This window comes from Schistocerca nitens, chromosome 7, assembly GCF_023898315.1.
Source record: "Schistocerca nitens isolate TAMUIC-IGC-003100 chromosome 7, iqSchNite1.1, whole genome shotgun sequence".
NCBI lineage: Eukaryota > Metazoa > Arthropoda > Insecta > Orthoptera > Acrididae > Schistocerca > Schistocerca nitens.
The window spans coordinates 489,512,931-489,585,019 of NC_064620.1; positions in this window are offsets into that span (position 1 = coordinate 489,512,931).

Sequence of the window (72,089 nt, forward strand, 5' to 3'; positions counted from 1 at the left end):
CTGAGACTGGTTTGATGCAGCTCTCCATGCTACTCTATCCTGTGCAAGCTTCATCATCTCCCAGTACCTACTGCAACCTACATCCTTTTGAATCTGCTTAGTGTATTGATCTCTTGGTCTCCCTCTACGATTTTTACCCTCCACGCTGCCCTCCAATGCTAAATTTGTGATCCCTTGATGCCTCAAAACATGTCCCACCAACCGATCCCTTCTTCTAGCCAAGTTGTGCCACAAACTTCTCTTCTCCCCAATCCTATTCAATACCTCCTCATCACTTTTGTAGGGATTTTTGAAAGTCAGATTGCGTTGCGCTAAAAATATTGGGTGTCAGTTTAGTGCTGATCAGAATAAGTAAAGAGAGTAATGTCTGAGAACGTTCAGTTTTGCTCAGCTGTTTGAAAAGCAAATAACGTAAGAGGTTTATCAGCACAGTAATTCATTAATTTTTCTAAGGGGACGTTTCAATTTTAACACTGCTCCGCCGCAATTTGTGCAACGACCCTGGTAGCAGTGGTCACGTGAACAGTCTCACACCACTAGACGAAGTTCTCGACGTCTATGAAGCACAAACGCCTGCCAGTATCGTCGTATTATAAGGGCAGCAATGCCAGATGGTACAGCTACCATAGCACAGATAAGGGGGCATCTGGGCTCAGACGTGTCAAACGAACCTGTTACGAAACGATTATTAGCTGTAGGGCTATGGGCACTGACACCTCTATCCCGTATTCCACTCAAATCACAAAATCGATGTGCACGGTTCGACTGGTGCCGTCAGAGGATCACTTGGAAGATGGAATGGCGTCGTCATCTCCAGCGATGGAAGCAGATTTCGCCTGCGCGCTAGTGATGGTCACTTGCAGTTACAACGGAGACCTGCTGAGTGCTGCCTAATAGAGTGGTTGTTTCTGAGACACATTGGCTCCACCCCACGCTTTATGGTCTGGAGTACGATAAGCAAAAGCTCTCGTTCATCTTTGGTGTTTGTGGAGGGGATGCTAACTAGCGTTCAGTACCTGCAGAAAGTAGTTTGGTCCATGCCTTTGCCTTTCGTATAATACGAAGTTTGTGTGTTGCTCCAACAGGATAATACTCGCCCACGCACTGCCCATGAAACTCAGCATGCTCTGCCAGACGTGCACCAACTTCCCTGGCCAACACGATCTCTGGGCTTGTCACCAATTGAATACGGACAGGGGGGTTATGATGAGATGAGTAGTAACTTGTGTTACTTGTCAACCAATAAGCCATGCAGAACTACGTGAAATGATCGAGCTGGCGTGGCACGACTTATCTGAGGACAGTATTCGCCATCCATACGATCGGCTGGACCCCAGAGTCAGTGCGAGGCTACGCCATGTACTGTTACGTGTTCAAAATGGTTCAAATGGCTCTGAGCACTATGGGACTTAACATCTAAGGTCATCAGTCCCCTAGAACTTAGAACTACTCAAACCTAACTAACCTAAGGACATCACACACATCCATGCCCAAGGCAGGATTCGAACCTGCGACCGCAGCAGTCGCGCGGTTCCAGACTGAAGCGCCTAGAACCGCATGGCCACCGCGGCCGGCTACTGTTGTGTGTTCTAGCATGAGGTGATACGTGGTACCTCTGAACTGCTTGTGCTATTGATCTGTAAATGTAATCATTTCATGTGCTGCATACGCTCTGTTGCAAAAATAAATCTTCAGTGAACTGGAAACGTCTAAAAATATGTACCAATTTTTTTCCAGCATTGTATTTTCCAGGCCACTTTTGTTTTCCCCGCCGTGTAGAATAAGGAATGAGCGGAAGAAATAAACGGGCTTAGAATTCGTCTGGGAATCTGAATGCCGTATTCAGTCGGTTGTCTGCATTGTAACTAAAGTGGAAAAAGTGCACTCAATGTTTTAAGACAGTGGTAATATACAGCACTCAGACATCACAATTAAGAAACTGATCAAAGCTTGTTAGGGATGACGTGTGAATAGGTAAAATGTGTGAGATAGAATCAGTGTAACTGAGGATATTGTAGCTACTTTAATGAAAGTGAAGTGGACCAACACAATAAATTTTGTTTGTGCTTACAGATTATGCGATGACCAAATAGAAGGTGAGTGGACGATAACTAAAAATGGGAAGGGGAATTTTGGATGTCCAGGGGCAGTTTGGAATGTGACTTCCGCTTTTATGTGGCATGGTAAGTAATGGGGGAAGAAAGTCGCTACACAAATTCGCACAAAATATGTCATTGTGTTTACAACTGCGATAATGAGATAAAACCAACGATTTTATTAATCACTATATCTTGTTTACTGTAATACATCTTTGTGGTGACTATAATATGGCTCTGAGCACTATGGGACTCAACTGCTGAGGTCATTAGTCCCCTAGAACTTAGAACTAGTTAAACCTAACTAACCTAAGGACATCACAAACATCCATGCCCGAGGCAGGATTCGAACCTGCGACCGTAGCGGCCTTGCGGTTCCAGACTGCAGCGCCTTTAACCGCACGGCCACTTCGGCCGGCGGTGACTATAATACAGGGAAATAAAAGACGAAAGGAGAAAATAAAATATTGGAGCAAGTGTAGGCAAAAAGAAGTAAAGGTATGTAAAAATAGAACAGAAACTGCAAAATAACGGTGCAGAGATGTCTTCAGGAGCAATGCAGGGCGGTAGGTGCATGCATGACCCATAAAAGTTGTACACCATTTTTTATATGAAAAATAATGAATCCTCTGGAGGCAATAGTAACAACTACGCTGTGTTAAGTAAGACCGTGATCGGCATTACACAGATGGTAAAAGTTGTCGCCTTAGTTCTTTCATAACCTAATAGAGGAAACCTTGGTCCTTCATGCAGTGTCCATAAAGCGCTAGCGTACTTTCAGTTCGTAACTGAGGTACATAAAAAGAGACATGAGCAGCTTATGGGACGCGAGGCTGTGTTTCTCTGTAACCACCACAAAGGTCCTAAAATGTGTCATGGTGCGGCGTCTAAATATATGGGAAAATCGAAGTCATTTGTACAAAAGTGGTTAATATGCTGCAAATTGCTTGAAACCAGGATGACTTTGAAGAACATGGCTCAGTCGGTAAAGCGACTCCAAAAGCGAAAAAATGATGATTACGGCTTTTTTCGGGAAACCCTTTCTTAACATTGCTTCAAGCGCAAGCAAAATTCATTTTTTAACATCTGTAAACGCAAATTCGATGCATTTGGGAAAACGTCTCAAGGATGCCAGCCATGCAATTATCGACGCTGCGAATGACTATACGTATTGCTAAATGTACTTGCATTTGTCTTACGTTCATATACGATGTATATACGTATTTCAGTTTGTCAGATACATTTTTCTATTGATTAACCCGATCACGATCTTATTAACAGACTGTATATGAGTATCAAGAGCTCAGATTGGAAGTTAGTTCTAAGCAAGTAAGCAATGACTGGAGGAAGGAATGCAGAGGTCTGTTGTATACAAGAAAGAAACCTTGAGGGCAATAGTTAAGACTGAAAGAGGAAGTAGATGCAGATGGCTGGTAGAAGTGGTATTGCAAAAGGATCTGAAAGAACGCTAAAAGACTTAAGTCAAAACAAGGCAGCTGGCATAAACCAAATTCGATCAGAATTATTAATATATTTGAGAGAACAGACCACATCTAAAATGTCCCACACAATATGGAAGATGTACGAGACCGAAAAATATGCAAATACTTTAAGAACATTGCAGTAATCTCAATCCGAAAAGTGTGTGGGGCTGAGAGTTCTGCATGATACCGAACAAGCAGCTTAATATGTCACGGTTACAAAACAGTAGCCGACCGAAGTGGCCGAGCGGTTCTAGGCGCTACAGACTGGAACCGCGCGACCGCGACGGTCGCAGGTTCGAATCCCGCCCCGGGCAAGGAAGTGTGTGATGTCCTTAGGTTAGTTAGGTTTAAGTAGTTCTAAGTTCTAGCGGACTGATGATCTCAGAAGTTAGGTCCCATAGTGCTCAGAGCCATTTGAACCATTTGAACAAAACAGTAATACGAATTATTTACAGAAGAATGGTAATGCTGGTAGAAACCGACTTCGTGAAAGGTCAATTTCAGTTCCATAGAAACATATGAAACGCGAGGCAATACTGAACCATTAACTAAAGATGGAAGATGGGTGGAGATAAGGCAAACCTACATTTAGATTATCTATATACTTTTTGACATAGTTACTGGGATATACTTTCGAAATTTAAAATACAGAAAGCGGAAGTTTACATGCAACTTATAGAGAAACAGTGGTTATTACAATGGGAGGACGCTAACGGGAGGAAGCAGCTGAGAAGGGAATGAGACTGGATTGTAACCATCCGCATGTTATTACATCAGCGCACCGGGAAGTCAGCAATTGAAACCAAGGACAAATATTGAAAGTGAATTAAAATTCCCTAAAAAAATAAAAAGCTCTTAAGGCTATCGAATGACATTATAATCCCATCAGAGAAAGCAATAGATTAATAGAAAGGACGTTATACGAATGTATGAGAATGTATAAATGTAAAACGTAAGCAGTTGTTAAAAATTGATTTCATATTTTTTTTTCTACAATAAAGTCTTCCTAAGCTAATTTTTTTTTCTAGAATGAAGTCTTTCTAAGCTAAACGTGGACAGTAAACAGATCGCACCAAAGGAGAACTGAAAGTCCGGATACGTTGTGCCAGAGGTGAAAGCTGACTACTAGATGCAGTGAGTAGATGCCAGTGAAGTTATACTAAACTGAATCGGAAAGAAAACTATGGCACGGGAATCAGACGATGAAACTTTTCTTGAGGAATCAACGAATAACTATTTTGACACAGAGGATAAGTGTGTGAGGATAAAAAATGTGGAGGGCGATTAACGCTTGCGTGCATGCTTGCAATAAACTGATTCACATGTATAAGGATGAAGTAGTTATGCAAGTACAGATACGGAGGTATCCGGTTCTAATTTAAATTTTCTCCGCCAGTATTTGGATGGCAACAGTAGGAGAGATGTCAGAAAATTGCACCACCCTCAAGGACAGTGTGATTTTATTGAGGTGGTGACATGAAGGTCATCGTTGTAGGAGTAGACCAAATGACACACACATATCACAATAAAGGGTGACCCAACAGTTGCATCACTGTTGCCTCTCTGGCGTCAACGTGGATGTGTATCCTCTCATGCAAATACCCATAGAAGTGCTATAATCAAAAGGAACTATATTGTTCCACAGACCTTTGCAAGAAGTAAGATGCTTGGGACAGTCTGTCAAAGGCCACCATTCGGCATTGTTATAAATAAATATGCAGACTGAAGCGACGAATGAAAATTTGTATCAAGGCTGGGATTCGAACCCTTGGTAGGAATTTACATTCGTCGCTTCAGTCCGCATATATATTTATAAAGCGCCGAATAGTGTCCTCCGATAGACTGTAAAAATGCCGAACGGTGCCCGGCGATAGGCCGTCCCAAGCATCGTGCATATTTCATTACTATTTAGCAATGATTCTTGCAGGCACAGAGTGGGTGGTAGTGGTGGGCAGGAAATCGCGTATCTGTTAGAAATCACAGTGACTGAGAAGTCACAGATATCACAGTAGCAACTTTACAGAATCTAACTGCGATTTCAGTCACAGTTAGCAGTCGCAAGTAGTATTTCACATTCAAAGACGTGAGCCATCTATTGGTCGAATTTAGCACTGCTTTCTGCGATTTCAGTGACAAGTCGCAACTAAGAGTCGCAAGTAGCATCTAAAAAGCGCGGTTAACAGTGGCATCTGTTGGCCAAAGTTCGTACTACGTCCATCTCTGCGGTACGCTATGGAGTCCAACTGCGATTTCCGTGACAAGTCGCAACTAAGAGTCGCAAGTAGCAACTAAAAAGCGCAGTTAGCACTTCCATCTGTTGAGCAAAGTTCATACTACGCTATTCGCTACCGAGTCAAACTGCGATTTCTGTGACAAATCGCAACTAAGAGTCGCAAGTAGCAACTAAAAAGCGCAGTTAACATACTTTTCCTAGTGCCATCTGTTGACCGACGAACGTACTTCGTAATGAGAGCCTTGTGCCTCACGAGATCGATGTGCTATGTGTGCATATGAAGGGCTTATTTCAATAGTGGTACAAGTCCATTTTTGTTCATTTTGAGATACAGAGTCCTAAAGTTAAATGAGCGCTGAAAAATCTGCAGTTGAGATACCAGAAATATTCAAGCATATGGCTTCTTGCTAGAGACGAACCTTTATTTATGTTTGCTTGGATCATTAATTTCAGAAGCATTATAGACAGAAAAGTGGAGGTAATGGACTTGTACCACTATTGAAATAAGCCATTCATATTATATGACGACATGCACATTCAGCATCAGTTATGGTTGGTCAAATACTGCTGTGACTCTGAATGTATTATATTAATAAGAAGCAACATTGCCTTTTTCTCCTGAAAATATCAAGTAACGTGACAAATGTGTTTGATTCTGCTTCCAATATGACAGTTTTGGTTAATACTCCACATGCCTACAGGACTTTGAAATGTTAACACAGCAGAACTCAGACATCTGTATAAGTGTAGTGAAATGAAAACAGTCATATGAATGCCTCACTTTTGTTCCGACACAGTTCAAGACTCGGGAGAAAAGTTTTACACCTGGTGTTCCACATGGCAATTTCACACACAAGAACTTTTTGCCGACACTACTACCACCTAGATAAGTAAGCTTTTCCTGTGTTACTTTCAAGTAATGCACTTAAGCTATTCCCGATTTAACTGGAAGATCTGTACTTCCCACTTTCACATCAAAAGCCTCAAAATGCATATTGTAGACTTTGGGATATGTTACAGGTCAGTGTCACACCAAGATTGTGGAGAAAGGGGGGGGGGGGCGGCATGTCACTCTCCAACAAGTGTTTACCAATAAGTAAGTGGCGGCAAATTACGGGTATTAGACGGCTTAACATGTGGAAAATGAGATTTTTATTATTCACTCGCTGTATTTAACATATATTATGCCTTTAAAATCGCACAACAACTTCAATAAAACACAGTTTAATCATTCACACACTTATTTCACAATTATTTCACTTTTAAACAGCAAATCCTCTAAGAGCTGTCTTGAATCTTCACGAATCTCTCTCAACAGCCTTGATGTGGATACATACGTACAGCAACCAGTAATCAGAGTCAGAACTGCGTCTGCAAAAACACAAGGATTATTAAACAATTTTTGCTGTCACTAATTACTAGCAATATAATTGACAGAGAAGATTGCTAATATTTGCTATAATGAATGTCACATTTTCAAGAACGATCTCACTGAAGTAATTAAGTCCATCGAAACGCTTAGAAACTAACCTCTCGTCTGACGAAAACGGTCTAAAGACGCAGTGGCAAATTTCTTCAGATCTGCTGAAATGATATTTTGCGTTATCACTTTACTGAGTGACTGAAATGTAGTTCAAGTGCCTGTGAACATTACAATATGTACTGTACGGCTACTTACATATTAATTACAATATTAATATTTTCACAGTTGTTTCTTTAATACAAAATTAAAGGCAACGGAAGAAAAAACGTAAAACATACTTGCCAATGACGGGTTTGTTGCGATGCAATTTTCGGTGTTGACAGATGTAACTTTTTCATATGGTGGTAAGTAGCAGAAATAGCAGAAGTAGCAGAAATCGCAGAAGTCACAGAAGTAGCAGAAGTCGCAGAAATCGCAGTGGCGGAGGGATACACGACCTATGTTCCTTAACTGCGACTCTTAACTGCGACAAATCGCAGTTAAGAATTACAGATACTGAAAAGTAGCATTCACTGAAATCACTGATATCGGAAAATCGCAGTTTAGCCCATCACTAGTGGGTGGGTTTCACGCAATTTTGCTTTGTGCGGTTTTGGTTGGTGGGCGATCCTGTCAGGGTTGTTAAAGGCCACGAGAAGCGCAATACGTCGCATGGTCTGTACGTAGACGTGTAATTTCATGTTTCAGAAAACCGTCAGACCCGTCGAATAACCGACATTAACACGGCTTTAACGGTTCGTGCCATTAGTAGCGGGTACATCTTATATTATCCAGCCTAAAAACTAGATGTGACTGCGAGTTCTAACTGTTGACCAGAGAAACAATGACGTTTGGGATAGGGCCTGTAAGTCGAAGGCGAATGCACTCAGTATTAGGCAGTCACCACGCCTACGCCATACACTCATACGTCCATCACATACAGACGGTAACTACTTTCATCACTGACGACAACAGAGCATCATTTCACTCTCCAGTCAGCACTTCCACGACACTGAGTAGCCACTCTTAGTGGTGTCGTGGTGTCAGTGATGTCATCCAATTTCTGCTGCATGCAGATGGTAGCCAGTAGTCACCGATGACACCGGCAGGTGCAAAATGGTCCAGATTTCGTCCCTGAATAAAAAGTTATATCAGCCACCACTGCTCCCACAATGCGTTGACGTACACAAGCTAGTTTACACTTATGGAAATGTTCCAGAGACCACTGTTGAAATCAACGACACGCCACCAATACATTGTGCCCACCATATGCAGCCGTTAGTCGATATATCCATACAGCTTCGCGCAGGCCACAATGCGCTTTGTAATTGTTGAAACTCTTTAGCACGAATAGGTACTCGACGATGGGGCATGGTCGTACCATAGAATGAATGTTTCAGACGCTGTTCACATCTACACTTAGCACAGTTAACGCCTACAGAGTCAGAAACACCGATCACCGTTACAACTGAATCGCTAACACTAAAACCCGTCAGTATGCACATAATATACTCCGGCACCAAGGAACGCAGCCCAAGGGTGTTACAGCTTTTGTTCTGCAGTGTGTATTAGAAACATTAGCCATTGCTTTCCCATTTTCGTTGAGAGGTGGTCTGCATCACTGGATACACGCAATCTTGACTTACGCTCATAAGGTGCCAGTTCACTACAGTATTGATAATAAAGATTTTGTACTGTAGGCACACCTTGCCTATTTTCTGCTACAGCGTATGAAACAGACGTTACGTGAAGTTCTATTAGTGAGTGATGCAGTTAGAAGAGCCATCATAAGTGCAGAGACGTTGGTACTTGGAAGTACTCCCACGAGGTATTCAGCACGGTTAGACGCATTAAAATTGCTTCAGGCTGTTCCAAATTCAGCACAGAGACGCTCCATTGCCGTTGGACGGTCGGCGAACGTAATACGTGTTACCTCGCTGTTTCCGGCGTCCAATTAAAAACGCGTTTCTGGACGGCCACAGGGCGATATCTATTCCGGCTGCGTCCACCCGCCGGCGCATCAAGGGGAAGAAGCCCGCATTACGAGGGACGTGGTCAGAAATCCTCAAGCGGGCCCTGTCTGCTGCGGCAGGGGTGGCGTGGGAGGTGGGTGGAAGTGGAGGCAAGAAGCAACTTTGGTGCTAACTTCCTGCCAGTTCCTTTGCGGACGTGCGACTTCTAACGGCCGAACCCGGCGATTATTATTCACTCTACATACGGGCCTCCGATTCCAACATTCCGAAATCATCGCCCTAAAATTTTGTGGCCTGAGTAAGCCTCGAAAGAATGAATGTTTCAAACGCTGTTCACCTCTAAACTCAGCAAAAACTTTACATATGAGCGCGAGGCAGAAGGGACAATGTACAGAAAACTGGACAAGTTTAGACAAAAATGTTTCGTTTTATTTTCAGGTACGATTCTGGTTGAATTCTAGAAGAAATAGATTGCAGATTCATGTCCCATCGTTATTTCGTAAGCTATACAGAGATTCAGAATGTCTTCACAGAATGCTTAGGGAGACAGGGAACGTTTTCGATGCAGACTAAACTTATCGACTGAATGAGCCAATAGAAAAGTTGGCCAACGGTCAAAGGTTAGCAGAGTTCCACCTAGGCTGATCGTCGATTAGACTAGTCTCTTAATTTGAGTACCATCTGTCTCAGCTTATGATACATATGTGCCAGGTAAGACTCCGAAACCGGCCGTTGTGGCCGAGTGGTTCTAGGCGCTTTAGTCTGGAACGGCGCGACCGCTACGGTCACAGGTTCGAATCCTGCCTCGGGCATGAATGTGTATGATGTCCTTAGGCTACTTAGTTTAAGTAGTTCTAAGTTCTAGGGGACTGATGACCTCTGATGTTAAGTCCCATAGTGCTCAGAGCCATTTGAACCGTGTTAAGACTCCGACTACCCTTCACAAAATACAATTGCTCCTACTGGAGTAATCTAAATCAAAATCCCAAAACACGAGTTATCAGGGGAATGTGCTCAATCAGTAGTAATCTGAAATAATATTGTCAGCAGTATTAAAATGCTTAACTCATTAACTGAAACAGTTGCTTTACTAAATAATAATTTTAAGACATTAGAGAAATTTCTTATTCATGAGGGTGAAAGAGAAAAGTGATTAATGAGGCACAAAAGTACTAATAAATATATTGCTTGCTAAATGAAATTTGTGACAAATCAGTATTAGCACGTGATTATGTACACATGCACTTAATCACACACAGAAATTAAATCTTAAATCCAGCCGCATAGACTTTTAGAGAATTCCTGTGGGAAAAACGTGAAATCAACAACTGACATCTTCTTTTTCGCTTTACATCTTAAGCAACCAATTTCACAAGATACACAAAGATATAAATACGCTAACTGAATGAACTTTGGATTAAGTCTCTATAGCACTATACAGCACTCACACTGTCTGTGGTGTCACCGCCAGACACCACACTTGCTATGTGGTAGCCTTTAAATCGGCAGCGGTCCGTTAGTATACGTCGGACCCGCGTGTCGCCACTGTCAGTGATTGCAGACCGAGCGCCACCATACGGCAGGTCTAGAGAGACTTACTAGCACTCGTCCCAGTTGTACAGCCGACTTAGCCAGAGATGGATCACTGACAAATACGCTCTCATTTGCCGAGACGATAGTTAGCATAGCCTTCAGCTACGTCATTTGCAAGGCGCCATAGCATTTGATAATTAATATTGTGAAGCATACCTCACGCCAGTCAGCGTGTAATTAAACGCGTGCATTTCGGCCTCCTCTAGCAACACAGTGTTGGCTCTTCTGTCAACACTTCACTGTCTACACTCCCATTGTTCGTTGGGTCAGCTTCTTCTGTTCTTCACACTTAACACTTTTTAAAATCTTGATGGAGGTGCAACACCTTTATTTTATGACTACGCAGATACGGTTAATATGTAGGCTCCAGGATGAGACAGTCTGACTACTTCAAATCGTTCCACAAATAAAAGTGGCCACTACTTGTTGTTCGTCTTTAATAGTGATGTATGGAGATGACTCCACAACAAAACATTCTCTCCAATTTGGTACTGTTGTGGTCGAATTAGCTTCTTGTCATAACTAGCCTTATTTCTTCTAGCTAAATCAGTCAGGTTGATTATGACTTGCTTATTTGTCTCTTCCCATTCTAATTTGCCATCTTGAATCTTTAGAAGCTTGTCCACCCGTTCATTTTTCTGCACTTCGTTGAACATTAGTTCAGATGGTATGAACTGGGTTGCTGTAATGAGGTAAATTTACAGTTTCCGCAAACTGTCGTAAATAATTGACCCACTGACTATTAGAATCCATACAGTCATTAGGCTGACATTTTGCCTATTCCTTTTCTTTGGACCCAGGCGTAAAAGCTATGGCAGTATGTTTGGTGGGAAATGAAATCTAAATGGCATGTGTAACCAATGGGTAATACTCGGCTACTCCTCAAACCCAATAGAAAATTACTGTAATATGTCCGATAACTGTTGTCTCTGCTCACTTGTAAAATATGGATAATACTCGGCTATTCCTCAGGCTCAGTGGAATATTACTTTAGTACGTCCTCTAACTGTTGTCTCCGCTCAATTGTAACATATGGATAATACTAGGCTATTCCTCAAATCCAATGGAATATTTCTGTAATATGTCCGCTAATGGATGTCTCTGCTTACTTGTAAAACATTCTTTTTTTAATTTTAAAAAACAACAGCCTCAGTTGCAAAGTTTACCTAGATTTACCTAGGTTTCAGTCGGGATAACCCAACCTTCTTCAGAATAAAAGTAACTACCGAATAGTACGTACCATAAACTGGCCCGGTGTCTACATTATAAAATCATAGTTAATTTCGTCTTCGAGAAAAATTGTTCGATCAAAAATTCCTCCGAATTGGTTAATAAATTAGTGTAATATGCCATGCCACATCAAAGCTGGCTTCCTTCGACATCACCAGCCTCTACACCAATATACCTGTAGATCAGTCCAAATATTTTACAGCGCAACTTACGTTTCATAAGAAGTTACCAGATGTTGAATTGACGATCTCATGAATCTCCTGCACATTGTTCTGAAATATAAATATTTTTCAAGATACATGGATGATGATATTCTCTTAATAAGTGACGGTTCCCAGGAAGACATAGGTCAGATAGTTTTAGCCTTTAACGATCTTCACGAGAAAATTAATTTTATTCTTGAGAAGGAGTCGCCCAGTAGGACACTGAACTACTTAGATCTGACGGTATCTATAGTAGATAATCACACAGAATATGACATCTTTAGGAAATGTACATTTTCGGATAATATTATACCTGCTCATTCGGCACACCTACTAGCGCATAAAAAGGCATTTTTTCATTCTAGTTTACAAAGAGCGACGTCGGTTCCTTCATCCGCGGAAGCCTTGGAACACGAACTGGTAACTCTTGAGACAATAGCCCGAATTAACGGATATGAGCCCGAAATTGTGAGGCGGCTCTATAACAAGAAAGTAAACAACAACAGAACGAAGACAGCTTCTACGTTACGTACCGTGCCAGATGTTACTCCGTCTGCCGTAGTACCTATTCCTTTTATAGGCAAAGTTTGGTATAAAATTGGGCGTCTTTTGAAAAATCGGGGATTTAAGACAGTTTCTTCCACTAATAATAGTCTTCAGAAGTTTAAAAAAGCCTAATAAATTTTCATTATCGGGAGTTTACAAGATCACATGTGGTGACTGTCCGAAATTTTATATTGGCCAAACAGGAAGAGCCTTATTAACAAGGTACAAGGAAATATTCCGACTAAAACTGGAGATTGCGCACGTGGTTCGACATTTGCCGAACATTTAGTGCAGTTGGCTCATGCACCCAACCCCCCCCCCCCCAAATACTCGGGTCTTGCATTGTGAAGTAAAAGGTACACGGTTAGACATTTTAGAGGAAATGCAAATTTTTAAACGTGTACTACATGGCAAAAACAACCTTCTTAACGACCAACTGCAGCTGCGAAATAGAAGCTTCTTTGAAGGTATACAACCATTATTTCATCCACCGTAATGTTAATGCTGGGTATGCTTTACCCTTGCCTACATATGTCTGTACTCCCGTAGGTTGAATAGCTAGGCATATTAGTTTGACACAGTAAAAAATTTTTGGACCCATCTATCAAGGTGTCTATTAGTTATAAAGGAATATTCAGTCACCGAATTAATATTTCATCATTATACAGGGTAGCAGAGTAAATGGTAAATCTTTGGCGTATTGTACACGTTGAACATGCACACAGATGGTCAACCGATATTCGGTATGAACGTTCTAGAGTTAAGAACGGTTTCAACACTTGATTTAATTAGTGGATAGTAACTTCGTCGGTCAATAGCATGTACGTGTAGTAACCGTAATGACGATCACCAAGTCACTACCCCATTATAGAATATAGGTGCTACCACATAATCCTTCAGTACGACCGATTGTGGTCAATATTATGTGTACATAATAGCAGTGATGCCACCACCTAGTCATACACAACTTTTTATTAACATAATTAAAGGCAGTCATATCCATATAAGTATCACGGGAGGGTAACGCCACCTTGCCACAATCTTCTGGATACGAAGTTTTGGTTCAGACTTAATGACGTTTAAAGATGTCCTTTGGAGCGTTGTTCGCCAAATCACATCATAATTTAACAATTTTCCCGTTATCCTCCCATAGTATAGACTAGTTCTTTAAGTACATATTGACCTTTGTAGGTCAATTATTTTAAGTGTGTTGACCGGAGCGATGTTCGCTAAGTCACACTTTAACTTTAAATTTAATTCCGCTGTCATTCTCTAAGTTCAATAGCAGTGGTCACCAGGCCCGAATTAAGATGGCAGTGTTCCACACACAGTTCTTACAGTATGCGTGTGGATCACCTCCATGGAGGCAAACTGAGTACCCCATTGCCGCCACATTATCCCCTACTTAAGTGTTTTCTGTAACTCATTATCATAAATTCGTCATGAAGCTCAATCAGGCACGTGCATTAATTTATTTTGACTTGATTCTTGGGCCGGCCGAAGTGGCCGTGCGGTTAAAGGCGCTGCAGTCTGGAACCGCAAGACCGCTACGGTCGCAGGTTCGAATCCTGCCTCGGGAATGGATGTTTGTGATGTCCTTAGGTTAGTTAGGTTTAACTAGTTCTAAGTTCTAGGGGACTAATAACCTCAGCAGTTGAGTCCCATAGTGCTCAGAGCCACTTGATTCTTGACCATTTCAGGTCAGATATACTAATCTTGAATAATGACCATCTATTTTATATGGCCCGTATTTCCGGATGTTACAGATTAGATGTAGACTTGTTCATAAGTTCATTCATGACCATTTGTGTGCTAAGTCAATGGGATGTTCATACGTTGTAACCATAGGTAAGCAAATGCTTAAGTTTTACGTCTCAAAAAAATTTTTTTACACCTAGTCATAGTAATGACGATATTGGCTTTATATTATCCTCCCCACTCCTAAGTACTTTTTAGATGATTAAACTTCGTGCTAATGCACAAAATTTTCCTAGAAAGGCCATACGTTGCAAGCACGTCATGTCTTCCTCATATCATGACCATTGAATACTTCATAAACGTTAAGACAGTCGATCTAAGTACGTTCTGCACATATACGCCCTTTTCCTCAGCTGTACCTTTCTTTTATTTCACTTTACTAGCAAATTCAAAGTCAGGAGTTAGGTTCCCGTCTTGTTCCAACAAGTACCCATCACACAGTTTATGCGCAGGAGCAAGGTATTGTATCCGCCTAGACGGGCCTCATGACGCTACGGTCAGTTCCAGTACGGCACTCGTGGCTGCCGCATTGCGGTCGCCAAGTGCGGCCGAGGCAGTTCCACAAGGAGACGGCACGACCTTGAGGTTGGGGATTTCTCCGAAATTTTGTGTGGTGAAAGAGGACTCCTAACACCTCACATGGTTAAAATATTAGGACGCACTACCAGGAAAATCCAGGGAAAAATTAATCCAAAGTTTCTTAGGTGCCGTATGAGTATATAATGTTAGTCTATTGCCGAGCAGCCGCCCGGAGTAAATGTTTGAGTCTGAGACTCTTACGCCAGAGGCCTCGGGTTCGATTCCTCCTCTGGCACTTTTTTTTTCTTCTGTTTCATTTTCTTTTGTTATTCCACCAATTGTTCAGAAAATTTCCCAAACCTACATATCTTTATCAAATTAGCTACTTTACTGAATAAAAATTATTTTCTTTTTGTCGAACAACACAATTCATGGCTGTGGGTTTTCCATTTTTCATTGTAAAGTGTATGAGGAGGAACATTGGGTTTTTAATCAGAATAACATAGTCTATTGGGAAAAATTCAATTTTTATACATATGATAATTATAAACGTGAGAGATTTCTCCCGAAGATGTCGATGCCATTAAATTATTTTCCATCAACAGATTTTCATAATACACCACTGCGTCCTTCAATCGTAATTTTGATAGATCTCTATGAATCGATTCTTCAGGAATTTCTTCTCCTATTCGAGACGAGCCAGCAACTTCTTCGGTCGTCATGTTTAACCTCGGATCGGAATAACACGTTGAAATTTGAAACAGGCACGTCTGTTCACGACGAAATCAAAAAACAAACTGCCATTTACTTCTCACGGCTCGCGCACAGTCCTATGCTCAGATGACCGTTATAATCCCAAGGGGACCCTTACAAATTCCCTTTAAACCTTGAAACCCCATAAAACCAAATAGAGCAACGAGCACGTATATTTTTCAGTGAATGAAAAACTTTACGTTCTTGAGCTAAAATAATGTTTTAAAAATAATGTAGGTTTGAGAAACTTTTTGAATAATTGGTGGAATAATAAAAGAAAATGAAACAGAAAAAAAGTGCCGGAAGAGGAATCGAAACCGAGACATCTGGCGTGAGAGTCCGAGCCCTAACCATCTACCCCGGACGGCGGCTCGGCAATGGACTAACACTGTATACTGATAAGGCACCTAAGAAACTTTGGATCGATTTTTCTCGGGATTTTCCGGGTAGTGCGTCCTAATACTTTAACCACGTGAGGTGTTAGGGGTCGTCTTTCACCACACAAAATTTCGGACAAATCCCCGACCCCACGGTCGTGCCGTCTCCTTGTCAGATAAGTTATTACAGTCTGACGATAATGTATGGTCCGCAGCTCGTGGTCGTGCGGTAGCGTTCTCGCTTCCCGCGCTCGGGTTCCCGGCGGGGTCAGGGATTTTCTCTGCCTCGCGATGACTGGGTGTTGTGTGCTGTCCTTAGGTTAGTTAGGTTTAAGTAGTTCTAAGTTCTAGGGGACTGATGACCATAGATGTTAAGTCCCATAGTGCTCAGAGCCATCGATAATGTATGGATTTGTTGTTTTAGCTTGACGATGTCCACTATGGACAAACGGTAGTTACTTTTATTCTGAAGAAGGTTGGGTTATCCCGACTGAAACCTAGGTAAATCTAGGTAAACTTTGTACCGAGGCAGTTGGTTTTTAAAATTAAAATTAATATTTATACAGTAGCTGACAGGGCCGCGAAATGTTGAAAATATTTAAGTAAAATATTGTGGTTCCTGTATCTTTTTATGCCCTCGTTCCTTCAGTTTTAGTAATTTAATCACATGGACAGGAAATTTGCTAGATCGACTTTGGTTTATAACAAGATAGATATGATGCCCTCAGCCGTACCTCCCCTTATCACCTTCCTTCTTAATCAGATCTCTTTTTAGTTCGGCTCTGTCGACTAAGAATCACTCTACCTATCGAAAGGTCTATTTTGGCGTGCTCCTCACAGAGGAAATCTGTACCAACGATACACCAAATCACCACACCTTCGACCGCCAGGCATGGGCCTAAGGTCGACCCATTTCCCAAGTCCACTAATATTTGAGTCTGTATCCGGACATTTCTTGATCTTGGCTGACTGCACTTACTATCTTGCAGTTATGTACAGCGAACACGGGAAGTTTCGATTGTTCAGGTATCTGTTCACACAAGCTAGCTGAGGTAACATTAACAGAAGCTCCTGAGTGTGTAAAAATGATTATGGGAAAACCTACCACCTGGGCCTTTATAGTAGCTTATGGCACCATTGGGTATTCCTTTTGATATTTGTTTATATCTTCACATACAACATCTTGGATGTCACTTCCACCGCTGTACTGGAACAATCCAACATTCTCTTCACTGCCCCCAACACTGTCCATGTAGCTCCTCTGGAACACGATGCTATCGGAATTAGTTTGACATATGGTGTTCGTTGACAACTTCTGTAATCACAGGCGTCTGCGAGCTCTAGTCTGTGTGATCGGCCAGCTGTGGCGGTGAATTAGGATCCTGATTCATGGTGGACAGTTTGCACTGGAATTGTAGCCAGGGTTAACGCTCCACTGGTTTCTGTTCTGTCGACTACGATTAGTCCTGTTGTTGTTTCCTTTTACAACCTGTTTTTGGCTACCGTTTTTGTCGGGATATGCACCCTTGCCGTTATTTTGTGGTGGGAAAGTTGCATTTCGTTGTAGCAGCTGTGGATTACGCACATGCGCAGTTACTCAGTTTACGTAGTTCGAACGAAAACTGTTCTGGATATGTCGGGCTCTCACATCTACTTCTCTCCTATCAATAGCTCTTAAAGATGTTCATTAGATACATGAGTAACTTTCTCTCGGTTATTGATCCGCAGTTTTACCTTCAAATTTCGAAGAAGGTCCAGTTGATGTATTGGATCATCTCAGTATTTAGCCTCAATAATGTGCTTTTCAAAACAGCGTCACAAACTACCGTTGCTGGCTTGTGGTTGAAAATCTTCTTTGGCAAACATTCTTGCACTATCCGCAACAAGTAATTTGTGATGTATGTTTTCATGTATCCTTGTCGTCGGTAGCCCACATCACTCCATCATCATGGGTGTATAGGGAAACATAGATCATTATCTGCTTGTCTGTCCACGCATGTGTCAGAATTACCTTGAAGCTTCATATGAAAACTACTGGATTAACTGTCCTTTTAGTTGTGGAGAATATTAGATATATCGCTGATTAAAAAAGTTTCTCTTCCAGAACCATAGTTTTGTGTAAGATTGTGGTTGGAAGCGAGTCATGTGCTGAATTACACACGCCAACAAAAAATTTAATTTTAAATACTTTATAGATTATTATGAGCTGATCCAAATCTAGTCTTAGTTCTCTTGTATCACCCATAGGTTTCGAGCAATATTGTATAAAATTCTATGCTATACGGTAAACGGGGAAATTAATGAAAAACTTTGTTATAACATAAGCATTGTTTATATTTACAGCAAGCTACTTAAAACAATGATGTATATTAATAGAGGTTTCACTTGTCAGCTGGAATTGGTTTGTATTTTCTGTCTCTGTTTTCATTGAATCTTCGTGTGTAGCTTTTCCTACGATGAGTCGCTTGCTGAACTTCTCGGTGATGTGACCAACCGTAGTCCCCCATTATGTTGGTGTTCCACCGGCCTTGATAGCGTTTTTGAACCACTTCAATGTCCTGGTGATAACGCTCTCCTTGCTCGTCACTAACATCATCCACTATTGTCCGGGAAGTATTCAAGGTGACTATTCAAAAAGTGAACTTACAGGCTCGTTAAACATCCTAAAGTTTTAAACTTCTTTAACATTGTAGCTATAATAGAAACAAATTCTTGGTCTTTTTTATGTCCTAAGATCTTCGTAACGACTTGCTTGAATGATACCCATGCTTCTTTCTCATTTAAGGTCATTGTGGATTCAAAGTTAACATCAAACATCAATTTATAATGTCAGGTCCGACAAAGACGCCTTCTTTTACTTTAGCTTCTGAAAGATGTGGAAACTTTTGGTTGAGATACTTAAAATGGCTCATGTTTTTTGGATCTACAAGTTTTTGTGTAGAATGTCCTTCTCACCAGATTTTAAAGACTCCCTCACAGGCCAGTTCTTTCTGAACCAGTGTTGATCCCTAGCCCTACTGTCCCATTCACATGGGAATTTGGTACAGCCACCTTTCTGACCAAGGAGCATGCATGTTACTTCTAGATCGCCACATATCATCCAACCATGAGCAGAAGAGCCTATATTATTTAGCACTATTTCTAGGTTTTCATGATTTTCTTTCATATGTACAGAATGTCCAACAGGTATAGATGCACACATGTTACCATTGTGTGATAAAACAGCCTTTAAAATAGCTTTGGATGAATCAATAAGCAGCCTCCGGTCTTTGTTTTTGTATTCGATACCAAACTCATTCATCAGACTGGGAATGTCTGAGCAGTACACTAAATCACCTTCTAGTTGAAAATACTTGGAAAATTGTTGCTCTCTCTTTCTATACATGTATATGCTAGTTACAACTGCCAATAAGTTCTTTTCTTTTAATCTAGAGCCAAGCAATTCAGCTTTTTCTTTGGTTAAGCCCAGATCCGTAACCAAATCGTTGAGCTCGGTCTAACAATTTGGGCTCTAGACATTCTGTATTACGTGGGAATTCATCATCGTCTGGTTCATCTAAATCAGACTGTAAATCAGAAAATACTACTGTTGGAATAGAATATAAATTATCTGGTGGTTCAAATCTACATCATGCCCTACTGGTCGGATGGCGGACAGAAGGTTAGGGAAGCTTATTATCTTCTTGTTTTTCGAATTATGACCAGTAATATCAACACTGCAAAAGTAGCAATCATCAAAATGATTTATTGGCTCCCTCCATATCCCAGGAACAGCAAATCGAAAACCGTTTTTCTCCTTTTTGGACCATTTACTCAGATCTTCAACACACACATAACATACCTTATGCGGCGCCCAAGATTTAAATTTATCACCAAGTTTCAAACCAAAGTATGATAGATACACCTTTTTCACAAAGTCTGTAAAGTTTCTTTGGTGATTTTTAATCACAAATTCACCACAAATATAACAAAAACTGTCAACACGGTTTTTACAACTTACAAACACAATTGGACATTGTATTGAGCACATGTAGAGGAAATGGAAAAGTGAGGTTAGGTTGACAGTAAACAAAACACCATCTCTTAACACAAAAATAGAGTTGACCTTTTTTGCCTGCAAAGGTTTTTCAGCAGTGCTACCAGCATTATCTACATTCATTACACCTCCTCTTTAAATTAATTTAGCTATATAAAAGCTGTTAAATTCTTTAAAAATCGCTTAATTTAATAAATTTAACAGTGAAATGTGAATAAATGGTAGATAATACAGTTTTTTAAGTATCATATTTGAATTTCCCACGCTAAAAGATATTAGAATAAGGTATTTTAAGCAAAAATGTTTTTCCATCGTTGGCCTGTGTTATTGTTAGCAGATGATTGACATACACTTCCTCTCTCAAAAGCCGGCCGCTGGTGGCCGAGCGGTTCTGGCGCTACAGTCTGGAACCGCGCGACCGCTACAGTCGCAGGTTCGAATCCTACCTCGGGCATGGATGTGTGTGTTGTCCTTAGGTTAGTTAGGTTTAAGTAGTTCTAAGTTCTAGGGGACTTATGACCTCAGCAGTTGAGTCCCGTAGTGCTCAGAGCCATTTGAACCATTTTGAACCTCTCTCAAAATATGTGTCGGAATCGATGACTGTTGTCCGTGGAGACCTCGTAATCCATTCATCACTCCAGATCTTTTCTAGACCTCAATAACAGATTCCACGATTCCCTTATGTCGTTATTTCATTTGACAAAGTCAGGTCCGACATTTTTCTTCATCTCATGGAGGTTTTGTTTTAACTGTGCATCTACAGAGAAACGAGCTGAAGACGAATATGCTATTGCCGCTTGAACACTTTCGTTTACGTTATGGTCAACATGCTGTTCCTTACAATAGTGCAGTGCCTGTGTTATTCTGGTTACGATGCAAAGTTTCTTTGGACTTGCAGGTACTGTGGCGACTGCGGCCCGGATCGAATCCACCCGGCGGATTAACGACGAGGGCCGATGTGCCGGCCAGCCTGGATGTGGTTTTAGGCGGTTTTCCACATCCCCCCAGGTGAATACAGGGCTGGTCCCCACGACCCGCCTCAGTTACACGACTCGCAGACATCTGAACCCTTTCGCACTATTCCATGGATTACACTAGACGCAGACAATTGGAGTACACTAATTCCGTCCCGGGGAGTGCGGGGTGGCGGCAGGAAGGGCATCCGGCCACCCCTTAAACTAACATTGCCACATCCGATTAACCATGCCGACCCTGCGTATCTGTGGGAAAAAAGGTACCAGCAAAAGTACTGTGGCGACTGCAGCCTTTATGAAATACGAGGGCAGTTCAATAAGTAATGCAACACATTTTTTTTCTGAAACAGGGGTTGTTTTATTCAGCATTGAAATACACCAGGTTATTCCCCAATCTTTTAGCTACAGAACACTATTTTTCAACGTAATCTCCATTCAATGCTACGGCCTTACGCCACCTTGAAATGAGGGCCTGTATGCCTGCACGGTACCATTCCACTGGTCGATGTCGGAGCCAACGTCGTACTGCATCAATAACTTCTTCATCATCCGCGTAGTGCGTCCCACTGATTGCGTCCTTCATTGGGCCAAACATATGGAAATCCGACGGTGCGAGATCGGGGCTGTAGGGTGCATGAGGAAGAACAGTCCACTGAAGTTTTGTGAGCTCCTCTTGGGTGCGAAGACTTGTGTGAGGTCTTGCGTTGTCATGAAGAAGGAGAAGTTCGTTCTGATTTTTGTGCCTACGAACACGCTGAAGTCGTTTCTTCAATTTCTGAAGAGTAGCACAATACACTTCAGAGTTGATCGTTTGACCATGGGGAAGGACATCGAACAGAATAACCCCTTCAGCGTCCCAGAAGACTGTAACCATGACTTTACCGGCTGAGGGTATGGCTTTAAACTTTTTCTTGGTAGGGGAGTGTGTGTGGCGCCACTCCATTGATTGCCATTTTGTTTCAGGTTCGAAGTGATGAACCCATGTTTCATCGCCTGTAACAATCTTTGACAAGAAATTGTCACCCTCAGCCACATGACGAGCAAGCAATTCTGCACAGATGGTTCTCCTTTGCTCTTTATGGTGTTCGGTTAGACAACGAGGGACCCAGCGGGAACAAACCTTTGAATATCCCAACTGGTGAACAATTGTGACAGCACTACCAACAGAGATGTCAAGTTGAGCTCTGAGTTGTTTGATGGTGATCCGTCGATCATCTCGAACGAGTGTGTTCGCACGCTCCGCCATTGCAGGAGTCACAGCTGTGCACGACCGGCCCGCACTCGGGAGATCAGACAGTCTTGCTTGACCTTGCGGCGATGATGACACACGCTTTGCCCAACGACTCACCGTGCTTTTGTCCACTGCCAGATCACCGTAGACATTCTGCAAGCGCCTATGAATATCTGAGATGCCCTGGTTTTCCGCCAAAAGAAACTCGATCACTGCCCATTGTTTGCAACGCACGTCCGTTACAGACGCCATTTTAACAGATCCGTACAGCGCTGCCACCTGTCGGAAGTCAATGAAACTATACGAGACGAAGCGGGAATGTTTGAAAATATTCCACAAGAAATTTCCGGTTTTTTCAACCAAAATTGGCCGAGAAAAAAAATGTGTTGCATTACTTATTGAACTGCCCTCGTATATTAAATGTATTCGCAATTGCAAATGACAACCATCAGCTGTAGAATGGAATGACGAAAATGAAAATTTGTGACTGACCGGGACCTGAACCCGGATTTCCCGCATGGATGACATGTGGAAGTTTGGGTGTGGCCGTACGTCGTGCACGGATAGCTGAATGGTAATGTACTGCTCGTGATAAGCGGAAAATGCGGATTCGATTCCCGGTGCGGCACAAATTTTCATTGTGGTTATTCCACTCTACAGCTGATAGTTGTCATTATTCGCAATTGCGAATACATTTAATGCTGTTTCTTAGATCTAAAACAACCATCCAAGTCTGCCTGACAGTGTGATGTTCAGCGCGCAAAACTTCAAAGAAACACTCTCCTTATCGGTACTAATATTACTGACTCTTTGCGAAAAATACTGTACTTTATCATCGGTTTGGTCCTGATTCTGTTTGAATTTCGCTAATTCAGTAGAAAGAATCTGTTTGTTTAGGGAAAACTGGTCTTAAGCTTTTCTCATCTCGAGAAACTCTTCAGTTATTCCGTTTACGCTTATTGTCATTGTATCTTGTTGGGTAGTTAAAGCTTCTACTTGACTAATAGCTTCTGTTAAGTCGTCTTTTTCTGGAAAAGCTTTAACTCTTTTCGATATTTCTGTTACATTAGTGACCATATCATTCTGCTTGGGAACTAAATTTGCCTTACTAGTGGCCATCTCATTCTTCTTAGGGTTCATTAGCCTTAAATGCTCTACAATTTCACTCAGTGGATCTAGCATTCCTCACAGAGGTACATAAGGCTGTCAGAAGGTGACGTATCTGGTGTTCAATCTCGTATTCATAACGCGTCCTGACGATAACCAGATAACTCAAGATTCAGAAAACTGTTCAGCCTTAACGCAGGTACACAGCTTATAAACTGCTACACAATTCATACGTATCAAAATATACAACTAATAAATGATTGTGAAAGTTCAGACCTTTACTTTCGCGGGCAGATGATCTACCGACCGAGGTATCCACGCACGCCTTACAATCGGTGCTCACAGTTTTACTTCCGCCAGTAGCTCCTCTCCTATCTCCCACATTTTAAAAATGTTCTCCTGCAGTAATTATGGAAGGATGGACATCGTGGAGCCATGGCCGGGGTGATGTTCGAGAGTGAAATTCTCACTTTGCAGTGGAGTGTGTGCTGATATTAAACTTCTTGGCACACTAAAACTGTGCGCCGAACCGAGTCACAAACTCGGAACCTTTTCTTCCGCGGGGAGGTGCTCTATCGTCCGAGCTACCGAAACACAGCTCACTGACCTCGAACCTTCAGAACCTCAAAGAAGTTCTCCTTCGAAACTTGCAAGACTGATCAGCCAAGAAATTTCATATGAGCACAAAATCCGTTGCAGAGCGAAAGTTTCATTCTGTAAATACTCTCGAGGCTGTGGCCACGCCATGTTACCCCAATATCCTATCTTTCGCAAGTGCTAGGAATGTGAGTTTCGCTGGAGAACTTCCGTGAAGTTTGGATTGTAGACGGCGAGGTACTGGTGGCGGAAGTAAAGTTGTAAGGAGGCGTCGTGATTCGTATATGGCTACTTGCTCCATCGGTAGAGCACTTGCTTACGAAAGGAAAGGTCTCGAGTTCGGGTCTCGGCCCGGCCCACAGTTCTAGTCTGCTAGGAAGTTTCAAATCAACGTGCGCAGCGCTGCAAAGTGAAAATCTCATTCCGGAAACGTATGGTTATCGTGAAACAAAGCACGTACATATAGAGAATATCTATGTAGTGTTTCTAACTGCTCAAAGAAATCATTAGAAACTAAATCTTTCTCTTTCATAGAACAAGATGGGATACTTCCACGTTATCAGTGGTAATAAGTGTAGTAACATGACTTCGGACACAAGCGGGACGATAGTTAAAAGTTATTGCGTGATACTGCCTTTATTCCACGTTAGGAATTTTGTATGGGGGGAAGCCACAGCTATCAGCTACTGAGCTCGGCTAACCTCAAATTCCAGATGAAACGAACATTTTCATTAATATTGTATAATAAAATTATAACACTATTAAAACACATTTGAATTACAACTAGGTCACTTATACTGTAACATTCTGTAGAATAAGTGAATTAAGTGTATTTTGACCTCTTATTCTGTACTAATTACGTATGAAGTTCAATTAGAATTAAAGTATATGTATTTCATTAAGAGTGCCTTGCATACTTCGCACATAATGTATTGCAGCAACCTAAGTAAGAACTATATATGAACTCGTAATACCTTAAAGCTACACTAAAGTGTGTTCAGTGATCAGTCATTATAGTACATTTAGTTCTTACTTGATTCTTCGCTTCCGTCTTCTCCTTCTTGACTGCAGTGACATGTTATTTCCTTGAATTAATGTTATATGAAAGTGGAGTAAGGGAAAGCATTTTTATTACTTTTAAGGCGGCAATGAAGATGTAAACTACGTGTAGAATATTCATCGGAAGTTGGACGATACCTGTCGATTTCAGCTTACTGTAGTAAAAAGAATAATCCTGATGAAAGAGTTGTACTCCCAAACGGAATTAAGAAAGGCTTGCAGCATGTGTCCTTGCCATTTTGACGTAAACCGAGTTGAAATGTTCAGGAACGCAAACTGTTATTAATTACGAGGGACGCATACCTTTCATAAATAGCGATGTATTCTGCAATAATCAGAGCTCAGAGCCTTGTCTTTTCTTTCACAAAATTCTCATTTTTCTGTCCACAGATGCAGCTCTACATACAGTGTAATTCGCATTTGTAGTATGTCGATTACACAACAATTAGTTTTCATACTACAGTCATATAGACATAAGTCACCGAGAACTAGTTACGAAGTCAATGCTTTCCCCACGTACACACTTTCTAGAAATAACTGTAGTGTTATTTCAAGGAGCACCTACGGCCGCAGGCACTTTTCTGTACTGCACCGTTAAACTGAGGAGTAGCGCTTACCGGAGTTTTTTGATTTCGTTTATGTAGCACACGGAACAGTCCAATATGGGGCTCTCTGTCGGCCCGGGAAGCGTGCACAGATGGTTAAGTGATTCAGGTGACCGCTTGCGGTAAGTGGAAAATCTGTGTTTGAGGCCCGGTCCGTCACACTCGAATAATACATCGAGACCCACTGCGGCTGACGTCAAGAATTTCGGCTCAGAAAATAATTTGGAATAATGTGTCATATAGCTGCTGACAGTCAAATCATATTTAAGTTTCATAAGCCAACGGGGCAAATAGTCTAGATTCCTTATGGTGGTGTCATAAGTAGAGATCAAGTAATCTTGCAAGCTCACAAGAAGATAAGACAACGAAGTAAGGAGAGGGAGAATGACATAGGGTGGTTGGTTTGGGCTGGGAAGCGGGCATGGATAACCGAAGTGGTAAAGACAACTACTCGCTATAAGCTGGGAAACTGGGTTCGAGTCCCGGTGTGGCACAGAATTTCATTTGTCGCAACTTGGTATAGATCTAGTAATATATTGCAACCGACATTTGCGTTTGGAATAATTAATCTATAATGTCTTAACTTAATGACCATTCATCCTATTTCTTACACTTTTATTCCATTTGTCCCTGGTTTTGTGGGAATCGTCATTTCTTACATTACCATTCCATTTCATTTTCAACCTCTTTCTGTAATTCAAGATCTTAAACTCTTCACTTCTTTCCTTTTAAGGTTTTCCCACAGTTCATAATTCACTCCCGTGGATTGCTGTTTCCAAATCATACGATCTGCAACTTTCTTAACTTGAGACCCACACTTGCTAGCACTTCACTTCCTCTGTTTACCTCTATTAGCCTGTCTTCTTGAACAAATATTCCTTATTCGCACATTATATTGCTACAGAGAGGGGAGAATTTAACTACTTTGTCCACAGTTTGGAAGTTATGATTTATGCTGATCTCATTTCTGCTGCTCCTTGTTAGTGTCATTTCTCCTTCCATCTTCTTTGCTCATTAGACTGTTTATTTGTCAACAAACCTTGTAATACTTGTTCACTGATATCCTTTTACCTCAATTTTTAACTCACCTTCAGATCTTTCTTTTATTTCCTTCATTGCTTCTTCGATTTACAATTTGAACACAAGGAAGTCTGCATCCCTGCATTACCCACTTTTTAAACCCATTATTTATCTTTGGGTTTCCATATTTATTGTTTCTGCATGGTTTTTATACAAACAGTTAATTACCTGTCTTTCGTTACGATGTAATCTTATCGTCCTGATGATTTTATGTACACACTACGCGTACCGTGCACGTGTGTACTTGTTACCTGTCCTTTTAATGATTCTCTATATCCCATTACAACATCACAACAGCGGTAGATATAAGCTAGTGCTAGGATATTGCTTAGACACAAATCTAGTTATATCGCGGGTCCCAGCACGTACAGAAAGATCGAACATAGTATTTCACACGATTTTACAGTAGTGTATAATTCGTATATCATCTTTTCCCAACATGGGTTCCTGTTCACTAGATTATCAACGCAGTGACCTACGCAAGTGAAAGGCATTTGTAAGAATAATTTAGAAACTGCCTCAATAACACGAGTGGCTGATAGATTCTGTTTGAAGGAAAAGGAAAGGTCTGCAGATTTACCAGACTTTCTCATTTGGTGAACGTTGAGAACAGCGAAAGCGACAGTGTGTCGGGTGTTCGCTTGTCGTTGTATCAGTCGAATATTGGCGAATGGTGATTTATTGGATTTAAAATGGTAAAGCATCTTGTAAGATCAGTTAGTTTGAGGCCCACAGGTAGGTAGGAACAGTTCTACAAAGTACTTAAATGAATCTGAGCCAGTGGAGAGGACGATTCATACGTATGTGCTTGTTGGCATAAGAGCATTGAGGGTATCCTGACTAGTTAATAGATCCAAGCCTTGAAGTGACCCACAAATGTATTTCGTGAAGCCACATCTGGGAGATAGGCCAAGAAACGCCATTTCTGAGCAGAACTATAGCTCGGCGGTAATCTGGTCTAGAGAGGCACTACTGCGAATTACTTACGTGACCTTACTCATTGCTTGAAGGACGTAAAAGGAAATGATTGTCTCTTGAGGACTTACGAGTGGATGAATATTACCACTGATTTCCTTGGTAATTTCTAATTTTTTCTTCAGTGAGCCAAAATCAGATTTCAGTGTTCCGATGTGCACAAAGTTAAATAAAAGGTAAAATGATTCCGAAAATCTTCGAGTAATAATTCAGTCCATCAACTAGGCGTAATATAGGTACAATAAATGTTAGTCCATTTGGTGCTCTACTAGTCAAATATAACTCACGCAAATTATCAAGGTTGTTTTTAATCCATGCGACATTATTTGCTGACCAAAGGAAAACAAATGAAGTTTTAGGCAGATACTCTAGGTTTTGTTATCGTTGATATATGTATTTATGTCTATTGCATTCAATATGTAATGTTTTTTTCAAGATCATGATTCATTTTAACACTTAACATGCAATAATTAACCAAGATTTATGGACACCTCCACTCATTCTAAGAGCATTCGTTAATTAGGAACTGGTGAGTTTCGGCACTCGTGACAAGCCTTGACCGTCCCGTATCTCGTTGCAGACGGCTCTGCTAGAGTAACGTCAGCTGTGGCATGTAAATATAATATTATTCCCCGAGCGCCCTAAGTTCTTAAAATAGAAAATAAGCCCGCTTACACCACCAGGAGAGGTCCGGTTCCAACTTGAAAGGTTTGTTTTCGTAGTAATGTACAACCTCTGCAGTTGTGGAGTGTAAATGTAAATGCAAAAGTAATTTAGGAAAAGCTGCTTAATATGAGCTAAGATTCTTCGTCTTTGGGCAGATACACTTCGGCATACATCTGTTTAAAACAGTTAATTTTATCTACGAAAATAAAGCAATTTACGTAATTGTGCGAGATGCATATGACATGGAAAAAAGTTGTTGCTGTGTACTGTGAATTCCTCCGTTTATGTTACGTCACCTATTGTTGCTACTGTTTATCAGCCGCACCGGTTGCGTCATATAGACTTCGGGGTTAACCTTTTGGATATTAAATTCGTTTACGACGAAACTAAATTATTTTCAAAAGATCATTACTATTATCACAATTTTGTAAGGGTCTAATAGTATTCAAATAAGTTATCAATAATTGCTGTTTCTCAATTAGTAGCATTAATCTCTTGGTGGTTACAGGTTCCTCACGTAGTCCACCCAATACACACATATGTTGTGCATTGTTGTATATATTGCTGATGATAAAAGTGGGAAATGTACGTAAGAAAAGCTAAATATCTGAAAACTCCATGTTGTAGATAGTACCTTCAGTCGTCCAGAAGCTGCTTCATTACTCGCTTCGAATCGAATAAGTAAATTAATTGACAGAACGACACAGCAGTAACTACATAAGTTTGTAAGCATTATTATTATTATTATTATTATTATTATTATTATACAGGTTACAGACGTAGTATTAACAGCCAGAAGTCGTCCAGTTCGTACCAGATCAGAAGTTAGGGATCCAGCAATCATATGATTCAGAAACAGTAAGCATAGTGCAAACATCTGAACTTGTGCGATTCTAAATGGGGTTGCAGTATGCAGGTCAGGCAAGTGCCGAGACAGAGAGGGGTACTTCAGGGGAAGTATGTTTTGTAGCAGGTGTGTATCCTCACTGTGGATAATTAGTTCTCTTGTTGTGAGAAGGTGTTGTAGGTAGCATTAGCGACATTTTCCAAGAAAAGTCTTTCATTCTACAGTTTAGTTATGTGCTAAAGTCGGTCATAATGTAGGGAAACGGGTGAGTAACAGATGGCTGGCGGATGGGGTGAAGTGTGTTGGTGCTTCTAGCTAATGCCTGATTGCACTCATGAGTTGGGAACCATTGGTCCTCCTCTTACCCCTACACGCGCAATTTCTGTACTACCTTCATCAAATGTTTGTAAAAAATTTTCTTCCTCCCACCCTCTCTCTCTCTCTCTCTCACACACACACACACAAACACAAACACACAATCGAGTGCACATGCACACAGAACGAGTTAACCAATGCGATACTATGTTAAATTAGGCTAGATGAACGCAGACCTCTCTAGAAATCAAACCAAACATCGCTTTCATGTACTAAAGTTTCACTTCTATTGATAGTGGACAGACGTGTTCACAGGAAATACACCATCAGGAAATATTATTACATTTCTCTAGCGTTTGTGAGACTGCAAATAAAGTCAATATCTAGTGACCATTGTAATACTTCGTCTACAGGTAATACAAGAACACACTTCACCAGTGTGAACTGGTTTTTATCACTTATTCAAGAGTAACGTAAACTGTATTTTGAATCATCGATTGTCTCTTTAGAGCGAATCTCCGTAGCGTTTTATATAATATCGTATTGCCCTATTGGGTTCTGTTGTTTATTTGGTGAAGGAAGCTATACGGTAGGTAGAACGAGAAATAGTGAGTGCTTGCACGTAACTTTCTGACTGCTGTACCTTACTGTATCTTTGTTGATACCATCTTGTTTAACTTCAGGTGGGAATTCGATACAGTGTCGTTCAAAGAACAAAATACAATATTATCGAGTATCGGATCAGTTTTGTGACTTAATTCAGCTGTTCCGGACGTGCGTAAAATTAATTTTGAGAGTATTCTAAAGGAGTGTTAAAAAACCGTACCAAACTGTAGAAAGAGCTGAATAAGACTGACTATTGGTGAAGGAACTGACAATTGAACCTTACCTACATACTAAAAATGTACCTGAAAACCTCTCTTATCTCTTTATTTATTTGAACACGCTTCTCCAGAACCACTAGACGAAATTCCATGTGCTTTCTGCAAGTAACTTGAGAATAGGTTGGAGCACCACATAGGCTTTATTTTATCAAAATCGGGTAACGGAAAAAAAGATATCGTAGTGGAAAGTGTTACCCATACTAATAATACAAATGCGAAAGCAACTCTTTCAGTTACGTTCTCACGACCAACGGGCGGAAGCGATTCCGATGAAAATTGTTATAAAGATAGCTTGAACTCAGAGGAAGACTACTCTAGAAAGTGTATAGTACAAAATACTTACAGATTTGTAGAATATTAAGCAATTGAAGGAAAAATATTTACGCTTTGGAAAACCTATTTACTCTTTCACTTTTGATCTTCATCATATTTGTAAAAATGCTTTTAATAGTTGATACCGAGCGAGGTGGCGCAGTGGTTAGCACACTGGACTCGCATTCGGGAGGACGACGGTTCAGTCCCGCGACCGGCCACCCTGATTTAGGTTTACCGTGATTTCCCTAAATCGCTCTAGGCAAATGCCGAGATGGTTCCTTAGAAAGGGCACGGCCGACTTCCTTCCCTAATCCGATGAGACCGATGACGTCGCCGTTTGGCCTCCTCCCCCAAACAACCCAACCTAATATTATATAAGTGCTACGTGATACGATTCAAAGTAATGGCCACAATGCTTATACAATCTGCCGCTTGTTTAAGCCATACTTTCACACTATTTGTTGCATTATGTTCACATTGAATAATGCATAGCTACTTCAGTAGCATTATGCATAGATGGGCATTCCTGCCCAAGCGACTCTGAACGCACTGCTCGGCTGTGGTGCCGCGAATGATAACACCTCATGCGTTTGGACAGCTTGGAAGGGGTAAAAGGGGAGTAGCGACGTGCACATCACGAGCTATGCTTACCCGAACAGGCAGACGCGTGAGGGCAGCCGAAATTATTGCATGTACAGTAGCTTACTCACCACCAGTCGTCATAACAAAACTACTGGTAAGTCAGGCCAGCTGCATGTAACGGGTAGTTGTAAATAAGTGTAAATTACAAGGAAAATCTGTTAGTGTTCAATTGCGCTACTGAAGTTAAATCACCCAAAAAGGTAAGGAACTTCAATGTGTGAAGTAACTCTCCGGAAAAATCCGAAGTGGAATGAACGCGTAAAACTAGATGCATGAAAAACAGAAGCAAGGCCAAGATTTCTCGGCAGACTCTCAGGGAATTGTAACGCATCCATGAAGGAAATGGCTAACAAAACACTCGATCGCTTCTCGAGTATTACTTAATCGTCCGTAATCCTTCTCACTTAGGATTAAGGGGGGTAGGACGTCAAACGGGCCGACTTGGAGCAGGAGAGGCACCACAGGACATTTTAATTTCTACTGTCTATACTTTTGCAAATAAATTCAAAAAACTTTGTCAGCATGACCAGAAAGGATTGAGGACTCACACTCATAGCAGTGGAAGTCCAAAAACGTAGCGAAATTCCTTTTTTTCACATGTGAAATTTCATCATTTTTTCTCTTACTAGTGGTTGCATTTGTTTCTGTAGGTACACTTTTCTTCCTAAGTAAGAGAGATTCTTCGATGAATTTTGCTCAGCATACAAGCAGTACTTACAGGTGTATTAAACTCTGGAATTTTCCAAATCTATTAAAAACTGTGGTAAAAATTGAGATAATTAACTATAAAATTTGAGTTTTTTCTAAACAGGAAGTTTAAAATGTAACAGTTCATTAATTTTTTCATAAATTAAATAAACTCTAGAGTTTCATGCACATGTAACTATAGTTTGTATGCTGTGCAAAACTCATCGAAGAATCTCTCTTACTTAGGAAGAAAAGTGTACCTATAGCAACAAATGCAGCCAGTAGTAAGTGAAAAAATGAATTTCACATGTAAAAAAGTGTATGTTGTTACGTTTTTGAGCTTCCACTGCTATGAGTATGAATCCTGAATCACATGTAACTATAGTTTGCATGCTGTGCAAAATTCATCGAAGAATCTCTCTTACTTAGGAAGAAAAGTGTACCTACAGCAATAAATGCAGCCAGTAGTAAGTGAAAAAATGATGAAATTTCACATGTTCAAAAATGGTTCAAATGGCTCTGAGCACTATGGGACTCAACATCTTAGGTCATAAGTCCCCTAGAACTTAGAACTACTTAAACCTAACTAACCTAAGGACATCACACACACCCATGCCCGAGGCAGGATTCGAACCTGCGACCGTAGCAGTCCCGCGGTTCCGGACTGCAGCGCCAGAACCGCTAGACCACCGCGGCCGGCGAAATTTCACATGTAAAAAATTTTATTTTATTACGTTTTTGAGCTTCCACTGCTATGAGTATGAATCCTGAATGCTTTCAAAGTTTTATGAATTTATTTGTAAAAGTATAGCCAGTGGAAATTAAAACGTCCTGTGGTGCCTCTCCTGCTCCAAGTCGGCCCGTTTGACGTCCTACCCCCCTTAATGTAATACATTGTGAAAATCCAAGCATGAGAGATGCACTTCGTCGGGCTTCGTTTAGCAGTTCTGAGAACGCCATAACCGATGTCCTCATCAAACTGGAGTAGCAAACGCAACAAGAGAGGTGTTACGTGTCACAGTGAAGTTTTACGTTAGAATACCGAGAGAATTTGTTCCAAGAAGAGTCAGACCACACATTAATCTATCCCCTTATACATATGTCGAAATCACCGTTAAGACAAGCTTAAGAAATTTTTCGGAGTGTTTCCAGAATGAGATTTTCACTCCGCAGCGGAGTGTGCGCTGATATGAGTGTTTTCGTCATTCATTCTTTCCAAGCACCATTCGGCTAAGGAACCGGGATGTGGGGAACTCGTAATGGTACAACGTACCTGAAGGTAGCTTGTAGAGTATAGGTGAGGATATGTTTGAAAAACTGTCACATTCCCTTGAAGCAGTAATGTAAATGTTTACCGAAACTTAACCTGCATTATGGCAGGGAACTTTATGATTAAAGTAATGCACTATAAATTTCGTTGCAAGACTACTAAAGAGCTCATAGAAAGTGTGGGATGTAGAACAAAGTTTCTGTGGCGTGTTGGCACACTTTCTCGGCGTCTTACGTCTGTAGCAGGTGTTACCTATTTCGGTGCCTGGTCTGTGCGTGCAAATGAGCCGCCCAAGCTGTCAGGGCCTACCTGCAACTCCTCAAACACAGCGCAGTGCGCACGCAATGATCGCCGAGATAGCGGCAAGGCGAAACCATTCACTAGGCTCTCTAATTGCAGACTCATTGCCCGTGAGCTATTAACTGGCGGCACGCAAACTCACTCAACAACAGCGGGGCGGGTTCACTGACGCGCGAATGGAGGGGAGAGAGTGAAAGGACACAGATAAACCCAGTCCGTCCATCATTCCCTTAATAAGATCGCTGATAAGGAACTAGAAGGAAATTAATTTACCTGCCACGATCGTGTTTCGTAGCCTAATGGTTCATGCTATAGCTGCTGATGAAGACGTTCAGGCTGTAGTTACATACATCCCGTCTTCACTAACGAGGACAATTTCTGCCAAGCTTTTACCTAGCGCAGCATTTTCTTTGTAGTATTTTGTCTCACATTCATCTGTACCTTATCTTGGAATACTACCATAAAAAATCGCACAAAAGCGCAACTCGTCTGAGTTCTTTGAGGAAGGAAAGAAGAAGGAAGGAAGGAACGGAGATTCGTTTTAACGTCCAGTCGACATCGAGGTTATTAGAGACTGAGCACAAGTTCGGATGGCGTCAAGGATGGCGAAGGAAATAGGCCGCACCCTTTTAAAGGAATCACCCCCGCATTTGCCTTGAGTGATTTAGGAAAATAACAGAAAACATAAAACCGGGTGCCCGAACACGGGTCCTTTGTGATAATAACTTCGCCAACCCGGTCGGGCCTTTGAGGGAGCGAGAGTTGACATTACGCAAGCTTAGAAGAAAGATAGTTATTAAAATCAACTTCCCTCAACTCAGTTAAAACGCAACTATTTGATTTTCATTTCAAATACTGGCACATGCTAACTACTAGGACCAGACTGCTCAGGGTATATTTGGACACTACACCATATCAAAAACATTTATATTTGATAGCACCTGGTCCAGCATTATCATAACGTCAAGCTCAAAATGGCAGCCAGAAGCAATATCCAGAGGAAGATAATCAGTGGTATATACAAATTTAAAACATCGTATTTTTCCTGCGCATACAGTGATGTGGAAGGAACGTCATCAGTCTGTTCAGAAATTCTTGCACCAGGAACTATAGACATGTATTTTAGTACACGGTGTACATCCAAACTACTGATGACACACAGGTAACTTTATGTAAATGTGCACTTTATTTTTTTTATTTTTTATGGTTGCTAATGTAAATTTACAGTCTGAAAGACTCCTACACTCTTATGTTTCATCTGAGTACTTAACTGGTGTGACTTCGTTATCAATGGACCGAAAATATTCCAATGCACAAAAAGTTTTACCTATGAATGAACAAAACACGACTTGACTTCTCGTGATAAAATATTGGGAAATAGGCTGAACTTTCATACAACACGGCAATTATATGGGGATCGTGAACAAGTGTCACGTACTTTACAGTTACAACTAATACATTCAAACCCCATAACACAATTCGAAATTGTAATGCGTTCTATCTTCTGGACGAAACGCTTGCTGTGCTGATATATACAGCACTTAGTATTGCATAAACGTATTCGTTTATTTGATATATATATATATATATATATATAATATATATATATATATATGATATTTACTGCTGAAATTACTTAACCTGTATTTGAGAAACTGTAGTTGATACGGATTACACTGTAATTGTATATCTATGACAAGAGACTGAGACGTATAATGAAGACTTTCTGTATTTCACGTGGGAGGAGACAGAATGGAAATGTCTTAAACGGTTTAGGAAATGTTCAAGAAGAACAAATTAGCTGAGTCATCCTGTATATTCTATACGAATCACTATAAGGTATGTGGCTGAGGATTATTTTGCTGTGCTACACATTATGGGCTCATACTTTTTTTTTTGGTCATCAGTCTCTGACTGGTTTGATGCGGCCCGCCACGAATTCCTTTCCTGTGCTAACCTCTTCATCTCAGCTCAGAGTAGCACTTGCAACCTACGTCCTCAATTATTTGCTTGACGTATTCCAATCTCTGTCTTCCTCTACAGTTTTTGCCCTCTACGGTTCCCTCTAGTACCATGGAAGTCATTCCCTCATGTCTTAGCAGATGACCTATCATCCTCTACCTTCTCCTTATCAGTGTTTTCCACATATTCCTTTCCGCTCCGATTCTGCGTAGAACCTCCTCATTCCTTACCTTATCAGTCCACCTAATTTTCAACATTCGTCTATAGCATCACATCTCAAATGCTTCGATTTATTCTGTTCCGGTTTTCCCACAGTCCATGTTTCACTACCATACAATGCTGTACTCCAGACGTACATCCTCAGAAATTTCTTCCTCAAATTAAGGCCGGTATTTGATATTAGTAGACTTCTCTTGGCCAGAAATGCCTTTTTTGCCATAGCGAGTCTGCTTTTGATGTCCTCCTTGCTCCGTCCGTCATTGGTTATTTTACTGCCTAGGTAGAAGAATTCCTTAACTTCATTGACTTCGTGACCATCAATCCTGATGTTAAGTTTCTCGCTGTTCTCATTTCTACTACTTCTCATTACCTTCGTCTTTCTCCGATTTACTCTCAAACCATACTTTGTACTCATTAGACTGTTCATTCCGTTCAGCAGATCATTTAATTCTTCTTCACTTTCACTCAGGATAGCAATGTCATCATCGAATCGTATCATTGATATCCTTTCACCTTGTATTTTTATTCCACTCCTGAACCTTTCTTTTATTTCCATCATTGCTTCCTCGATGTACAGATTAATACGAGCACTTCGTTCTTGATCGTCCACTCTTATTATTCCCTCTTGGTTGTTGTACATATTGTATATGACCCGTCTCTCCCTATAGCTTACCCCTACTTTTTTCAGAATCTCGAACAGCTTGCACCATTTTATATTGTCGAACGCTTTTTCCAGGTCGACCAATCCTATGAAAGTGTCTTGATTTTTCTTTAGCCTTGCTTCCATTATTAGCCGTAACGTCAGAATTGCCTCTCTCGTCCCTTTACTTTTCCTGAAGCCAAACTGATCGTCACCTAGTGCATTCTCAATTTTCTTTTCCATTCTTCTGTATATTATCCTTATAAGCAGCTTCGATGCATGAGCTGTTAAGCTGATTGTGCGATAATTCTCGCACTTGTCAGCTCTTGCCGTCTTCGGAATTGTGTGGATTGTGGTGTCACCGCCGGACACCACACTTGCTAGGTGGTAGCCTTTAAATCGGCCGCGGTCCGTTAGTATACGTCGGACCCGCGTGTCGCCACTGTCAGTGATTGCAGACCGAGCGCCGCCACACGGCAGGTCTAGAGAGACTTCCTAGCACTCGCCCCAGTTGTACAGCCGACTTTGCTAGCGATGGTTCACTGACAAATTACGCTCTCATTTGCCGAGACGATAGTTAGCATAGCCTTCAGCTACGTCATTTCCTACGACCTAGTAAGGCGCCATTATCATTTGCTATTTATCTTGTGATGCATGTACCGTCAGACCGATGTTCACCAATTATGGATTAAAGTTAAGTATTCCAACAGATACGTACTATTTTTGCTAGTCTCATATCCCTGACCGGTTCCAGACCTCACGCCATCCTGCGTGAGCTTAAACGCGTGCCTTTCGGCTACCCGTCATTGTGGATTGGCTGTCTTGCCAGTCCACAACATGGATGATGCTTTTCCGAAAGTCAGATGGTATGTCGCCAGACTCATATATTCTACACATCAACGTGAATAGTCGTTTTGTAGCCACTTCCCCCAATGATTTTAGAAATTCTGATGGAATGTTATCAATCCCTTCTGCCTTATGTAACCGTAAGTCCTCCAAAGCTATTGTAAATTCCGATTCTAGTACTGGATCCCCTATCTCTTCTAAATCGACTCCTGTTTCTTCGTCTATCACATCAGACAAATCTTCACCCTCATAGAGGCATTCAATGTATTCTTTCCACCTATTTGCTGTCTCCTCTGCATTTAACAGTGTAATTCCCGTTGCACTCTTAATGTTACCACCGTTGCTTTTAATGTCACCAAAGGTTGTTTTGACTTTCCTGTATGCTGAGTCTGTCCTTCCGACAGTCATATCTTTTTCGATGTCCTCACATTTTTCCTGCAGCCATTTTGTCTTAGCTTCCCTGCACTTCCTATTTATTTCATTCCTCGGCGACTTGTATTTCTGTATTCCTGATTTTCCCGGAACATGTTTGTACTTCCTCCTTTCATCAATCAACTGAAGTATTTCTTCTGTTACCCATGGTTTCTTCGCAGCTACCTTCTTTGTACCTATGTTTTCCTTCACAACTTCTGTGATGGCCCTTTTTAGAGATGTCCATTCCTCTTCAACTGTACTGCCTACTGCGCTATTCCTTATTGCTGTATCTATAGCGTTAGAGAACTTCAAACGTATCTCGTCATTCCTTAGTACTTCCGTATCCCACTTCTTTGCGTATTGATTCTTCCTGACTAATGTCTTGAACTTCAGCCTACTCTTCATCACTACTATATTATGATCTGAGTCTATATCTGCTCCTGGGTACGCCTTACAATCCAGTATCTGATTTCGGAATCTCTGTCTGACCATGATGTAATCTAATTGAAATCTTCCCGTATCTCCCGGCCTTTTCCGAGTATACCTCCTCCTCTTGTGATTCTTGAACAGGGTATTCGCTATTACTAGCTGAAACTTGTTACAGAACTCAATTAGTCTTTCTCCTCTTTCATTCCTTGTCCCAAGCCCATATTCTCCTGTAACCTTTTCTTCTACTCCTTCCCCTACAACTTCATTCCAGTCGCCCATGACTAATAGATTTCCTTCCCCCTTTACATACTGCATTACCCTTTCAATATCCTCATACACTTTCTCTATCTGCTCATCTTCAGCTTGCGACGTCGGCATGTATACCTGAACTATCGTTGTCGGTGTTGGCCTGCTGTCGATTCTGATTAGAACAACCTGGTCACTGAACTGTTCACAGTAACATACCCTCTGCCCTACCTTCCTATTCATAACGAATCCTACACCTGTTATACCATTTTCTGCTGCTGTTGATATTACCCGATACTCATCTGACCAGAAATCCTTGTCTTCCTTCCACTTCACTTCACTGACCCCTACTATATCTAGATAGAGCCTTTGCATTTCCCTTTTCAGATTTTCTAGTTTCCCTACCACGTTCAAGCTTCTGACATTCCACGCCCCGACTCGTAGAACGTTATCCTTTCGTTGATTATTCAATCTTTTTCTCATGGTAACCTCCCCCTTGGCAGTCCCCTCCCGGAGATCCGAATGGGGGACTATTCCGGAATCTTTTGCCAATGGAGAGATCATCATGACACTTCTTCAATTATAGGCCACATGTCCTGTGGATACACGTTACGTGTCTTTAATGCAGTGGTTTCCATTGCCTTCTGCATCCTCATGTCGTTGATCATTGCTGATTCTTCCGCCTTTAGGGGCAATTTCCCACCCCTGGGACAAGAGAGTGCCCTGAACCTCTATCCGCTCCTCCGCCCTCTTTGACAAGGCCGTTGTCAGAATGAGGCTGACTTCTTATGCCGTAAGTCTTCGGCCGCCAATACTGATTATTTATCAAAATTTAGGCAGTGGCGGGGATGGAACCCGGGACCAAAGACGTTTTGATTATGAATCAAAGACGCTACCCCTAGACCACTTCTTTTTTTTTTTTTTTTTTTTTTTTTTTTAATTGATATACTTCACTGGGGACATGTTGAAAATGTGTGCCCCGACCGGGACTCGAACCCGGGATCTCCTGCTTACATGGCAGACGCTCTATCCATTTTTTTAGTAACAATAATATTTTATTTATTCATTTAATTTTAATGTCCCAAAAGAAAAATCATATATAAAAAAGAAGGGAAATAAATATAGGGCCGAAGTGACATCCTCGTCACTTCACTGCGAGTAAATCCTATCCCTCGAAACAACGTAAACCTGGGACTCCCCACCGCTTCGGGGGGTTATGAAACATGCTGCCTAGAAAGTTCGCAAAATGCGTTTTATATTTAGAGTGGCGTCTGATGATTTCGTGTTGTTCTAATAGATAATGCCAATAGTCCATGACCGATATCAAGGTCCGCGAGAGCACGTAGTGCGATGCGTGTCCTCCAATCCATCGGATTGCCGATGTTTTTTGTGAGGGGAAAAAGACAGGGTCAGGGAAAAATAAAGCGTCCGTCGTGATCGTTGATTCATCGGTGTGTCGGAGGAGGGCCATGATGCGTTGCGTCAGCCGCCAAACATCCTTTGCCTCACCGCACTGCGGAGAATGTTCGTCGGTGTCCTGCATGCCACATATAAGGCAGAGCGGGGAATCCACCATGCGAATGTCGTACAATCGTTGGCGGTTGACTATTTTTCGGTTGATTAATGTATACCATGACGATCGCGCTGCTGTGGTGAGGAGTGGTGTGTGGACAGCTCGCCAAATCTGTCGCCAGTTTCGTGTTGGGTATTTAAGGTCGACAACATTGCTGCCATGATGACGCCGCAAGTATCGATATATCTCACGGGTAGTGGGGATTCTGGTAGAAGGTATCTGTAACTGAACATAACTAAAATCAACAAAAAATCGCGCGACGTGAGAAAACGAGGGCGAGATGGTGCCTACTGCTACCGGTGGTTCAAAGGACGTGGGAAGAAGCACATCCAGGATGGCCGACGTGATGGCGTATTGCCGCTGGTTCCAAGTTCGTAGCGTCGCTCGCAGGTATAGAGCTAGAGCCTTGTTCCACACATCCGTGAGGTTAAGTCCTCCAGAATGGTGTGGGAGAGTTAAAGTCTCGTATTTGATCTTAAACAACATTCCTTGGCTGACATAGTATCCAAAGGCCGCCATTAATCTGTCAGCGATACCATGTGGCATTGGCAGTACCTGTGCCAAGTGCGGCAGTCGCGAGGCCAGGTGAACATTAGTGTAGTCCACCCTTTGGAGCAGGTCGTGCGTTCGGAGTGAATTGTTGCGTATGTGCAGTCGGACGTTCTGGAGGAGACGTCGATAGCTCGCCGCCGCTGATTGCCGTAGCGATCGGGTGAACAAGACACTTAAGCATCGCAAGATGTCCACCGTCGTAAACGGACTTCGCAGAGCGTCCAGCCCTCGACCGATGTGCATGATCTTGGTTTTATTCGTGTTGACCCTGCTTCCCGCAGCTACCCCGTACGTAGTAAGAAGGGTAACCACCTGACTGACTTCGTTCTCCGACCGGACGAGTATCATCAAGTCGTCGGCATATGCACGGCACGTGAAGGAGCTCGCACGGAGTCGGACGCCTGTTAGAGTCCGTCTAAGAGCCTGCATCAATGGTTCGAGCGCTATTGTAAACAGTATCATCGACAAGGGACATCCTTGCCTAACTGAGCTGCGAACAGGAATCGTTCCTACCTCCCTGCCATTGACTCTCACCGTCGAAGAAGCGCCGCGAAGGAGGCGCATGAGGACGGTAATAAAATCCTGTGGTATCGCCATGCGTCTCATGGTCGAGTCAAGGAAATCATGGTTGATCCTGTCAAAGGCACGATCAAAATCCACCGATACGAACGCCGCTCGCATGCGACAAGCTTCCGTCAGGGAAATTACGTCACGGTATTCGCCGAGGATAGAGTGTATGTTGCTCCGAACCCCTAGACAAGCCTGGTCTGGTGGTATTGTCTTGGATATTACAATCTTGAGCCTTGCCGCCAACATTCGCGCAAAGATCTTATAGTCAGTATTGAGCATCGTGAGCGGTCTAAATTGATGGGCGCTGTCACTCGCTGTCGATTTCGGTATTGGTATAAGCAGTCCCGCCATGAACTGCGACGGAACGTCCGTGTCAGGGCTCAATAACTCGTTATACAGCAGTACCAACTGGGACATCATTAAATCCGCAAATGCGCGGTAAAATTCGAGTGTCAACCCATCTGGCCCAGGGGATTTATGCACCGCACCCTTCGCGAGTGCGCCCCGGATGTCATCTTCCGTTAGGGGTTCCAATAGCGCCTCTGCATCCGGACCATCCACCTCCGTTTGCATCTGTCGCAAAATTTCTTCTTCTGTCCGATTGTCCGTCGGCGTCCCAGTGAAAAGGAGGCGGTAATGCTCCAGAAACTCAGCAGCAATGGCCTATTGTGACGTCAAGGGCCGACCATCGTCATCATGGAGGACTGTGATTAGGGATCGGCGATTACGCGCATGTCCCTTGGACACATGATACATGCCAATACGTTCTCCATCGACGTTGTCCAAGCACCGAGCACGGATCGAAAGTCCCTCCAGTCGACGTCTCGTGATCAATAAAATGCAGGCCTGAATGCGATGGACTTCCGCTTGACGTTCGGGCGATGGGGCCCTGGAGGACAGGCCGCGGAGCACCATGTAGTAATAGTCAAGTGTATCTCGGAGCCATTTAGCTTTTTCCTTGCCATACGTTATGAGAGCTCTTCGAATCGCCGGTTTTGCACACTGCAGCCACCACGAAAGAACCGTACGGTGCAGCGGCAGACGGCGAGTGCAAGTCTGCCATGTTTCTTCGATCCGCTGGCGACATTCGAGATCCACCAATAAGGAGGAATTAAGTTTCCAGGAACTACGACTCCGCCAGACCCGCTGCCGTGGGAGGGTTAACGTGCATAAATACGCAAGGTGATCCGTAAAAGCTGTGGGCCAACGTTCAGCAGCCAACACGTGATCTCTTAATCCGTCAGAAACATAAATCCGATCCAGCCTGCTCGCCGAGTGGCTAGTAAAATACGTGTAGCCCTCTCGCTGCCCATGGATCTTTTCCCACGTGTCCATAAGAGCCATGTCCCGGCAGATCGTGTTCAATGCGTGGCAGGAGCTGAAATTAGGAGTTTGATCCTTCGGTGTGAGTACACAGTTAAAATCCCCCCCTACCAAGATGTGGTCATACCTCCCATGGAATAGGGGGGCAATCTCCTCCGAGTAGAATCGTGCACGCGCCTGTCGATTGTCAGATCCGGAGGGTGCATAGATGTTGACGATACGAATGTCGTTCACGGTCATAGCCAAACCCCGAGCCGAAGGAAGGTAATCGAGGTCACACATCGGAATCCCTTCCCGGACTAGAATCGCTGTGCCACGTCCTCCATCTGGAGTCGGCGCTAGATAAGTGTTGTATCCATGCACGTCGGGAAAAGCAGCATTGAAGGTTTCCTGCATCAGCAGAATATCAACGTCTGTGGCGTAAATCATGTCTCGGAGAAGTTGCATCTTTGCAAGCGAACGTGCGGTGTTAATGTTCACTGTGCCCACCTTATATGCTTGGTTCGTTGTCGTTGTCATGCTCGTGTCATGTCATTGAGAACTCTAAGGGCTTTAGTCCACTATTCGTGCTCAGAGGGGTGCCCGCCAACGGGCTGCCCTCCTTCGTTGTCGTTCCGTGGTGTGCATCCTGTAGGTGAGTGGTCATCATTTGGGGGTGGCAATTCCTGTAGGTCTTCGACTGGTTCCGCCCAGTCGCAGTGGTCATCCATCCGAGAAACGTCCTCTGATGTATTTCGACGTGGCTGCCGGGACATTGGTGTCCCTGACTCCTTCGTCGGCAGCGCTGGGTCAGTCGGTGTCAATGAAGAGGGACCATCTGAAGGGCAGGACATCCGGTCACCATCGGACGGAATCCTGTCAGCGTCCTCAAAGGCACGTGTTCTGTGTCAGACAGTTCTTCGGCTAGGATACCGTCCGTGTCCCCTAGGCTAGGGGCGGACGTGTCACCCGAACTATGGCGACGCTTTTTGCGACGCTTCGGCGATCGCTGTTTGCGTGCCCTGCCCTCTGCTGCCTCACTGTGTTCGTCGGTCGTTCGTTGGTCCGTTGCCGGCGCCACCATCTGGACCTCCACTTCCACGTCGCGTGCTACATGTGAGTTTTCGGAAGGTTCCTCCCTCATCTGTCGTGACATGGGTGTAGGGACATTCTCCGAGTCACCTCCATGCTCCCGTAACTCGGTCTGTTCTTGCATAATCACGTCCTTGTCACGCTCCGAACTTGGCAACACTTCCCGGCGGGCCACCGACACGTACGTCATCGGCAGCTGCGTGGGAACTTCTCGCTGTGACGCGTCTCCATGTGGCAGTTGCACGACGCGGCGTTGTATGCACTCCGAGCGGATATGTCCTTCTCCACCACAGCCAGAACAGGTGCGTGGCTGGCCATCGTAGATCACAATAGCTCGACATCCGCCAATGTATAAATAAGACGGGATATGTTTAGTAAGGACGATCCGCACCTGTCGCACGCCGTTTAGCACAGGATAGGTATTAAAACTAGCCCAGCGTTCAGGCGTATGACTAAGTACCGTTCCATATGGTCGCAGCGATTCAGTAACCATAGATTCTGGCACCTCAAACGGCAATTCAAAGATCCGAACGACCCTCACACCCAATCCTGAAGGAGCTACTGTTACATCGCTGATATGGCCATCAGAGTGTCGAAATTTAAATCCTCTTTGAGCAGCGGAGAGAGTTCTTTCACACGCAGCTTCATCGGTCATCTTTACGTACATTGTACTGCTTACAATGGACATGTGTATTCCAATTATGTCTGCAGCAGGTAAACGAACTTCGTCCCTCAAAAAACGCTCTATTTCGAAAGCTTTGGGTCTGGCATATTCGTTGTCGAACGTAAATTGGAGCGTAGTCTTTCGAAAATTGTGTGCCATGGCGATCGAGTCAGACAACAACACGCGCGAGTACCGGCGGTGTAAACACTTCCTCGTTCACGCGCGCCCGCGGCCGGGACAGCAGGTCCGTGCCGCGCCGCTGCCTAAAGCAGACTGCGACCACTCATACTTAGCCGTTGACAAGTGGTGCGAAGGCAACCATCTGTGCCTTTATTACAAGTATTCATCGACGTAATCTGTGCGGAAAGTGCAGTGGTCCGTATTTATGATTCCGCGGGTTGTTCTAAGTCTTACTGAACGGAGTCGTTTTTAGAGGTTGGGAGTGGTGAGCTGAGATTTTAGTAACTGACGAGGTTGAGGTGACTAGCATTTATTGAAAAATTATTTTTGCAGCAGACACAGCAGTCTCGGAGGCTGCAGTGGAGATTCCGCCGTGGTTAGGGGACCCACCAGCTTCGAAGGCGACGTAAGGCACCAACGATGTCACGCAATGGCCAGAGATGCTTTCCTGTACCTGAGATAGATGTAAGAAATACTGCCCACTTACGACGTTAACACACTTTCAGTACTACGGACAACACAAGATTTGAAGTGAATCTCAAAAGATTAGATAAATTTATATCAAAAGTATCCCAAGGAATTTTTCGTTTAAAATTTCGTAAATTCAACTGTATAGCTTTAGAAAGGAAATTTCAAATCGACATATCCCCATTTAAAACAATATTTTTTTTAAACTGACCGCAAATGCAAGAGTAAGTCAAAACGTTAGACCCTACTGATTTCATATCCACACAAAAAGTGAATGATTAAGATCAGTGCTGGAGTTTTCCTTTAAGAGACATCCACATTTAAATAAGGTAAGTGAATTCGTAATTTATCTAAATCATGCTCGTCGACAAGAAATATCCACATAGCATTTACGACGTGTGTAGCAAATAAGCAATTCAGTTTACCTTCACTACAAGAGACAACTCACTATACGTGAATACCATAGCCCAACCAGCACTATAGCTGTACGATGCTACGTACTATGTTCTCTATACGCCAAAGCATCAGCAGACCAACTAGTTTATTGCATCAATGACCCCGTATACTATTGTTGTTGTTGTGGTCTTCAGTCCTGAGACTGGTTTGATGCAGCTCTCCATGCTACTCTATCCTGTGCAAGCTTCTTCATCTCCCTGTACTTACTGCAACCTACATCCTTCTGAATCTGCTTAGTGTATTCATCTCTTGGTCTCGCTTTACGATTTTTACCCTCCACGCTGCCCTCCAATACTAAATTGGTGATCCCTTGATGCCTTAGCACATGTCCTACCAACCGATCCCTTCCTCTAGTCAAGTTGTGTCACTAACTCCTCATCTCCCCAATTCTATTCAATGACTCCTCATTAGTTATGTGATATACCCATCTAATCTTTGAAACGTCCCCTTAGAGCAATTATACATAACTGTGCTTAAACTGACACACAATATTATTTAGCGCAACGCAATCTGACTTTCAATAATCCCTACAAAAGAACGGTCCTGACTAACATTAACCTATACCTTACACAAATCACTTACCACACAAAAATCTTCGTTACTCGAACTACTGCAATACAGCGAGCGCCACTATTGCCAGCTAAATAAAAGATTCAAACTACGGAAGGCACTAACTACTGATAGGAATAGTTAGCAAATGAAAGATTTTAATAGAGAACAAACAATGTATTTATCTTAATAGTCATAATATATATAGCAGTTCATGACAGCCAGTCTTACAAATTTCAAAACTCCGCCATTTCTCCCTCCACATCCATCACTGCTGGCGGCTCACCTCCAACTGCGCAACGCTACGCGCTGTTCACACCCAGCTGCCCAACACTACAATGGCAGACAACAATGCAAACTAGCCACAGACTGCACACAGCACAGCCAGTGATTTTCATACAGAGCGCTACGTAACGTTGCCAATAAGAAAATATAAACAGCCTACCTACATAGCCCCCATGCCCCCCACAAAGAAATTTTACAAAATTGTTTTGGGCAGTGGACAATAATGATTTGATAAAATTTTTCATAATTACAGTAACAAAGATATCAAATGCACACTCTTATTGATACAATGTTGGTCAAAAGCTAAAATTTTCTCACAGTCCATAAAGACAGTCCTGATCATTCATCACAGTAAAATTGCAGTGTTTTTCTCAAAGTCTGAGCAGTAAAAGAAAATGCACACGGAAGTAGTGGATTTCCATGCAGTCTTGAAGAAGTAGTGTTTCCTTTCAACGGAAAGACAGTGCTGACTCTCGACATGCAGACAGGTAATGGGCCACAACAGAGCAAACCCACCGCAGAGTCAGTCGAAGTTTTGAAGAATATTGGTAGGTAGGTTATCACAGAGTAGACCCACTGTAGTCCTGGTAGAGATTACGGTATTGGTGGACCACCAGAGGTGCAGACCCACTGCAGTCCCTGTAGAAATAATGGTACTGGTGAGTCAGCAAAGATGTAGATCCACTGTAGTCCTTCCAGAAATAATGGTATTGGTGGGTCATCAAAGATACAGACCCACTGTAGTCCTTGTAGAGATGGACAGCAGCCATCTGTTGCGACTGTGCAGGTGCACAATCACCATCGAAGAGTCTTGGGGAGAATATAGCAAGTCCATAAACCACCTCTTGCGCACGCACAAAGTTTTTGGATTTGTTCTTAGAAGTCTTGCAGACAATATAGCAAGTCCATAAACCACCACTTGTGCACTCACCAAAAAATTTTTTTTGAAATGTCCTTAGAACCAGCAATGCTGTTATCCAGTCCCTTGCTGAATTATCAACACACGTGCAAGCAGTAACAGTCCCAACTTCTCACATACTGTGCATATATTATGACCAACAGAAACGTGTGCAGTGAAATGTAACTTACAAGTTCCTTAATTTGATGTACTGGTGTCAATTATAATTTTATAACATGATAATACAATCACAAAGGTACAAAATACATCATTAAAGAACATAACAATACAGCTAACATTTGTAGTAAAACAGGCTTTACAAAAGAATAGAAATAAACAGATACATCAGTGTTACAGGAATTATGACATAAGTAATTATATAAAATAATGAGAATAGTTTTCGAAACATTAATTTCACACTTGAGCACAGAAACAGAACAGAATTAATAATGTCTAAACATCTTTACAAAGTGAATAACATATTATTAATGCAAATTATATTTGAGGATAACAGTATTCCTCATCATAGTGAATGTACCTTAGTACTAGAAAAATTCTACAACATAAATCGTATTAGCTGAAAACATAAAGACAGGAAAAACACAAATATACAAGAGTACACAAACACATAGCAAAATAACACAGGGGGAAAGGACATGGTTTGTTTTACTGCAGTATCTTGCAAACAATACTTTCTTTACTTCTTGGAGATCTCCCTTCGTTCTTCATTATTTCAAAAAGTGCTATCTATACCTGCTTTCTGTACTTTTTTCGTAAAACTTCTCAATGCATTTCTTCCAATTCATCGCAACTCATTCTCTTATAGAGTCTACCCCCTCTTAAGCTAACTTAAATCTACTGAGCTCAGATGCTAAACTAAGGGACGAGGCAATGCAGCAGCACAAAACAATTAACACAAACATCAATAACAAAAAATTCAAATTGGCAAAGCAATTATAATATTACAACTAATATAAGGCACTGTGCAGCAAACAAGAAAAATAAATCAGTAGTAAAACTGGCTTAACAGAGTAATGTAAAGTGAAATTTAGTAGCACTATGCCTGGCAAACAGCAGCAGCAAATGCAATAACTTATATCTAAACATGACATAGCTCAAGCAGAAAAAATAGTACACTAAAGACAACAATGCATATAAGGGAAATGTATATTCACATCTTAATGTTCATGTAACTAAAGTGGTGCACCACAACTTATTCTACCAATAAAATTACCAAGTACTTGAAAAGTAAATTATGTATGTAGTTACTGTTACTAGTCCCTTCTTAGTGTTCTTTCCTTTCCAAGTGCTCCTTTTTTTTGTTTTTTGTTTGAAGAATGTGGAACATAAAATTATTATCTAACAGATCTGTTGACAGAAAGTGTTCACATTAGCAAATGCATTTTATTTTATTTTATAAAAGCAATGATGCAACACACCTGGAAAACAGATATCAAATAAAATAAGCAACTATGTACAAAGTAAAGCATAAAATAATCATTCAGTAGTCATGAGGCATTTCATAAGTTAGTAGAAATTCTCTCAATTCTCGTAGAAAGACACTTGTCATAATCAGGTGTGCAGATGTACGAATATTTCCCATCAATTCATAAGCATTTCAGTAAGTGGCACAAAGTACGAGTAATCATATGTTTTCAAGTTTGAACGTGTCGTATTTGCGATGCTTTCTACAAAGAAATGTCAATAACGAGGATAATGGCCTCCTTTTTTCTCCACCTGTGCCTCTGAAAGGCACGCACTAATGGCTTTTTTCCAGGCAACTCTCGCGCAGCTGGGTGCCCACGACGCATTACGTGAAGGTGGTCACTTAACTTTCTTGCTGAAATATTCATGACACCAGTTTGCACTACAGTGACAGTCTGATATAAAATTTCATAGGTCGAGAATTTGCGTTACCAATGTGTAGAAACAAAATCCTTTAAATATAATAGTGTCCAAAAAATTTTCGTCGGCATTGTGATACATTCACGCATTTACACACATTTCATAACTCTTTAAAGTACGATTCTTGGTTTCCATCATCCTTTCTCACAAGTCAGAGTCCCTAACCACTACTCCTTATTCCTTACCTTATTACACATATACATATTCATCAACACGTCTTCAATATTTCATCATAATAAATACATAGCATAATCAGATTCCTCATATAGCATCATCTCATTGATGTCCCACCCCCGGTAGCTGAGTGGTCAGCGTGACGGACTGTCAATCCTAAGGACCCAGGTTCGATTCCCGGCTGGGTCAGAGATTTTCTCCGCTCAGGGACTGGGTGTTGTGTTGTCCTAATCATCATCATTTCATCCCCATCGACGCGCAAGTCGCCGAAGTGGCGTCAGATCGAAAGACCTGCACCAGGCGAACAGTCTACCTGGCGGGAGGCCCTAGCCACACGACATTTCATCTCATTGATCATAAACATACCTCAACAGCATTATACACATCGTCGTCATAATAATAACATCATAACAGATCAATCACATCTCAAAATCATCGTAGCTTTCTGAATATTTTAAAACTTACAAAAAATTCTCTGCTCATTTCAAAAGTGTCATCTACCTCAAACGTACTTTAAAATCATGATCCCATACCAAACACATCATTCAAAGCTCTCATAGTATCACAATGGTTCCGAAAAAATATTAACAGTTCAAACAGTACAGACAAAATACAGTTTCATAAGTGTGAAGTTACCCAACTGTGTAATTGCGTAAACATGTGTCACCGATGTAGTAAAAAAATGTTTATCTCTCAGTTAAATGATCAGATAGCTGTGTAATTTGTGTGTTAGAGGAATATGGTACCGATGTGTAAAGTTGTATAAGCAAATACCATATTTGCTAGGGCTCCTTGTGCTTGCCAAACACATGGCACACAAAGTAAGCGTGTACCCCCCTGAGGATTAATGTAATTATACCCTCAGGTGTTACAGATTACAGCAATGGAATGAAATGTATCACGGAAAACTTTCTTTGTAATTCAAAAATCTTGAAAAATAAATGGTTTAAGTACAAAATTAAGCACTCAAATGCGTGTCCTGTAGCGCTAAATGTGCGTCTTGCTGTAAGATAATTCTGTGGAAGTGTCGTAGTTATCGTCCTCTGTAAGCAAAGTTCTGCTGAAGTCAATGTACTTACCTCATCATAAACGAAAGTGAAATGCTTTGCGTATAGATATCGTAGTTATTAAGTACCTTACCGTGATCAAGAAAGTACTATAATGTAACGTATTGTTGTGCTACGAAAAAGGCTGTCTCATTGTAGCTATACCACAAAAGTTACTACTAAAACATGTTTTATTTTCCACAATAATTCAGAAAAACTGTGCAGATATAAAACAGAAACACCGCAAAAGCAACAATGTAAATTGTGTCACACATTACTAGCGTCGTGATATAATGGTGTAGCTGTCAAAGAAACCAAATACTAAGTCATCTTTAATCTCACAAAAACTACTTCAAATAAGGAATGTCTTTTCAAGCAAACCAAAATGTTGCATTAAAATCTCATTAGCAGTATATGTTTTAAGTATGTAAGCCTTATAGTCGTTACGTAATCGTGCAACTAATAAGCAAGAATGTACACACACAGTAACACTGTGTCCTCTGTTCACTATCACAATGCAGTGGTAATTTCTGTTTAAATAAGTTCTCTTGGTTCTTGACTGGATATTTAACTTCAGACATTATTGCATGTTAACAGATTCTAAGTCTGACAAAGCATACAAGTAATGTAAAGTCAAAAATTTTATAGCAAAGACTATGTTAAAAAAACAGATTTTCTTTCAATAAACGGTTTTACATGTGAAATGTGGTGTAAACCTTTACTCTTCCTAGTACGCAGAGTTTCAACTTCAACGTAATTGTCATGTGGTATATGTCGGATTCTGTAAGGTCCATTGTAAACTAGAAAGAATTTGTGACTCAAGTGTTTCTTCTTATGTGACAATGTATGAGCTTTAATGAGAACTTTCTGACCAATATATAATTTCTTTGCATTTGCTTTACCATTTAGTTTTCTCCTTTTGTCTGCCACAGCTTTTATATTTTGAATAGTCAAATCAGTTATGTCTTTGTGTCGAAGTTTACATGTATTCGGGAAAGGTACAAACTCTCTGATTCTGTTCGGTGGTTCATTTTTCAGTACAGGAGTAGGTGGTAAAGCAGTGGAGTTATGAGGCATTTCATTCAGCACGTTTTGAAATAAGTGTAAATATCTGTCCCAATACTGATGCTTTCTGTGACAATAAAGTCTGCAAAGCTTATTGATTTCTTACATAATCCGTTCGGAGGGGTTACAATGTGGTGAGTACAATGAAATAAAAACAAGTTTGATTTTATGGTTCCGAAGTATGCGTCCCAAACAGCAGATCTGAATTGTGGTCCGTTATCTGAAATGACATTACTAACATGTCCAACTTCACGTAAGAAATTTGTAACAAAGGCGTTGTATACAGATCGTCCAGTGGCTTTACGTAACGGAGTGAAAGAAACAAATTTTGAAGTAAGTTCAATAGCGACTAGAACGTACGAAAATCCATTCGATGTTCTGACAAGGGGTCCCAAGAGATCAACTGCAGCAAATTCTTTTAATTTAGAAGGAATGATAGGAAACAACGGAGCACGATGTGAGATAGTAGATGGTTTCGCCTTTCGACAAAGTTTACAAATAGACAGGACTCTTCGAATTCTCTTTTCCATATTGTTAAAATAACAAATCGTTCGAAGAATATGATAACATTTTCGTGGACCAAAATGTGCATAGCTGAAATGAATGTACCAAATGAGCTTATTAACAAAATCGTCTGGAATGCAAACTACCCATAGCTTGACATCAACAGTGCAGCGTTTGAAGAGTATGTTGTTTCTAACCAGATAATAATGCCGAATCTGAGTGTGCGTCTTTTCATGCCATTTACTTTTGATGTCTTTCCAAATCGGATCTTTATCTTGCTCATGAGCAATGTCCTTTAAAGATGTGGTGATGAAGTTTTCAAAGGCGACTTTCTGAATGTAAAGAATACTGAAATTTTTCTCGGGGTTGCCTTCTGTGTTACTTTTCTCAAGCCCAGCCGGTGCGCGTGACAGTGCGTCCGCAACAATGTTCTCCTTGCCGGGAATGTAGACTATTGTGAAGTGGAATTCTTGCAGAAATAATGCCCAACGTTTTAACCTGTCATGATTTAATTTTGAAGACATAAGAAATTGTAATGCACGATGATCACTGTATACTTTTACGTGCTTACCAGTAAGAAAGAAACGGAATTTGTTAAATGCCCAAACGATAGCTAAAGCTTCTAATTCAGTAATGGAATAATTTTTTTCAGATTTTGTTAGCACTCGGCTAGCAAAAGCAATGGTTTTCAGAACGGTAGTGTCATTTTCTATGGCTTCTTGAAATAAATGGGCACCAAGACCGACTAAAGAAGAATCCGTGCTAAGGCAGAAATCTTGTGACAGATCTGGATGAGCTAGTATTAGCGCGTTAAGTCGCGATTCTTTCAAAGAATTGAATTCCAACTGTGCTTGTTCGTCCCAGTTCCAAATAGTATTTATTCCAGTGAGAGAACAAAGTTTTGGTGTAACAAGAATTTGCATATTCAGAAAACGACGGTAAAAAATTATGAGTCCTAGAAAACTGCGGACTTGTTTTTTTGTGGATGGAACTGGAATGGCTCTGATTGCTTCTAACTTTTCATGATCCGGCTGAATGCCTTCAGAAGAAATAATTTGTCCCAAAAACCTCACCTTTGACCTACCGAATTCAGACTTTTCCAAGTTAACTGTAATTCCAGATTCTGCAAAAATACGCAACAAACTGTTGAGGATGCGATTATGTTGTTCCCATGAAGCTTCTGCTATTAGAATATCATCCACATATAAGGTGATGTGACGTTTTAAGAACTCAGGTAATATGGAATTCAGCCCGCGAATGAACGCTGCCGAAGAAATGTTCAAACCAAAAGGAAGTTTCCGAAATTGATAGCAAACGCCGAAACAAAGAAAAGCTGTGTATTTTCTACATTCTGGATGAAGTTCGATCTGATAAAAGCTGGATCTGAGATCAATAGAAGACAACACTTTTACACCATTAAAATTTTGAAGAAGTTCTTACAACGTTTGCGGCCTGTCTGTTTCAGGAATGATGATAATATTGATTTGTCTCGAATCTAAGACAAGCCTGATCGATCCATTTTTCTTCTCAACAACATGTAATGGATTGTTGTATGAGCTTACTGCAGGCTCAATAATGCCCTCGTCAAGCATAGACTGTACTTCTGTTCTAACACGGTCCCTATAATGCGCCGGAATTACGTATGGTCTAACACAAAATTTAGTATGCTCACAAACACGAAATTGGTATTGAAATCCCTTGATTGTTCCTGTTTTGTGAGTAAAAACTGTGGAATGTGCTTGTAAAATCTCAAAAAGGTCCTGCCTATCAGTGTCATTACATTTCTCAATTGTTTGAATTTTATTCTGAATTAACTCATTAGTATCAAATATGCCGTCGATATCATCCCTGTCAGTACTTGCAGAGTGATTGTTAGTGTCTAATTCCGTAGAAAATTCCGAACTGTTGTCTAACAGAAGGTAAAGCCGATTAATTTCCTCGTCATGGTTTGAGAGCCAATCTTCAAATTTCAAAGCTATTGACTTACCTTCTTTCTCTAAACTTATTTCAGCATTGTGAAAGTTTATGATTGCTTTGTATTCAATCAAAAAGTCTACTCCCAATATAATTTCCGTCGACAATAATAGAACAATAACAAAGTTCATAGAGAAGCTGTGGCTTTGACAAAAGAATTCTAAGTTGGTTTGATGGCGTACATCTACACTTTTTCCAAAGATTTCAACTTGTAATTTAATCTTACGTAACTGAAGTGTGGGACAATCGTTCGATTTGTTGCATTTGCTAAAGGCTGTTTCACTAATTACTGAAATGGGACTGCCAGAGTCAAGTACTGCCGTAAATTTTACGTCATTTACTGTAATGTGAATCACAGGATATGCAATGTTGTTATGTTTTACGTCGTGTTCTTGGAGTAAGATGTCCCTAATGTCCTCCATTTTTACGTAATTACTAGCTACGGCAGCTGCGTCGTTAGTTTCATACGTTCGTTTTGTGGCTGCCAGGGGTATGAATCATTGCCTATTGTCTCTTTGTTGGCGCGTGTCGTTATTGGGGTTTGGGGACCTAACTTCTACAAATTCACCTTGTCGAGAGGGCCCTGCCCTGTTTAAATCCCGCCAGTTCTGATGCAATTCAGGTCTGTCGTTACGATCATATCGTCTGTCGTCATGTCGGTAGATTCCACAGTTTCTTTCTTGTCGGTCACGTGGTGGAGAATTTCTCCCTGAATCGTAATTGCGCGCTGAACTGTTGTGTCTGAAATTATTCTGTCTCCCTTGATAATAATAGTTCTGGTTACCATATTGTCTGTTTCTATGATTGTCTCTGTCATATTCATTACTACGGAAATGCGAACTTTCTCTGTAACTATTACTCTGCCAGTGGTTATCATACGGGTGGTGTCTGTTTTGGTCACGATTTGTGTTGTGAGAATAGCCTCGTCGTGTTCAGTTATTATTTCTTTCATCGCGGAATTGCGACGGATGTGACCTGTAATTGTTATGTTCCTGTTTTCGCGTTCCGCGATTGTCAGTGTCAATTTCTAATTCTTGTAAGAGTCCCTGAAAAGCTTCAACGTCGTCTTTGCAACGTCCTGCCAAAATAATACGTCGTAAATGTTCAGGTAATTTGATTAAGCAAATGCGGATGAGTTCTGAGGGGCTGCATGGGTTTGACAGGTACTGATTCTTGTGCAACATGTCTTCAAAATATTTCACAAGACTGGAAAATTCAGACTGTTCGAAATGTTTCATCATTATGATGCTATGTTTTACTCGGTCTTGTGTAGCTTGAGACCAATATGCTGAGAGGAAGGCATGATAAAATTCTCCTTCACTGTGACAATCGTGAATGACCGATCGCATTCTTACAGCTGGTTCATTCTCTAAGTAGCCACACATAAATTCTAATCTGTGTTCTAACGACCAGTTGGGAGGAAAGCAATGAGAGAATTGATGGAGCCATGCTTGTGGATGAATGTCGTTGCCAGAATTCTTAAATGTTTTGAATTTCCGTGTAAAATGAACAGCTTATAGTCAAAATCATCATGTCGGCAAGTCGCATGTCGGTCATTGTTACGTCGTTTCGGCGGTTCCATTTCAAAATTCGGTGCACCTTGCCAAATTCTTTCATATTTTCCGAAGTGCCCTGTGTTATTATTTTTTGTGGTTGTTCCGTATTTCTATGTCCCTCTTCCCGTATTGGAGCGCGAGTGTCCTTTGAAATACGTAATTCTTCTATTACCTGTATCAGCTGATCTTGTACTTCCCGGATTTCTCTTTGGTGTTGCGTATTAATTTGATTGTGATTTTGTTTGAATTTCCTAATTTGTTCGCACTCTCCTGTGTCATTAAAGACTACCGGTTTTGTGTCATTCAGATTATCATCTACCTTCACAGATAAATTATTTAGCTGATCCGAAAGTTCAACTACTTTCTCTGATAATGAACTAATTTCCTCCATGTGTCTTTCTGAACCAATTTTCAGAGTATCTACTGTGTCCTTTAAGTTTTCCTGAGTTTTTGCAAGTTGCGTAACCGAATCGGTAGATGCAACTGAGTCAATTTTAGCTTGCAAGGTCTCAATAGTTTGCAGTTCTTTTATGGCTGCTTCGTGATTCTGTAATGCATTTTCATGCCGCGAAAAAATAGGTTGAAAATACTCACAAATTTGTGTTTTTACGTCATTACAGACTTTTTGACATTTCGATTCAATGTTGTGTAACTCAGTAGTTAAATCTTCACGTGTTTGTTCGAGAGTTTGTTCCAATGGGTCTAACTTTTGAATCTTTTGCTGTGTTTGTCTCTGATTTTGTTCCATTGTGTATAACTGTTCCTGTGTTTGTCTCTGGTGTTGTTCCATTGTGTCTAACTTTTGAAGATTTTTTTCCATTGTGTCTAACTTTTGAAGCTTTTGTCCCATTTGTTGCATTAATTGTAATAACAATGCACTGGTGTCTGAAACATGTTCCTAAGTGCTATTCGGCAATGCATTTGAACCGCCAACATTCGCATTTTGAAAAGCAGAAAATGTGTCTTGACTTATTTCAGAAAACGGCGAGGACGCAAAACCTGAATCTACAGTATTTGCAAGATTGTGTCCTGTCATTTCAGATTCCTGAGGCTAGCTGTTGCCGACCGATCGATCGATAATGCTTCCCTGTTCACTAATTGTTTCACTGCCTACACCATTATTTGCAGCCCGCTCCATTTCCATATGTACAATTACCAAATTACTACTTTGAACATTAGTTAATTCATTACACGGTGGCGCTAACACACTGTTTTTGTCTTCACTGTGATTTCTCAGTTTACTTTGGAGCCTAGTATTACGTTTTTCACACGCCGTTATTGTCACAATACTTCACACGATAACACAGAAAAGCACAATTTGAAGAGCAAAAATAAGAGAACACATTAACATAGCACTGAAAATAATATCAAGTTAATTGCAGCTGCGAAATACTTGGTGCAAATCTACATGCATGCCAGAACTGCTTTACTGTACAACAATGAAAGACTGCAACTACAAAGGAGATTTTCTCTACAATTACGCGCTAGCAATAAACAAAAGCTACACTAATTACACAAACTACAAGAAAAAATCAGAATATTCCAGTGAGGTATCCTCGGCTAAGGGTCGACATATGAAACGTCCCCTCAGAAGAATTATACATGACTGTGCTTAAACTGACACACAATATTTTTTAGCGCAACGCAATCTGACTTTCAATAATCCCTACAAAAGAATGGCCCTGACTAACATTAACCTATACCTTTCACAAATCACTTACCTCACAAAAATCTTCGTTACTCGAACTACTGCAATACAGCGAGCGCCACTACTGCCAGCTAAATAAAAGATTCAAACTACGGAAGGCACTAACTACTGATAGGAATAGTTAGCTAATGAAAGATTTGAATAGAGAACAAACAATGTATTAACCTTAATAGTCATAATATATATAGCAGTTCATGACATCCAGTGTTACAAATTTCAAAACCCCGCCATTTCTCTCCCCCACATCCAACACTGCTGGCGGCTCACCTCCAACGCGCAACGCTACGCGCTGTTCACATCCAGCTGCCCAACACTACAATGGCAGACAACAATGCAAACTAGCCACAGACTGCACACAGCACAGCCAGTGATTTTCATACAGAGCGCTACGTAACGTTGCCAATAAGAAAACATAAACAGCCTACTTACATCTTCAGCATTCTTCTGTAGACCACATTTCGAAAGCTTCTATTCTCGTCTTGTCCAAACTATTTATCGTCCATGTTTCACTTCTATATTTGGCTGCACTCCATACAAATACTTTCGGAGACGTCTTCCTTACACTTAAATCTATACTCGATGATAACAAATTTCTCTTCTTCAGAAACGGTTTCCTTGCCATAGCCAGTCTACATTTTATATCCTCTCTACTTCGATCATCATCAGTTATTTTGCTCCCCACATAGCAAAACTCCTTTACTACTTTAAGTGTCTCATTTCCTATACTATTGTAATACCACCAAATCAAAGCGTTAACTCAGACAACTCACCTGGTATTCACAGTGAAGAAACTGCTGATCAGCGAACCATTAACATTTTGTCCTGTTATGCCCGAGCCGCACGATGCTGCTCCCGAGATGAAGGTCTGACTCACATCAAGGCACAGGGCTGACAGACAGCTCTTCACATGTAAACTGACGGTGGAGGGGGAGAAAGGAAAGGAACGGGAAAGGATTATTGATGTCAGCTGCAACGGGAAATTATGCGGAATCAGCGGCGACGAGTGAAAATGTGTGCCAGACCGGGATTCGATCCCGGAATTTTGTGCTTATTAGGCAGTTGCGTTAATCACTGTTCCATCCGGGACACAGTGTTCTTCACAACTGCGCGGGCTACCTCAGCACGACTCGCGGCGACACACACTCCCACCATGCGCCACCTACATGCAATCCCTGCCCGGTTCCCATATGCTTCCTACTCTGAGATACCCACAAGAGATCGGACGTACATGTGCAGCCGCAAGGAACAAGGCGGATCAAATGGTTCAAATGGCTCTGAGCACTATGGGACTCAACTGCTGTGGTCATCAGTCCCCTAGAACTTAGAACTACTTAAACCTAACTAACCTAAGGACATCACACACACCCATGCCCAAGGCAGGATTCGAACCTGCGACCGTAGCAGCAGCGCGGCTCCGGACTGGAGCGCCTAGAAGCGCACGGCCACCGCGGCCGGTAGAAAGGCGGATCCATTGCCCTTCTAAGAGAATCAGTTATATAAATACATATTGTCTGTTCTTTCGGATGTATCATGCGGGAATCTCAGAGTAGCAAGCATGGAGGAAATGAGACGGGACTGCTGATAGGTGGCTCTCGGTTGGAATTTGGGCGGCGTGAGTCGTGCAGAGATAGGCCGCGCAGTTGTGATGAACACTGTGTCACGGGTGGGGCAATGGTTAACACACGCCAAGTAAACAGGAGATACTGGGTTCGAATCCCTGTCCGGCATACGTTATTACTCGTCACCGCTCATCCCCCGAACATCCCGAAGCAGCTAACTTCAGTGATCCCTTCCCTTTCCTTTCCTTTCACCCCTGCCACTTTCAATTTACATATAATGTATCTACATCTACATGATTACTCTGCAATTCACTTTTAAGTGCTTGGCAGAGGATTCATCGAACCACAATCATACCATCTCTCTACCATTCCACTCCCGAACAGCGCGCGGGAAAAAACGAACACCTAAACCTTTCTGTTCGAGCTCTGATTTCTCTTATTTTATTTTGATGATCATTCCTACCTATGTAGGTTTTTGCTCAACAAAATATTTTCGCATTCGGAAGAGAAAGTTGGTGACTGAAGTTTCGTAAATAGATCTCGCCGCGACGAAAAAGTCTTTGCTTTAATGACTTCCATCCCAACTCGCGTATCATATCTGCCACACTCTCTCCCCTATTACGTGACAATACAAAACGAGCTGCCCTTTCGATGTCCTCCGTCAATTCCACCTGGTAACGATCCCACACCGCGCAGCAAAATTCTAACAGAGGACGAACGAGTGTAGTGTAAGCTGTCTCTTTAGTGGACTTGTTGCATCTTCTAAGTCTCCTGCCAATGAAACGCAACCTTTGGCTCGCCTTCCCCACAATATTATCTATGTGGTCTTCCCAACTGAAGTTGTTCGTAATTTTAACACCCAGGTACTTAGTTGAATTGACAGCCTTGAGAATTGTACTATTTATCGAGTAATCGAATTCCAACAGATTTCTTTTGGAAATGATGTGCATCACCTTACACTTTTCGTTATTTAGCGTCAACTGCCACCCGCCACACCATACGGAAATCTTTTGTAAATCGCTTTGCAACTGATACTGGTCTTTGGGTGACCTTACTAGAGGGTAAATTACAGCATCATCTGCGAACAACCTAAGAGAACTGCTCAGATTGTCACCCAAGTCATTTATATAGACCAGGAACAGCAGAGGTCCCAGAACGCTTCCCTGGGGAACACCTGATATCACTTCAGTTTTACTCGATGATTTGCCGTCTATTACTACGAACTGCGACCTTCCTGACAGGAAATCACGAATCCAGTCGCACAACTGAGACGATACCCCATAGGCCCGCAGCTTGATTAGAAGTCGCTTGTGAGGAACAGTGTCAAAAGCTTTCAGGAAATCTAGAAATACGGAATCAACTTGAGATCCCCTGTCGATAGTGGCAAAACTTCGTGCGAATAAAGAGCTAGCTGCGTTGCACAAAAACGATGTTTTCTGAAACCGTGCTGATTACGTATCAATAGATCGTTCCCTTCGAGGTGATTCATAATGCTTGAATACAGTATATGCTCCTAAACCCTACTGCAAACCGACGTCAATGATATAGATCTGTACTTCCGAAAGAACAGACACCACGCATTCATATAAACGGCTTCTCGCCTCTGTCGTGCTCCGCGTGTTCACCACTGAGAACGCTATCACGACAGGCTAGAAGCTAGTTGCCAATCAGTGCTCCAGAAGTGAAGCGTCCGCCAAGCAGATGCGCCAGTTCACCAGAACGCTGGACATCCGGCACATTACTTCATTTGCCTCCACATCGACAACGCTCCGCAGGAGTTAGTTATCGAACTTTCACCGTAAATGACGCTTCTAGCGTACATTAAATGAAATATCACCGTAAATTCTTCGGGGTTCCAGAGTTCAATATGCGAGAGCAAGATAACGGGGCAGGGGGCAGAGTTTGAACTAACATACAACGTGCTGTATGCACACCCAGCCACACACACACACACACACACACACACACACACAACGCGGTCGCGCGCACACACAACGAATGCATGGACATGCATCCCGCCGCTCTCCTTGCTGCAGCCCATCTGCTAAAGTCTGAGGAAAGGCTCTAATCCATTCATGGCCACGAGTGCTACTTAATTCGAGGCCTACTGTTGCCACAGTTAAACAGACTCGTCTCTACTTCATCATGGTGCATTAGTTTTCCAATTTCTAATTAATGTTAACAATATCCTTACTAAAATTAAATGCAAAATTTGGAAAACATATGAGCCGTGCTGCGTCCCGCGTTGGTGCTGTCTGTAGGTTTCCGTCCTCTGTTGGAGGCCAGACGGTATCGTTTACTTGCCATGGTTGCGGTTGTTTGTCTTCTTTTCTTGTTGACTGGCGCCGCTCGGTTTCGCAAGCGTTGCCTGTCCGCTAGTGGCAGCAGCGGTGGTTATCGATATGTAGTAAATGTTGCCCTGTCTTTGGGGCGACGTCGTTGTTTTTCCGGGTCGTGTGAGTGGGCCAGTTCGGTTGGGGACTCAGGAGGAGCCAGGTCCGTACACTGCCACAACACGCCGGGACCACTGGCGCCACGCATGGACTGCCGGATGGAACGGCTGTGGTCACGAGGGTCTACGACCTCGTCGTAAACCGGATCCAGCAAGCTTTAAGATGAGTTCATTTGAATGCAAGTAGATAAAACTCCACCATTGTGATATCTCGCCATTCTCCAGTGACTTGGGTTCGTATTGCTACTCGTAGTGTTGCCAAGGCGAAGAGTAGCGAGTGGAGTGCTTGGGGAAGGCGGATCTGATTAGCTTTCCTCGACTTCTTATTACTATTTACTGCGTTCGTCTTGTTACAATTTGTTAAGTACAACCAGCGGTAAAATTTCTAGACTGGTGGGCACTAACACCCCAGTTACCTGTCCTGGGGGTTAGTGTATGTAACGGCAGTGTACGTTTCCTCGCCTTGACGCTGCTGTGCGGTAAGGTGTGTAGTTTTTACAGCTTTCTTGACTGTAGGCCGGTTATTGATTCTTCTACTCTGGTGGTAGTGATTCCTTTCTCGTTCCGGGCGCTCTAAACACAGTATTCTGGGGACGTAGTGCAGACCGCCGGTTCCAGCTTTGGCGTATGGATTCGTCGTTGCATTTGGTTTATCGGACGTCAGGTAGCTTCAGCAAGATTATGATTAGTCATTCGTTAGAGTGCCACAAGTCTGAGTTACAAACTTGTGAAGTGAATGCAACTCTTGGCTGCCTATCTCATCGCTGGCGAAAGTGTTTGTTGCTGGACCATCTCAGAGGTCGATTCCTGAGCACCGTCTGTGGCCCCTTGGTTCTTGTAAGAAATGTGTGTTCTAAAAGGAGGTCTGATGGCCAGGAGTTCAGTGTAACGTTGCTTCAGTCCACGCCTTCTGCGAGTATAATCTCCCTCAGTACACTTTAAGGAACTTACGTGCTGGCCCTTGTGTTTTATTATTGTATTATTTATTGTAATGCCTACATTAAAGGTTATATATGTCTAATTAATAGTTCTGGTCGCCTTCTGGAATAAATCTAGCAGAGTAGTGTTCCATGGATGTTAAGCGTTGTGTTACAAAGTCTACCATCATCTTATTTCACCCGCTTTTGATCAGTTGCTCGTTTTTTTAATTAACCTTTCATATTGTATTTGCTGTTTTAAAGCAGGTTTCTAAGTTTTTTATATATTGGCGGGTAAGCCCTTCAGCCATGATTGTGGTCATTTGCTTTAAAATTCTAATTTGGTATTTGTATTTTAGCAGTTTGCCTTAAAACTTTATTTACTGCCATTCCTGGCTTCTGATGCCTTCTGCTCTGTTTGTGTCGACTAATCTTTAATATCTCAGTACCTGTAAGATGTAAATTGGAACGAGTTCTTAAACAGTTCTTAGTTTATTGCCATTCCTGGGGTGTAAGGTCCTCTGCTCAGATCACAGTGGCTTTCTATTAAAACATTATCTGCTGTATCTGTATTTAATGGGGATTTGATAAATTGTAACTCACTGAAAACATTATTATTTACACAGCTGTTTAAAATGGTTCAAATGGCTCTGAGCACTATGGGACTTAACATCTGTGGTCTTCAGTCCCCTAGAACTTAGAACTACTTACACCTAACTAACCTAAAGCCATCACACACATCCATGCCCGATGCAGGATTCGAACCTGCGACCGTAGCAGTCACGCGGTTCCAAACTGAAGCGCTTAGAACAGCACGGCCACACCGGCCGGCACACAGCTGTTTACTCCATCATTAATAACGTGTGGTATTTTTATTTTTTGTTGAGTCTGGAATTACTGGTTCAAAATAAATTGTGTGTACCTGTAAAAGGCAACCAATAGTAACTGATTACGGCCGCGTCCACAATCCTGCTTTCCCTTGACTACGAGGTTTCAACGTACTAATAACACACAAATTAATATCACTTCCCAACTTCTCCTACCAGATCAGGATCCTGTTTTGCATTATGCTTCTTTCGATCCATCTCAGCTCTGTACAGTTAATCCAACACATGCTGAGGTGACAACAGTCATGGGATATCTCCTAATAAACTTTCAGACCTCCTTTTGCCCGGTAGCAACTCGTCGTGCGTGAACGCAGGTCGTTGTAAGTCCCCTGCAGAAACACTGAGCCATACTACCTCTATAATCGTTCGTAATTGAGAAAGTGTTGCGCGGTGCAAGAATTTGTCTGCAAACTGACGTCTTTATTATGCCCCATAAATGTTCGATGACTGATATCGGGCGATCTGGGTGGCGATATCATTCGCTCAAATTGTCCAGAATATTTTTCAAATCAAACGCGAACAATTATGCCCGGTCACACGTTTGCATTGTCATCTGGACCCGCCAGGTTAGCCGAGAGCGCTCGGGTAGGCGCGCCGGCCCCGGATCGAATCCGCCCGACGAAGGCCAGTGTGCCGGCCTGCCTGGATGTAGTTTTTAGGCGGTTTTCCACATCCCTCTAGGTGAATACTGGGCTGGTCCTCACGTCCCGCCTCAGCTAAACGACTCACAGACATTTGAAGCACATCTGCACTTTTCCACGATTTACACTAGACGCTGACAGATGGGGTACTCTGATTCCGTCCCAGGGGGCACGGGGTGACGGCAGCAAGGGTATCCGGTCGCCCCTTCCGATTAACATGCAAAATGCGATTTAACCACGCCAACCACGCCAACCCCGCGCACAATGCAGGACAAAGGCGCAAGCGATAGAAAGATAGACACGTTGCATTGTCATCCATAAAAATTCCACCCATGCTTGGAATCATCATGAGTGGCCGCAGATGCTCTTCAGGTAGCGGATCATAGCCAATTCCAGTCAATAATCAGTTCAGTTGGACCAGAGTGCCCTGTCCATTCTATGTAAACACATCACACACCATTAGGCTCTGAGCACTATGGGATTTAGCATCTATGGTCATCAGACCCCTAGAACTTAGAACTACTTAAACCTAACTAACCTAAGGACATCACACAACACCCAGTCATCACGAGGCAGAGAAAATCCCTGACCCCGCCGGGAATCGAACCCGGGAACCCGGGCGCGGAAAGCGAGAACGCTACCGCACGACCACGAGCTGCGGACACACACCATTAGGGTACCACCATCAGACTGCACAGTACCTTGTCGAAAGCCTGTGTCCGTGGCTTTGGGACATGGTTTTTCTGTCTTGTAGGGTCCAGCAAGTACGGTCTCGAGCCCAGTAGAGGCACTGCAGGCCATGTTGTCCGCTGCCATACCCCTTTAACGCCAAATTTTGCTACATTGTCCGAACGCATACGTTCTTCGCACGTCCCACATTGATTTCTGCCGTTATTTCCGGCAGTACTGCTTGTCTGTTAGCACTCAAAACTTTACGTAAATTCCGTTGTTCTCGGTCGTTACGTGAAGGCGGTCGGCCACTGAATTGCCCATGGTGAGAGGCAATGGCTGAAATTTGGTATTCTCTGCCCACTGTTGACGCTGTGGATCTTGAAGCACTGAATTCCCTAACGAAATGCAAAACAGAATGTCTTACGTTTGTAGCTCCAACTACTATTACACTTTCAAAGTCTGTTGATTCCCGTCGTGCTGGCAACCTTTTCGCTTGAGTCACCTAAGTACAAATGACAGCTAAGCCGATGCACTGTCCTTTTACACTTTGCGCACGCGATCCTACCGCCATCTGTTTATGTGAATATCGTTGTCCCACGACTTTTGTCTCCTCATTGTAAGTTATCTATACCATTAACAATAATATGTATATCTTTATGGCTCTGTATCTTCTAAAGTAATTGCTATATGTGGTTGAGGATAGGCATATCTGTCTCCACGAGGCCTCTAATCTGATGTAGTTAGCCTTTTCATAGCTATTGTGCTTCATGCCCTTTATACAGGGCTATTACAAATGATTGAAGCGATTTCATAATTCACTGTAGCTCCATTCATTGACATATGGTCACGACACACTACAGACACGTAGAAAAACTCATAAAGTTTTGTTCGGCTGAAGCCGCACTTCAGGTTTCTGCCGCCAGAGCGCTGGAGAGTGCAGTGAGACGAAATGGCGACAGGAGCCGAGAAAGCGTATGTCGTGCTTGAAATGCACTCACATCAGTCAGTCATAACAGTGCAACGACACTTCAGCACGAAGTTCAACAAAGATCCACCAATTGCTAACTCCATTCGGCGATGGTATGCGCAGTTTAAAGCTTCTGGATGCCTCTGTAAGGGGAAATCAACGGGTCGGCCTGCAGTGAGCGAAGAAACGGTTGAACGCGTGCGGGCAAGTTTCACGCGTAGCCCGCGGAAGTCGACGAATAAAGCAAGCAGGGAGCTAAACGTACCACAGCCGACGGTTTGGAAAATCTTACGGAAAAGACTGAAGCAGAAGCCTTACCGTTTACAATTGATGCAAGTCCTGACACCCAATGACAAAGTCAAACGCTGAATTTTCGGCGCGGTTGCAGCAGCTCATGGAGGAGGATGCGTTCCGTGCGAAACTTGTTTTCAGTGATGTAACAACATTTTTTCTTAATGGTGAAGTGAACAGACACAATGTGCGAATCTGGGCGGTAGAGAATCCTCACGCATTCGTGCAGCAAACTCGCAATTCACCAAAAGTTAACGTGTTTTGTGCAATCTCACGGTTTTAAGTTTACGGCCCCTTTTTCTTCTGCGAAAAAAAACGTTACAGGACACGTGTATCTGGACATGCTGGAAAATTGGCTCATGCCACAACTGGAGACCGACAGCGCCGACTTCATCTTTCAACAGGATGGTGCTCCACCGCACTTCCATCATGATGTTCGGCATTTCTTAAACAGGAGATTGGAAAACCGATGGATCGGTCGTGGTGGAGATCACGATCAGCAATTCATGTCATGGCCTCCACGCTCTCCCGACTTAACCCAATGCGATTTCTTTCTGTGGGGTTATGTGAAAGATTGTGTTTAAACCTCCTCTACCAAGAAACGTGCCAGAACTGCGAGCTCGCATCAACGATGCTTTCGAACTCATTGATGGGGACATGCTGCGCCGAGTGTGGGAGGAACTTGATTATCGGCTTGATGTCTGCCGAATCACTAAAGGGGCACATATCGAACATTTGTGAATGCCTAAAAAAACTTTTTGAGTTTTTGTATCTGTGTGCAAAGCATTGTGAAAATATCTCAAATAATAAAGTTATTGTAGAGCTGTGAAATCACTTCAATCATTTGTAATAACCCTGTATTGTGACTGTGGTTTCAATATGTCCGTTAGACGGCCACATTGTGCTGCAGCAGACATAAACGTCCACGGACAGCACCTCGTGTTTCAGGTTCAATTCATCCTACCTCGACAAAGCAGACTGCTTAGAACAGGCATGTGACGAAGGCTTTCGTCTGGAACAGCAGCGTGCTACGGCCTCGCTCCTGATGTCTGACGTCTGTGCTCTCTGGAGCACACGCTGAGAGATCACGCCCATTAACTTTTCACACTCAGAAGTTCATTTGCCATAGTTTGGTGCCCAAAGCGCCGTACCGTGAACTATTCGGAAGGCCTTCTACATACACAACACATTTCTCTATACCAGGCAATGCTACCTTATGTCTAGTGGTACAAGTCCGATATGGCTTCCAGGGTTCATGTCATGGTCGCCATATCTAAGAGGGAGTAGAAATGAGGGAGAGCTAATAAAAAAAAAAGAAAGATCGAGGCAGATGAATAATGGAAATGAAGAAAGCAGGAAAGAAATATTCAGAAAAGTAGTGGGTTCTCCTTACTGAATGAAACAGACGAAGAGCTCAGTTTTTTTTTTTTTCGTCTCGACTGTGGTACATTGTTAGCAAGGAAGAGCTGGAGACCAAACACGAAAGATTTGATAGTATTCACTGGAGAGATGTGAGTGTCGAAGAATAGCACCCCAAATTGTTTTACTGCAGGTTGGTGCTGTCAAGATGTTATTCAAAAAATGGTTCAAATGGGTCTGAGCACTATGGGACTTAACATCGAGGGTCATCAGTCCCCTAGAACTTAGAACTACTTAAACCGAGCTAACCTAAGGACATCAGACACATCCATGCCCGAGGCAGGATTAGAACCTGCGACCGTAGCGATCGCGCCGTTCCGGCCTGAAGTGCCTAGAACCACTCGGCCGGCCAAGGTGTTATTCCAGCAGTCTAGCAAGACCAGTAGAATTCTTACGATCCATTGCTAAATACGGTGATGAAAGTGTCTTCCACAATTTAAGGGTAACTGTCCAAACCACGGGATTCCACAGTTGAGTTACGGAGATCCTTTAGCAAACTAAGCTCATTTTTTAATATCTCTGAGCACTTGTGAGACAAAGTAGGTTCTGTAAACATGCTCTGCCTAATACTGAAAGCCAGGAAGTCCTAAAATTTGGTCTTCACTGAGTGATTAAGTAATTTACAGCAACGTAAGCATGTAAAGAGTGTTATTCATTAAGCTAATCGCCACTAGACACAAAAATAGTTAAACTTTCGATAAATTTTATTTTATTCTTGTTAAAGAGATTGTAATTAAAAGGTTAGCAGCGTCAAATACTCAGAGTTCCTGTTGTTTTAATTTTTATAGTGATAAACAGTCCTCTGAAGAGCTTTTCAGTTAGAGATATACATTCCTGACAAAAAAGGTGCACTAAGCAGAAGGGGAGGAGGAAACTAAATGAAAGATCAAGGGTTTAGAGGGTGTGTGACACTATTTCATCGATTACAATGTCTAGCTGAATTTACAAAGGGCGGTATGAACACTCGGTAGTTTCAATTGCTCCCCCTAGGTTTGGATGCATGCACTGATTCGTTTGGGAAAGATATTATAAAGCGGTTGTATCCTGTATTGAGGCAAGCCGGCCGACAAATGTTGAAAAATGATCCTTTATATCCTACATATTGGGACTGGGACAGAGTTGACGCCCGAGTTGGTGCGCCACATGTTCTACCTGTGACAGAGAGGAGTACCTCAGCATCACGCTGGCTGTTCATACAGACACATGCCATGGCTGTAGGGCCACTGTCGTGTTGCTACACTGCACCACGATACCGCCACATGAGAGGAATCCACGAAACTGTAGGATGTCCGTGACGTACCGTTGTGTGCCTTGGGCACGGATGTGTGTGATGTCCTTCGATTAGTTAGATTTAAGTAGTTCTCAGTTCTAGGGGACTGATGACCTCAGAAGTAAAGTCCCATAGTGCTCAGACCCATTTGAACCATTTTTGAACGTACCGTTGTACCGTCAGAGTTCCCTCAGTCACCACCAGCCATAACAAATTTACCCGATGACTCCCACTCAATGACACTTGGAACAACAGCACTGTGTCTTACCAAAACCTTGGAAGAAAGATATGTCTCCTTATGTCGCTCCATACTCGCCTAGTATGATCATCGAAAGTATGATCATTGAGTTCTATGTTTCCGCCACTGACCAGCAGCTCATGCTTCACAGTCACGGCATCAAGCCAAACGCAACCGTTTGTGTTGTGGCGCTCACGGCAATCCACTCAGCACGATAGTAGTCAAGCTGGAATGCTGCTGGTCTTCGACTAATAGTGCTGGATAACATAGAATTATGCAGGGAGACGATTACTTGCTCTCGGATAGCATGCTACGGAAGTGAACAGCTTATGTACTTGGTTCACAATACGCGACACTCCGTTGTGGTGGACAGAGGTGGTCGACCGAAACCTTGACAATGAGTATGTCTACCCTCAAGATCCCATGTCCTCCAGCATCGGACAAGTCCCATCCTTTTCAAACTTAGTCAGTTGTTAATAACACTGCCTCATGCGAGTATGCAGCATATCCGTCTCGCTTACAGTAATTACTCAACACTGGACGCTATTCGCGCTCCACATATAACACACCTGGTCTGGTAAAGACACTGAACACGAACAATACTAATACAGTGGCCTGTCAACAGAGAAGTGCGACTCTAAACATTTACATGCTCGCAAAATGGTGTTTACCTGTACGAAGTTAGTTTGACATCTGTCGCCGGCCGCGGTGGCCGAGCGGTTCTAGGCGCTTCAGTCTGGAACCACGCTGCTGCTACGGTCGCAGGTTCGAATCCTGCCTCGGGCATGGATGTGTGTGATGTCCTTAGGTTAGGTTTAAGTAGTTCTAAGCTTAGGGGACTGATGACCTCAGATGTTAAGTTCCATAGTGCTCAGAGACATTTGACATCTGTCCATGTCTTCTGGGTGCTTCATGTTGTAGGTAGGCTGTTTAGATTTTTATATTGGTAACGCCACGTAGCGCTCTGTATGAAATCACTGGCTGTGCTGTGTGCTGTCTGTGGCTAGTTTGCATTGTTGTCTGCCATTGTAGTGTCGGGCAGCTGGATGTGAACAGCGTGTAGCGTTGCGCAGTTGGAGGTGAGCCGCCAGCAGTGGTGGATGTGGGGAGTGGGATGGTGGAGTTTTGAGAGCGGATGATCTGGACACAGACAGTAAATTTGTAAGACTGGATGTCATGAACTGATATATATATATATATATATATATATATATATATATATATATATATATATACACCTTAATATTGTTCAAAAGTCATATATATATATATATATATATATATATATATATATATATATATATATATATAACTTTTGAACAATATTAAGGTAAATACTTTTTTTTTGAGAAAAAACAATGTACTTACCTTAATATTGTTCAAAAGTCATATTATATACATCAGTTTATGACATCCAGTCTTACAAATATACTGTCTCTGTCCAGATCACCCGCTCTCAAAACACCGCCATCTCACTCCCCACATCCACCACTGCTGGCGACTCACCTCCAACTGCCCAGCGCTACACGCTGTTCACATCCACCTGCCCAACACTACAATGGCAGACAACAATGCAAACTAGCCACAGACTGCACACAGCACAGCCAGTGATTTTCATACAGAGCGCTACGTGGCGTTACCAATATAAAAACCTAAACAGCCTACGTACAATGTTTCTTCTCACGCAGGATGTATCACAAAAAGATTCAGACTTGTGTCTAGTGCTGATGGCAGTTCATTATTGACAAACAATCACTAAACAAATAGAATGGGCCTAAGTACCTCTCTAAAATGACATTATCCACCACCTGATTCTTCTTGCACATGTACAAGTATTTCAAACTGAACTGTAAAAAGCTGAACAAATCAGTTAACTCTTTCTCTACCTATCACGACGAAAAAGGCCGCTTCAGCTGTATATAAATATTTATTTATGATCCGGCTAGTTTCAAGGTTTTAGAACCACGTCTTCGGGGATACATCTCTGTATAAACAAGAGCAAAAGGTATAAAGATCCTCTTTCGGTTAAAATATAATAGAACCATACACGAAACTATGTAGGGTAAATATGTACTCACAAATATTGCATACCTTAGTTCAGGTGAAAACCAGTAGATGACCCAACAATCTCTGTCAAATGAGATAAAAATGTTTAACCACCAAGAGGTCAGCACCGAGTTAAAACACAGCAGAATGCAGGGAACATCATTCCGATACAGGAAATCTTGAGTAAGGATAAAGGGGTAAAATGGAGAGATGTAAAAGGCTAAAAGGAAGATTCGTGTGCTTTCCCCACATGTTGAGGTCTCATTAGATTGTGTCCTACCTTTGATACGTATGGAGGCCACCGCATCAGTGCACTGATATCGTTATGATATTGAATTGAACTTGGTGCATATTCGTAAATCTACATGGCTGATCGGTTTCACAATAGGATCCACATTTACTTTTACAGAATAACTGTGGCGTCTTTTTATTGTTACTCAGACTTCAATTGAGTTTTGGGTTTGAAAATTATGAACATTTCTAAATATGATCACATTCATGTCGTTAGCTGTTGGGATGCTGAGTTTGCTGCCTACGTAACAACAGGTGCTTGCTTCTCTCAACCTACAGTTCATACACACACGGGCCATATATTACCCCAGTCACTACTGCACACCACTACACCCAACTGCAATTGACTTTCAAATGTCTCGCTTGTGCTGAAGGCGGCTGAACTGCGTGCAATAACTTGTCATAAAAAAGATCGGAAAGGTAAGTACCGTTTCTGATGTAACTGTCTTATCCTTACCACGGGATGAACTTTAGAAAGAAGAGAGACCATCGACCTGTAGGACTGAGAATTTAAAAGACATACTCTGATCAGATTAAGTGAATATTATCAAATGTATGTGTGTAATATACACTCATGCTCATACATTAAGGATAATTGCAGAATGTGGTACCACACAACATGGCACTACACAAAACACGCGCTAGTAACATACATATCTGTAAGTCCACAGTATTGGTGATAAGTTGAGAAAACCGTCGCGAAACACAAGTGCTACAAAACGCCACTGTTTCCTACGCATGTACCCCGACATCAATATGGGATATGATCGCCATGCACACATACACAGGCCGCCCAACGGGTTGGCATACTCTGGATCAGGTGGTGGAGCAGCTGCTGGGGTATAGCCTCCCATTCTTGCATCAGTGCCTGCCGGAGCTCCTGAGGTATCTCAGGGGTTTGAAGACGTGCAGCGATAAGTCGACCGAGAGCATCCCAGACGTGCTAGACGGGGTTTAGGTCTGGAGAACAGGCAGGCCACTCCATTCGGCTGATATCTTCTGTTTCAAGGTACTCCTCCACAATGGCAGCTCGGTGGGGCCGTGCGTTATCATCCGTCAGGAGGAAGGTGGGACCCTCAGCATCCATGAAAAGACGGACATAATGGTAAAAAATGACGTCCCGATACACCTGACCCGTTACAGTTCCTCTGTCAAAGACACCCCACACCATCAGACCACGGCCTCCATACACGGCCCTTTCAAGGACATAAGGGGTTGGTATCTGGTTCCTGGTTCATGCCAGATGAACACCAGGCGAGAATCACTGTTCAGACTACACCTGGCCTCGTCCATGAACATAACCTGGGATCACTGTTCCAATGACCATGTACGGTATTCTTGACAC